Consider the following 72,089-nt stretch of genomic DNA (forward strand, 5'->3'; position numbering starts at 1 on the left):
ACCTGTATCCTAAGGAATAATTAGAGCATAATAAATAGAGCACACTATAGGTTAGTCTCTGAGTCTTTAAGACTGTTCATCAAGAAGACCTCCAGATGAAAGGCTCAGTGCTTCATTTTGCTAGAATAAAAGTATGCAGTGACAATCAGACAGATTCCTCTGGGCCACAGCCCAAACATCCCTGATGAACATCCTGACACCAGCTTAAGCAAGCTCTCTGGGTGGCTTACAGAGCATCAGTCACTGAAAGCATCTGAGCATGAGCTGTTGTGGTAATTTCTCCAAAGTTTACAGAATGGCATCTAGCTGGGAAATATTTTAAATATCATCTCTGGAGGTGGCTACTCATTTATTTTTGTATCCTCCAGAAAGAACAAAAAATGTGTACCCATCCCCACCCCTCCACCCACATGACAAAATGAATGACTTCTCTTTGATAAATAGTACTCATTGGTTTTCAGCTTGTCAGGATCTTTGTAAATTTTGATGTTGGCACAAAACACATTAATTATGTCTTCCAGATTTTTTTTATACAGCCTTAATGGGATTTCAAATGCTTGACTTTATTTCTATGGTCTATGAATATTATACTATCTACTACACACAGAGTGTATTTCTTCTTTGCTCTTCTTCTTTCTCCAAAGTAGAAAACATACACACATGATTTTAAAAGCAAGCAAAGCAATGAGACTAATTTATTGTCTTGAACATATATGTTTATTACCATCTAATATTTACTCTTGGTATCAATTTATCTAACACTAAAATGTTTATGCTACTCTCATTCGTATCCCTCTGGCATATGTATCTCCTAAAACTTGATATGTTTAAGCTTTGAAAATATGAGAAACATTTTCATTTTTGCATGACCCTTCTCTTACATTCTTTTCTTTTTCTTCCTCTTCCTTCAGAGCTATTTGTACAAGAAGAAGCTTTGAAAAGGTCCAACTTAGTGCTGTACAATGGACAGTTATTGCTGTTATTAACTTCAAGATGAGTTTTACTTTTGAACTTTGGCTGTACAAGGAGTCCTAGGGCAATAAGCTCTTCCAATTGGTCTTCTCACTCAGTAAGTCAGCTAAAAACAGCAAGAGATGGAACTAAATCCACAGTGATTATGTGGCTATTTTCTTTGTTTTATTCATTAAATTTCTCAATGCAGGACTCTGTCCTTAAGACAATGTAACATCAATAACTATAATTTTTAAGTCTGAAAGGAAGAATAACAACTTATTAAAGAAAGAAAAGATAAAGCAGAAATATTGCCACTTATTAAATAAGCTTTATCCATGCTATTGTACGCTTTTGACTGATGTGTTTATTGTGTGTGTGTAGAGTGTATGTGTGTGTGTGTTTATCTCCTGGCATAATGGGCAGATTTAAGATTAAATTATTTATTCTTAACACCTTGCTATTTAAATATTCTAGTACTAGACATTTTTATTTATACTAGAAGATGAGATCATTAAATCTGATTAGATATCCTGGGGCACAGATTACAATCTTAAAATTGAAAATGAACATTAATGGCTAAAACAGATAAAAATAGAATTGTTTTATTTTGTGATTCTTATGACATAGACAAAATAATACAGTTATAAAAGTATCCAGCAAGTAGGCTACCCCAAAGTAAAAGAGCATATGAATCCAAATTATTTTTCTATGTGCCAAAGCTTTGGTCTCCAAAACCTCATCTAGAAAACTGGGCCAAGTTTCACCTTTTCAAGAAAGATGCAATAAAAGATGCTACCCATGATGCAATCAAATAGCTCAGAACAAATATTAGTCTTCTTTCTCAGTGAAGCAAGATTGAAAAAGGTGCACTTTTCATCTGAAAGATAAATGTTGATTCTCCAGAAGTATTAAAAGTTCCCACTTAAGTAAAATGATCATTTCTTGCATTCAAGCTTCAAAGAGTGTAGACTAATCACAGGGAGTTGTAAGCGAAGGCCTGTGGCAGCAACACTGAGAGCTAGGGGAGCGCTGGCACCACCTCCTGCCCCATGGGAAGTGGGAAAATGACTGCCATTTTCAAGATGCTACGGCAGAAGCTAGGAGTGCAGGGGGAGCAGGAGAGAGAGAATCCAGTTAGATCACGGTTCTGCTAAGACATGGTATGCATAGCACTAGCCTTTCTGAGATGAATGTCTTTAAAGGGGACACAGGTAAATGATTTCATATTAATAGTTGTATATTTACATTAATGTCTATATATGTAAATATATACAATTTTTTTATTTCTGAAAGATTTATTTATTTATTTATTCAATTTTAATTTTTATTTTTTAAATGTGTTTTATTGATTACAGTGTTACATTTGTTCCAATTTCCCTTCCCTCTGCTCCCCTCCACCCGGTGGCCCCCTTCCCTCCCCTTGTCCCCCCCTTTTAGTCCATGTCCATTGGTTGTGCATATAGTTCTTCTCAGCCTCTCTCTGTCTATTCCATTCCCTCCTGCGATGTTTCTTAATTCCTATATCATCTCCCTCCCTCTCCCCCTTCCCCCTCCCTGCTGACCTCCCCCCAATATGCTCCCCATACCTATAGTTCTTTTTCCACTCTCATTGCCTGTTTAGTTTGCCTTTGTTTCAATTCCCTAGCTTCTGTTGTTGTTTCTTGTGATACAGTTTTCATTTTAGTGTTCATAGTTTTGATCCTCCTTTTTCTAAACCAGTCCCTTTAACATCTCATATAACAGTGGTTTGGATCTAATGAACTCTTTCAGTTTTATTTGTCCTGGAAACACTTTCTCTGCCCTTCTATTCTGAATGACAGCTTCGCTGGATAAAGTATTCGTGGTTATAGGTTTTGGATTTTCATTACTTTGAATATTTCTTGCCAGTCCCTTCTTGCCTGCAGTATCTCCCTTGAGAAGTCAGCTGATAGTCTAATTGGGACCCCTTTGTACATGATTCTTTTCTTCTCTCTTGCTGCTTATATACAATTTAATATATGTGTAATTAATGCCTCGAACCTATTGCTCAGGACAAAGCTAAAGAAATTAAAAATTTTAAGTACATTGCTTTACTCATCATTGCGCCCAAACTGGAAACAATCCAAACATCCCTCCGATGAATAGATAAAGAAACTATACTACATCCATACATTTAAATATCACTCAGTAGTAAAAAGGAAGGAACTATTGACACATGTAACAGGGAAGAGTCATAAAACTTTATATTAGTTAAGAAAAGCCAGGTATGAAAGATCATACACTGTGTGATAACCTGATTGTTTTTTCAAAAAAAATGGTTTATAAACAAAATGTAAGTTCATGGGTGTTCTTATGCCTCCTCGGTGGTTTTGACCTTAGAGTTTTTGACCCTACTTTTCTCTCCTGGAGATTTGATGACTCTGTGTACACATGTACACCTGGACACCAAGACTTAAAAGGGCCTCAGAGAGGCCATCAAAACGCAATGCAAACTGTGCACCATGTGGGAAGAGAGTGAGCTCACAGAGTGAAAGAAGAAAATTTTTTTCTCTCCTGTTCCCAACCTGATCTGTAAACCTTCTGCCCTTAGGCGAATCCATAAATTTTTCTGGACACTATTACATAATACAAAAACTCTCTCTCTCTTGAGGTACAAAAAGCAGTGCCAGTTCAGTCCATAAATGGATGGGTACAGTTTAATTACCAAAACTCCAAACATATTTCAGAGGGAAAGCTTCTCCCTCTGTGGTGACAGTGCCGCTTCAGACTTCAGTCTACAGCTGATTGGTGGGAGGCTGACCTTCCTATCCTCCCCTCCCCAACCTTGGCTCATTCCCTTTTCTTCTCCTGTCCACACCAGGCTGCCTTTGAGCCTCTCAGGTTTTTTCAAGGAGAGTGGGGAGAGCAGAGAGGGATGGTCAGGAAGGTCATGTCTGGCTGGCATACACACAAAAAAATCTGACAACAGTGCCCTATGGGTTTGGCAGATTCCCAGTGAGAGGTGATTTCAAGGGTTTTCCAAAAAAGGGTTGTGGCTACAGCTTCCTTAATTAAGGGAAGTTCCCTCTTCTAGCTGTTCCTCAGTGTGAACCCCAGTTTGTGCTTCTAAATAGTACATCTTCTATCTTTTTCCACCTGCCCTTCTCACGGGATCTAAGGGATGGGAGGATAAAAAGGACCTCTTGTTCCATTTGGTTCAACCCATTTATATCCTTGAAGAGACTGAGGATAAAGGATGGATAAAGCAGTTTTAAAATATCCTCCGGTGCCTTAGGCAGCACCTCATTGGAGATGTAAGTCCTCGGCACCTCCTGCGTTATTCCTTTTGTTCACATAGGACTCTTTCTGGCTCGGAGTGTGAGACAGGGTCCTGTTTTAACACAAATGGCATGTAGGGAGCAAAAAGCATGGAGATGAGATACAAATGACTGAAGACTGAGAAACACTTAGTCAGGTTAAGGAGAAAGAGGAAACTTTCCAGTGAGACTTTGAGAGTATGGAGCATTTGCTCCCAAAGCATTCAGTGGGAAGGTTTTGAAAGAGGGCAGCTATGGGATGCAGAATGGCAGAGCAGTGAGGTGCGGAGAGGCACAGAGAAGATGGGCGGCCTGACTGGCCTGTGTGTGGCTTGTCCTTTGAAAGGAGGAAAGGATGCTTGGGGTGAAGTGGAGAGAGCAGGACCAGAGTACATAGAACCCCAGTCTTGCCATAGGACCACTCAGGTTGGCCCCATCCTGCAGGTAGCACTTGGCGGGAGCAGATACTTGCATTTCAGTCCAGGGACAGAGAGGGCATTGGAACAGGGTAAAGGATGGAAAAGGGTCAGTCCTGTAAAAAGGGTTGGGTCAAACTGATTTTCAGGTTGAAGAGATGTTGAGAAGACTGGCAATTTTAGAAAATGATTTGCAAGTCCTGCATAAAGCCCTCATTCTCTTCTGAAGCTCAGTGAAGAACAGAGGGCAGGATTGCCTTGAGGGAAGTGGGGGAGCGCATCCCTTCAGTCCCTTTAAGCTGGACCGAGCACAGCGGATGGGGCACCATCCTGATGGGAAATGGGTGGACTGACTGAAGATGTCTCTTCCACTTCTAATTCCTATTATGAATGTGTTCTTGTTCTCATCTCACCCTCCTGTATTTTCTCTCAATTTTGAAAATCTCTGCTAGTGGAAAAACATTTTATAGGGAGATTGAAGGTAATTACGGTGGGTATTTTTTTTTTTTTTTGCCTAGAATATATAATCAATTTCATTTATTTCCCAAGTAAAGTATTCACTGCAGATTCCGTCTTTGAAAGACAACTTGATTATCTGTTCCACAGAGCAAGTCAGGAGATATCATTCTCAGTTTTCAGTCATAACTTCCTATTATGAAATGTTTATGCCCTAATCATTTTCATATTGAACAGGAGTCTGATTTACATACAACATTTAATGTATGTATGTTTTTTTCTAAATATAACAATCATTGGAAGTCAATTGCTCTATTTAGCACCTTTGCTTTAAAAAACTATTTTTCTTTGACAGTTACATAATGTCCTGAACATTTTTCAATGATTTTTAAAATTTATTTTTAGAGAGAGGAAAAGGAGGGAGAAAGAGAGAGAGAGAGAAATATCAGGGTGAGAGAGAAACATCGATCGGTCGTCTCACATATGACCCTGACCGGGGACCGAACCTGCAACCCAGGCATGTGCCCCTCACTGGGAATTGAACCCACGATGTTTCACCCTGTGGGATGATGCAAAACCCACTGAGACACACTGGTCAGGGCCACCTGAACATTTTAAATAAAGTGTATTGTTCCACACTTCAAAACAAAATTATAAATGCTCTTGGAAGGCCGATTAAATAACTTCCCAAATACAGTTAATGTCATGGTACTCTTTTAATAAAAAAGTAACGGGGCCAAGGATGGGGGAAAAAAGTACATTCCTATCTGGAAAGTCACTTTAAATGAACTTTACCTGCGCCTTCCCCCCACCTAAGTTTCATATATATTGAAGTTCTTTTATAAATAAAGTGTAAATAAAGACTTCCAACTAAATTTCAATCAAATGCATGTGACCTACGTTTCCCCAGGCCTTCTCAGTCAGGCTTTACACTGGAGTAATAGTAACAGTTATCAAACCCCAGATCTCTGGTTGGGGATTTGGTTTTTCCCCACCAGCTGGAATTCTAGTCCCCAGATCCCTTACTTCTGATTGAAAGGTGCTCATGAAAGGTCAGTGATCCTATCCCATTCAGCATCTTTGTGCAAATTAGGGGCAAGACACCCTTCCTCCAGGGAGAGGAAATCCAGCTTGAAGACTGGAACGAGGCTGGATCTGAACTCTGCCCTATTGCCCTATAGCCAGCACAACTTTCTGTAGCCACCCTGCCACATACATTCAGCCTTCTCTTCTCTCTTAGGCCTTAATGCTGAATGACCCTTGATGGTGCCTGCCCATGTAGACCTATTCCTGCTGTCTTCCACTGCGGCTGTCTCAGTCGTGCTCTTCTATTCAATGTCAATGGTTCCCATGCTAAAGGCAGGGAAGAACAAATTTCCCACAATTCGTGTCATGTACTTTTTCAAGAATACACAGCAGAGCTAATCTGCATCCTAGGTATCTAGTAGACTTCAAAGGATATAGCTCTTTTGTGGGGGAGGGGCATGGATCAGTGTTTTTGTTTTTTTGTTTTGGCAAGAAACTTCCAAACTGACTTTCAAAGTGACTGTACCATCTTACACTCTCACCAGCAATGAATGAGAGTTCTTGTTGCTCCACATCCTCGCCAGCATTTGGTGTTGTCAGTGTTTTGGATTTTGGCCATTTTAGTAGGTATGTGGTGGTATCTTATTGTTTTAATTTGCATCTCCCTAATGATGTATGATGTGGAGCATCTTTTCATATGCTTGTTTTCCATCTGTATATTTTCTTTGGTCGAGGTGTCTGTAGAAGTCTTTGGCCCATTTTTTAATTGGGCTGTTTTCTAATTTTTGAATTCTGAGAGTTCTTTCTATATTTTGGATAACAGTCCTTTATCTTCTGAAAATGTTTGTATCCAGTCTGTGGCTCGCCTTTTTATTCTCTTGATCAGTGCATTTGTTATAGTTCCATCTCCTTAAGAAACTGACATCTGTTCCCTAGGGCCAAATAAAGAGAAAATCTGAGTAAATGCAGCTGTTTAATCAACTTTGTCCCCTTATATACTGCACTTGGGAAGCTAATGGCTTGTTCCCTGAACCCCACCCCCATTGTTGAATATATTAGTCCAGGAAGTCAGGAATCTCAACTCATAGGGAGTTAGGTGGAAAGGTTTTGAAAGAAGGTAACAATGAGGTCCTCAGGCAAAGAAAACCTTTTCCTTCCTTTTATATGAGCTATCAGAACATTCTCAACAATGTTGAAATGGAAAGGAACATGTAGTTCAGCCCTCTGTTCTAGGAGACTCACTATACACTTTCATAAGACTTACACAGCATAAGAATATACACTTATCAACTATAAAGTAAGGTCACCCAGAGATAAAATTACTTCAGTCTTCCAAGCACATGACTTGAATCAATCCAATGTTCTTCCTCAATATTTAGTTAATGAGGATTATGTTCTTGTGGTCCCTCTGTCTTCCAACTTCTGAGTCCAGTGTGTTCTCTGTGCTGTGTTTTGCTCTACATCAACCTAGACATGAACATCAACATTCAGCCAATCAAAGCCAAAAATAAAACCACCTATATAAAGGTTTTCATTTTTGCTACTACATTTTAAATTTCCAAGCATCATGTCTGTTGTCCAAATTTTCTCTTTTAATAAGCATTTTAGTCATAATCTTGGGATGAAGCATATTCTCTTAGCACTCAGAATATTAATGAGAGTTGTTTTCTGTTTGATTTATAACCTTGCCTCTCTTCTCATTTTTAGGGTTTATACTTAGAAGCTAATCAAAAGCTGTGTGCTTATTTTCCATGTGTCTCTCTAGAACCATTCTCTATTCTTTCAATACCCCAGACACTGACTGTCATGGACCACATCAACTGGGATCCCTCACCACCTGGCTTCCCAGTAGGTCTAACCAATAGAGGTACTAGCAGGAGCTCAAAACATAGCAGGAAAGGGAGACCAACCATCTGTTCTCAAACACTGCCCAGCCATTATTCTGTCCATGGCTGTGTTCATCCATTGCAATGTTTCTTAACCTCAGCACTGCTGACATCTGGGGCCATCAAGTTTTTTATTGTGAGTCTGTCCTGTGCTTTGTAAAACAGTGGCATTCCTGGCCTGTATGTTCTAGATACCAGTAATGATCCCCCTCTCCAACATCTTGACAACAAAAAATGTTTTCAGACATTGCCAGTGTTCCCAGGTGATAAAGCTGTCCCTGGTTTACAGTCACTTTGCTGTGGCTGAAACAGTTTCAGCTCTGGCTGGACTTTGGTGATACCATTCTTTCCCCTTGCACTTTGAGGTCTTCCCACTTGTAGTCATCCCTCGACTGGTCACCTTTTTGTTGTTGTTGTTGTTTCTTTAAGTCTTCCCAACCCTCTGCAAGGAACCTTTCATTAAAGTCTCTTTGGTGAATCCTTTTAGCATGTACCACCTGTTTTTGGCTGAGACCTCATTGGTCCAGAAGTTCTGTGCAGGTGGGTGTGTGGTGTTGAGCATGATCTTCACAGGCGGGTAACATGGGAACCCACATCTCAGTGCCTTCAGGCATTTTTGGTGGGCTGGTCAGAGTCCTCAGAATGCTTTTCTGATAGCCTGCTTAGAAAGCGTATACTTGACTGACAGTATTCTGGGAGGGTAAAAGCTTCGATATTCAGTGAGGAACTTTGCACCTAATCTTTGTTTATTTATGATATCCTTGCTGTGGACTGTGTCTGATGCTTCCAAGTGCAGAGACTTCTGTTTTCACTCCCAGTGGAGAACAAAGTTCAAGTATTCTGCCCTAATCTTTTAAAGTTTTAGTCCTATCTTTGTACACACTTCCAATATTGGCTAGCTCCTTTAGGTCACTGGCTAGAGATCTCTTCTGCTAAGATATTTTCCTAACCATCTAGGACAGGGCTAGGTACCACTCTTGCCACCAGAACACCCTCTACTTAGGCTTTTTCTATGTTCTTTATTATTCCCCGACCAGCACTGCACACATTCTGAAACACTTACTATCAGGATGTGTCAGATTTCTCAGACTTTCAGGAAGAAAATAATAATTAACAACTACCTCTCTATGTGGCACTTAGGACATGTATCATTATGGTCCACTTATATTCTCTCCTTCAATAAACTGGGGTTCCTTGAGAACAGGCCTGTGTCCTGGTCACCCAAGATCCCCTGAGTTGAGCCCAGTACCTGTCATATAAATATATGAGAATGGATGAATGTTCATCACTATTGACTTCATGCTTATTATTAACTCATTGGCCCATGGTGAGTTCTGATCAGATGATGGGTCTTCTGAAGAAGTTAGATTCTTCTGTGAGCTGCTCATATGACTAAGGATCAAAACAAAAGAGAGCATCCCACAAGTCTAAGCCCACAGTCAGTGGGCCCCCCAAAGATGGAGGTGCTCGGAGCCATCCTTTTCGAGTCTGCGTGTTTCCCATTCATCTGGAACTGCTTCATGCCTTTAAGACCATTGTTTGGCTCTTTGGATCAGGAGATAAGAAAATGAAGTTTAAATAACAGGTAACAAAAGAAAGAATTTAGTGACTGTTACCACCCCATTTTTGCCAAGTTTTGCAAATGAACAATTCTGATGAATTTATTTTGAGACAGTTTTGTATGGCTTGTAGTAAATGATGAATCAAGACTTACATAGACTGTATCTCTTTATCTTTTTATGAATTTCTGTCAATGAAGTGATCAGGAGAGATTTGACAATTAGCCTCAGCAAAATGTCAAACAAGAAGTTTGGAAGCCAGACCTTATTCAACTGAAGCCTACATTCCATTTCTAGGTAGAAAGTGGAATTTTTAGCATCTCATCAGTACAACTGACCCTGGAAAGACAGCCTTGAAGGTTTTTATATAAGGCACCCCTAATGGACATCGGTTATCATAGAAATTTTCCTCTATGTCCAGTCAAGGGTTGAGGCCACATATCATCTTCCAGACTGTAGACTTCTTTAAAGCCATTACCCCAAACTAACCATTTTTCAAATGACAGATTTCACCTCTTTCCTTCCAGCTTTGGAAGTTTTGTGCCCAACCGCAGTTACCATCTCCCTGACTCCTTGACCACACACAGGACAACCTCACTCATGTTACAGACAGGCCCCAGGTTGCTGTTCCTTTTAGTCGGAAGCCACTCCTGCCATGATGACTTCCTGTACCCCTGCTGGCAACTGTGCTGGAGATGGTTGTGGCTAAACCTCCAATGCCATTTCTATCACTCCCTCTGTGGGGATATATGTCAAGACCTTCCAGAAAAAGGGCCAAGAGAAAATATCTTATGTTCAAAATGTAACCCTGGCAACCATGTTGGAAGGATTTCCAGGACAGATGGTCCATTCATGAGATATTTATCTTTCCACTTTCATGGCCGCCTCCCTGCCACAGTCTCAAAGTCTGTCCCAAGTCTTCAGGGCAGTTTCTCCTCATCGCCCTGCCTGCGTATCTCATCTGAGTCACTTGTGTTTCTTATCCTCTGCACCAAGCTGTTACTGTGCAACTCGCCGCCTCTCGGGAGAAACCACAACTACACAGCCTCTCATGTTTACTGCTTGTCTGGTTGTAGCAGCGGCTATAGAATTAGCTCCATATGGCTCCACAATCTGCTTTGCCTCCTCTATGCAGAAAAGATGAACAGGGCAGGAGCCCCACCAACTGCACAACTTGCAAGACCCACTTTAGGGACATCAGTGTCTTGAAGGCAATGATATCAATAAAAAAATAAGAAATGTAATTACCTTTTACCATAGATTCTCTAAAAATTACAGAGCAATTAAAGAAAGGCAATTGAAGAACTTATTTTAGCTAAAACGACCAAATCTATAACAAACTCCTAAACAAATCCCAATTCAAGTGGCTCTGGGCCAGGATGGCAAAGCAATCTTTCCAGAGCCAGAAAACTCCTCCAGATATTGGGACTTAATCTCTTTATAAAAAGATTGGGATATACCATTCCCAGTAGCAAGAACAAAGTAAACCTAGAATTATTAGGGTAAGATCAGATGCAAAGCTCATTTACTGGTGATCCCTGCCAAACTCCCCACTTTTAGTGAAAACCTTTATAAACAGGATAAAGAGCTCAAGTTCAGCATCCTCAAGGATTTGCTAAAAGCAAGTCTCTTTAATGGGCTAAATACTACTAACCCCTCTAATCCCCAGAGTTTACACCACACCAGAAACATGTTAGCATTACTGATCGAGGCTCTCTGCTTAATAGACTTGACTCTGAAAGGCAGGGTAAATCACCAAGGAGAATACAAGAAATGTGTCCTTAGGAGAAGCAGGCAATTTAATTTTAGTCTTTTACTGGTGAAAATAGTAACATCTCAAACGAGGAACTTTTCATAACTCAGAGAATAAATGTAAAAATAGACTCTTAAAAGGGTGATGGGGTTTACTAATTGTGCTGTTAACTTTCTCGTGTTCTCCCAAGTGTTCTTATGTCAAATGCCGCCCCCACAGCCAAGTGAAAGTAACTGTTAATGGCAGCCCATGAGGTTACACAGAATAATCCCTTCAGACCTGCCAGCCAAGGTACAGGGACCTCAATGAGCAAGATAAGCAATCTCTTCCAGCCCTGTGTGAATGTCTGTAATCTTCAGAGCAGCCTCTGATAATCCTCTGAGCTTGTCCCAGAGCACAGTGCTTGATTGATTGAGCCTCTCGCCTGCTTCTGTTATCACAGAAGGACAGGTGTAGCTGTCATATTTAATATCCTGTAAAGACAAAAGTCCAGGGCAAAGATCACATTGAAAAATAGCACTGGCCCCCACGGAAATAAGATTGTCCTACAAGAAAACCAGCACTTGATTTAATAACAAGGCAGATCCTTTGTGTTTTTCATTCCCCTTTGGTTGTTTTCCTGAATTATTTGATGAAATTCAACACATTTGGCCAATGTTCTCTCTTGTAGATGGACGAAGAGATGGCTGGGAGGCAGCCAGCATTAATATCACCAGTGTTGTAGCCCAAATACTGTTGGAAAACTATTTTAGGGAAAAGATTCATATCTCATTTGTTAGAATACTCAGGTTATCTTTTCTGGAAAGCTTATGTAGTTCTTATAAGTACCAAGGATTTTCATTGCTGGCAGGTTTAAGTCCTTCGGTCCTTTTGCTATAACCAAGTCTCTGTCCAGGTGAGTAGGGCTTGGCTGGCAACAGTGAACCAGTGAAGCTGTGGTTGGGAGGGCATGCTGGAGCCCATCTCTCTGGGCTTAATCTTACTGAACTACTCTCTACCTAACTGTGTGACTTTGAACAATCTCTTTAAGATTCTAGTTTTTTATTCATTATGTAGAAAAAATAATAATGCCTATTATTATTTTGTGTTTCCCAAAGATCCCTGGCTCCAACATTTGATTTGTCTCCATCTTAGCAATGGCACCCCATCCATTACGTTGTTCAAATTAGAAGTCAGGAAGTCACCCTTAATCATTCTGTCATCCACACTCCCTAGTCAACAGGTGATAAAGTCTGTCAAATCTACCACCATAACAAATCAAACATCTCCCCACAGATTTGCATTTTAGCCAATGGTACTTGCATTTTATCTCTCTGGGTCCTCCCATGGGCCTCTACCACTGCCCTAATCTAGGCTGTTGCCTCTGGCCTGGTCTATGCAGGAGCCACATTCATATGTCTGCTTCTGTTCTTGCCCCCTGGTAAGCTGGCCTCCCATAGAATAGCCCCAGTAAGAGTTTGAAAATGGACATCATGTCACTGCCCTGTTTAGAAACTGTCAGTGCTCCCGCTGCCCTGGAAATGCATGAGGAGCTCTTCACTGTGGCCCTTGCCTTTCCTCAGAGCTCATCTTGCTCACATCGGCCCTCCCTGCTTCTGGAGAATGCAGGGCTCGCTCCCTTCTTGGGCCTCACAACAGTGTTTCCCTCTGCTTTCAACTTTGGCCCCAGTCTTTGTCCATTCAGGCTGCTCCAAGAAAAATACCCTAGACTGGGTTGGGTGGCATATAAATAACAGAAATTTATTTCTCATGGTTCTGCTGGCTGGGAAGTCCAAGATCAAGGTGCTGGCAGATTCAGTGTCTGGTGAGGACCTGCTTTTTGGTTCTTTCTGAGTCTTCACAAAGTGAATGGGGTGATGAATTCTCTGGGGTCTCTTTTATAAGTGCATTAAAGACCTTCTATGAGGGCTTGACTCTCATGACCTAAGAACCTTTCAAATGTCCCGCCTCCACTCCAAATACCATCATATTAGGGATTAGGTTCCAACATATGAATTTGGGGGGGGAGCACAAACATTCAATATATAGCAGTCCTGACATGTCTCTTCGTAGTTTGGATCTCAGGTCAAATACTGTATTCTAAGAAAAGCCTTCTCTGACTATATTGTATTAAATAGAGCAACACAGTTTCTCTTGTTGTTGGTTGTTTTTTTTATTCTAAGTTCATCTTGTCTACTTATTTTATTACCTATTAACTGCTTCCTGTGTAGAAGATGGTGTTTTGTGAGAATAATTAACTAGTCAGTATCGTTCAATAGCATCCATTCCAGAGCCCAGAACAGTGCATGGAGGCCCTCAGTAAATATTTGTTGATGAGTGGTTAGAGAGTGATTTGTATACAGATTTTTGTTTACGTATTGTAAGAAACAAATATGAGTTGATTTTATGATGTTTAAAAAGTAAGATTTACTTCATTTTGGTCATTGGTGTTGGTAAAAGTTTAAAATCCATTTTGTATTCTTTTTAATGATGTTAGTGGTTTGGGGTGAGGTGGAGGCAAGAAGAGGCCCACTGAGAGAGGTGGAGCCTTTGTAATAGGTCCCAGAGGTTCCAGTATCACTGTTTTACAAAAAGTGTGTACAGTAGGGACCTGTGACTTGAGAAACAGAGTTTGGGTGGGGCAGCAGGTATAGTCTTGGGAGGTGCAGGACCAGAAGTATAGGCAAATGTGCTCTGCATTGTAGAGCACTAACCAGCAGCATTATCATGTATACCTGTCTCTCTGGATGAACATTCCATTGTTATGCATCTGTCTTCTTAGTTACCAGCTCAGGATTTTCTATAATTCTGGCAGCTCAAGATACTTAAATGCCCTTTGGGCTTCTATCCTATGGTTAGCTCTTTGATCTTAGAAAGAGGTATTTCAAGGAGTTCTTGTTTAGTTGTAGACAAACATCATGTCAGCCTTGCTCCTTCCCACCACATCAATTTCTCTTCTCCGGATGTCATTGCAAGTCCCTCAGGGCACAAGTGTTCTCTCTTGACCTTCACTTTCTCAGTGGGGGGAATCCCCAGTCTCACTGTGGGACTCCTCAGGCCTTGTGCACCTTTGGGGACCTGTTCATTATTTGGCCTTGTTGGCTTGGATAGATGTCCAATATCTTGGACTCAGCTCAGCCTTTTGCTTAGTGATGCTTGCATCTCATCATCTGGAAGATCAGTCGTATTCAGTAATGGCTGCCATTTGGAGAGCAACACTTAGGCCATGAGCTGTACTAAATGCTTTATGTTTATGACCATTAATCCTTCAAACAACACTCCAAGCTGTTTATTATCTGCCCCTTTGCTGCCAATGATCTCATTCCTTCTTCCTCTGTTTAGTTTTTGCTAACTCTCCCCAGTTCTCTCTCCTTATATTTGGTCCTTGCCCTCCCTCTCGAGAAACATTGTGCTTCAAATCCTTACTTGGACACCGTGGAAATTCAACCTTCTTTAAAATAGAGCAGAGTAGAAATCATTAACCACTTTTTCCAGAAAAAAAATGAGTCTTAACTCAGGTTGACTAAAAATTCTTTATCTGTATCCTTAACTTTCTGAAAAAAACCTTTATTATATCAAAATAACTTTTTATTATAGAAATTAAAAATGAACTCCTCTTAACTACTATTATTATTTTTGTTTTACATCCTTTCACACTTTTTGCTATTCATACAGAATGGCGATTTTAATATTTCAGTAGTATGGCTTGTTGCAATGCAATATAATTATACTTTTTACGTCCTTCCATGTAAATTTCAAAATATCCAAGGGTGGGAGTCACACAGGGACAGGAGGAGGAAAAAAGGGTTCAAATCTTTATCTTCTGCTTTTCCACGTCCAGCTCTTTGCACAATGTCATGTGATGATGAGGAAAAGCCAAAAGGAGGCAAACTTGGGCAATGCATGGACTCAAGCACTTGTGAACAGGTACCTTATCTTCTTCGCTATTATCTAGTGGCTTGTTTTGTACTCTTAGAGAAAATTTTATTTTCTTATCTACAAAAAAAATGTGAATATCACTTTCTGAATTCATCTAAGCCTTGAAGTACATAAGCTGGATAGGTTGCTGTCTTGTGAGAAAATGTGGAGTGGATGATGGAATTTGGCTTTTAGCTTCAGACTTGTCTTGAACTCCTGGCTGTGTAATTTTGTATCAGTGGGATCTTGCATGAGTTACTCTTCTTTTCTGAGCCTTGGTTCCACCATGTGAAATGGAGGTAGCAGTACCTATGTTGAAGACAGTTTGTGGAGATTAAGTGAGAAGTGTAAATGAGGCATCTAGCAGAGTGTGAGACATATGGGAGGCTTCTAATAAAAGGCATGTATTGTTTTTATACAATTCCATTTATTTCAAATTAAGATAAATAACACATTTATCAGCATAAAATGGGTCATCTAGCATGGTTCAGTCATTCAGGCAATTAGTTCTAAATTCAGGATATGTTCAAGTCCTTGACTAGGAAGACAATCAGCATCAACTTCTCCACTTTCTCCAGGAGACAAGGCATCTTGTTTCTCATGAGCGTTAACCACGAAATGTCATTCCTTGGAGACTAGGGCTTTAACCAAGATTTCTTGGTGAGCAAATCTGATATTTGCATTATTATTAAGTTAAACACTGTGGTTCTCTGTACATAGGGGAACAATCTGATTAAGTGAATTCGAATAGAAAATTAAACCTTATTAATTGTTTTGTCTGGAACATTTTCCTGATAGGTTCTTTTGTGTGACTGCTACACAAAATTATGTTAATGGAATAAAACATGTGTCTCTATGTAGTTGGAAACCTAGTGATCTAGCCAGTGACTCTGTGTCAATGTAAACTTTCTGGAAAAGATTACAACTTATAGTATATATAATTCTACCCTTTCTTCAAAATCCAAGCTCAATACTTCAGCCTCTTGGAAGAATTGCACCTTACAAATTCCTAATATACAGCAACTCATTTAAAAATAATATATAGTGATCCCTCACTTATTGCGGGTATTAGGTTCTAGATGCCCCCCGCGATAGGTGAAAATCTGTGGAGTAGGAACCTTACATTTATTTTAGTATTTACTGTACAGTACCACAAAATCCTGTGATATAGTGAAAAATCCACGATAAATAATTAAGTATAATATTTTTAAAAATCCCGCAATACAGTGAGGCTGTGATAAGTGAACCATGATATAGAGACTACTGTAATTCTAAATAAAGGGATTTAGAATATTTCTCAACACATTATGGTACTTGACTATTCAATTTGTTCATTCAATTTTATGTATGTGTGTGTGTGCATATGTGTATGCATGTAAGCAAATATATATGTATATATGTGGTATATATATTATTCTATATTAAGTTTTATATATATTATACACACACACACACACAAATAAGACAGGTTCCTGTCATCAAGGAGCTTACAAACTATTGAAAGGCAAACAAAAGATTAGAGTAAAAATGTTATTTAAAAGCAACATGAATAACTCCCAGTAAAAGAGGAAGAGTAAACATTAGCCTCAGAAAAGGCCACAGAGACCAAAGTGTGAGCTGAGACCTGAATGACAATTGGCAGGGGCAGGGGCAGGAAGAGAGGATGGTTCCCAGGAACTGAGCATTGTGTTCGAGGGAGGGTGGCACTAAACAAAGTGGTAAGGGCTGGCACACAAAGTATTTATGTCTTTTAGGCAAACAGGAACATTAAACAGAGGAGCAGTGACATGAACAGATTTCCAAGTAAGAACAGAGCTGTCCAATACTTTCTGTAAGGATTGTCACAGGATGGCCACTTAACTGTATGTGGCTGTTGAGTGCTTACAGTATGACTAGTTAGACTTCAAAAATGAGGTTTTGCTTTTGATTAAACGTGTGTTTGCATGACCACGTGTGGCTGCATGACCACGTGTGGCTTGGGGCTATCATATTGGACAGTGCAATTTTTGAAAGATCCACCTTGGCCAAATTTGAGGAGAGATGGCAGATATGACCTAAATAGAGAAAGCCCGCGAGGAAGTTATTTTAAAAGTCCAGGAGGCTGGACTACTGAAAGCTAAAGCAGGGCAGAGGCAGCCTTGAGAGACAATCTCGAACTGAACCCCCAGTTCCTGGCTCAATGACCACCACAGCTGATATACGAAATTAGTGTTAAGTGGATTGATTTAACATACGTTTTTTTAAAACGCTCAAAATTAAATCTTTCCTGTGTTGGATAATGCCACATTTTCTTCTCTTCAAAATATACAGGTAAGGGAGAGGAAAAGCTTGAGTGGCCCTGTAAAAATTTGCCTACATGGTCTCCAGAGGTGGAAAGGGAAAACAGGGGCCCATGAAAGAACAGAGCAGTTGACAGCTGAGACTGTAAAGGGACCTGGAATGTGGGTTCTGTGGCTCTCACAAGTAAAGCGCTGGGATCTGGTTCTGTCTGAGTGCTTTCAAGAGCAGCAGGGCTTCACATGAGATGATAATTGTGTCCAAGGAGGCGGACATCAGGCCCCAATCCCTGAGCTTTAATATAGACCCTCCTTCTCAAGTTTGACGGAAGAGTCCAAAAGGGGTTGGCAGGGCTGCATTCTTTCTGGAGGTTCTAGGGGAGAATTTGCTTCCTTGCCTTTTCCAGCTTCCAGAGGCCACCTGCACTTGTTGTCTTGTAGCCAGAAGTGGACTATCTCTCCCTCCCCCCAACCTGGACTCCATCTGCAACTATGGTCATATCTTCCCTTCTGACTTTAGCCCTCTTGCCTCTGTAATTAGGACTCTTGTGTTTACATTGGGCCCGTATGGATAATCACCCAGGAAAACCTCCCCATCTCAAGGTTGTTAATATTTACAAAGTCCCTTTCTCCATGTAAGGTAATATCTTTACAGATTCTGGTTTCAGGATGCAAACGTCTTTAGGGGGCTCTTATTCCGTCTACCACAGCAACCTATACAGACAAAATTGTAATTACCTATAAGAAAACCTGTAATTTTGTATTGTATTAAAATTAAATGAAATCAATATAACTTGAAGTAAATAAACCATTTTCTAGGACTTAAATATTGTTTAGGAGCTAAAGATTTAGTTTTATTAATATTTATAATGTTGGAGTTTGACCTCTAGCGACCAACTACCTCTTTTCTCTTCATTTTTACATTAACTAAGTTGTATGACCTTGAAAAGGTCAGACTCCTCGAAGCTTCTGTTTCTTCATGTGTAAGATAAGGGGGGTGAATCGTCTGATCTCTGAGGTCCCATTCAGCTAGACTATAATTTATATTCTTTTCTATTATTCTACTTTATATTAAGAATTCCATTTTAAAACCCAGCATAAGTTTGGTTTCTCCCCAGAACAGCAAGAGAGATTATTTTTTATTTGGTTTTTGTTCTGTTCTATGTGCTTAAAGCAGCCTTGCAGAATTTGTGGTTTGGGACTAGAAAAACAACGTACAATTCCATTTTACCTGTATAAACTCGTGAATATTTGGCACAACTTTTGTAACTAGCCTCAGAAATAACTGCTCTCTGGGGCTGTATTCATAGCAAATTCTGTTACACCTATCACTGATGGTGGGTAACAAAAGGTGCTATATTTACATACATCCTAAGGGTATGAATTATCATCCCAATATTTTATTGCTTCCCTGTTTTCCAGAATGTCATATTTCATGGAATACATTAAGTTTCAAGCGAATGTTTAGTATCTTATCCTCCCTGGAAATCATTTATCATAAAATGAACTACTAAAGGAGACAAACTTATAAAATATAGCATTTGTTTGTTTCTTTTCTTTTTTATTGGTCAAGGGACTTAAGAAGTGAAAAATACTATTTTGGGACACTTACTATTTTGAATCTCAAATTAGGGGTCTAAAACTGTTAAGTAGACATCTGAATTCATTACCACCACTGAATGTATTCTTTTGGTGTTATTGTGCACTAGTCTCAACTTAACTTTATTTGGAATATGTCTAACAGGATCTGGTAATGTGATGCATGAGGAAATCTAATCATGGATTTAAAATATTGGCTTGAGCATTGGCCAGTGTGAAGATATTGGTACTGTATTACACCTTTTTTCTCGTTTATATTATTTCCTTTTGGCAACCACGTTGGGGCCATCGTGTATTGTGATTTATAATAAAAAGTATATATTGCCCTGGCCAGGTTGTTCAGTTGGTTGGAGCATCATCCCATATACCGAAAGGTGTGGGTTCAATCCCCAGTCAGGGCACATACCTAGATTGTGGTTTCAATCCACAGTCTAGGCACTTAAGAGAGGTAACTGATCAATGTTTCTCTCTCCCTCTCTCTCTTCCTCTCTCTTTCTCCCTTCCTCTCACTCTAAAATCAATAAACACACCCTCAGGTGAGGTCCATTTATCCAGGCTCAGAGCTCCTAAAACCTCCTTTGAATTTCCTAAATTTTCCTAAATAAGAGCCACAAAGGTGTCTTTGTTATGTTAATGAGGTATTTTATGAAACTAACCCGAGGCAGGGGACTGGCTGCCAGAACCAACCCTGTGATTAGAGGGTTAGAACTTTCAGTCCCACCCCCATGCCTCCAGGGAGGGGTAAGGGAATGGAGGCTGAATCAATCACCAAGGGCCAGTGATTTAATCAACTATGTCTATGTAATGAAGCCTCCATAAAACCCAAAAGGGAGTTTCAGAGAGCTTCCAGGTTGCTTCCATGTACCTCTGTGCTGGGTCCCAAACTCTACCAGGACAGAAGCTCCTCTGTTCAGGATTTCACACTTTGCATCTCTGCCTCTGGCTGTTGATTGGTATCCTTTAATTTCCTTTGTAATAAACTGATAATCTAGTGAGTACACTGCTTTCTGAGTTTTGTGAGCCACTCTAGCAAAGTAATGAAACCCAATGACGGGGTCACGGGAACCGGCGAGTCAGAAGCACAGGTAACAGCCTGGACTTGTAATTGGTGTCTGAAGTGGAGTGTCATCTTGTTAGAAACAAGGTCATAGTGACTCCCAAACCAGTAAAAAGTCATTGGTAACAAAGGGCAAATGTAATTAAAGGGTCTTAAGGGCAAATGTAATTAAAGGATCTCTGAGAAGGGAGTTGACAGCATTAGCATATTCAGAAATCACAATAGGGGCATTTAGATGAACGAGTTAGATTGTACCTCCAGAGTATCCGGTCATGGAGAAACGGGGAAGAAGGAGAGGGGACGGGAAACTAGTTGCGTTAGGGCGGGGAAGCTAATCGCTCTCACTTTAGGGTGGCAATTTCAGGGTGGGGAAGCTAAGACTATAAAACCAGGTTCCTTTGTCTATTTGGCGTACATTCTCCTGGCTGTGAGGGTGCGCCCGGCTCTGCAGACTCGTGAATAAAGGCCTCGTTTTACTGCTCAAGTCCTGTGTCCCAGTTTTTATTGTGAGCGTTTCTCACAATCTTGTGGGACTGAGCCCTTAACCTGGGGAATCTGATGCTATCTTCATGTCAATAATGTCACAATCAAATTGAATTGTAGGACATCCAGAATTTCTTGGTTTTATGGAGAGAAAACCCCACACATTGGAACTGGTGACCAGAATCTTAGCCATTAACCTCTAAGAAAAGTTACTGTGCTCACTTAGAATTCACAATTTTAACAACCAAACTGTGACCATTCTTGTCTCTCCCCAGCAAGACCCAACACCAAGTGTCTTGTCTGCATTATATTCCAAGATTGGGAAGGAAGGGGAGGGGAGAAGAGTAGTCATATGTGGCTGACTAATGGGTCATTGCTCAGCAAATCATTGAACAGTTCCCTCAGAGCAGAATTTCATTATAGATTGTTTGTATTACTGTAATATTTCAATATGTTTAATATTCATTGCAGGGCACATCAGAGAAGGAAAACTCTGACTCCAAAAAACCTCCGCTGCCTTGCGGCATACCTCTTCAGGGGAAAGGCTAAGGGAGTAAACCCTGACAGAAAATCCAGAGCCGGAGTCCCTAAGGCGGTTCGACGTTGTAGTCAACACCGGCAACTCCTGCGGCGCACCTGAAGCCAAGCTGTATTGACTCCGTCTTTCCCTTGGACCCTTCAGCTGCGAAGAGAGGGGGAGTCTGCTGCATGGGCAACAGCAGACCCTCCATATCACCCTGCCCAGGCTCTGTAGCTTCAGCTTCACTGGAGAGGACACTCCAGCATCATCACAAGATGTCGATTCAACACGGGAGGAGACAGATACCGTGTCACTCCCGAGTCGGACTGCACAGCCATTCTCGGCGGTGCAGATAGACTCTTAAGAAGCTACACCATCGTCTCTCGAGACGGATGGCTGCCGACGACGAAATATTCATTGCATGTGATCTTGTTCCTATCAGGTTTTCATGATTCACTTAAATATGCATTGAATACCTACCTTGTGTCTGGCATTGTGCTAAGCTCTGGGGATGTGAGGGCAGGCAAACTGGGTAGAGTCCTATTCTTGCAGTTCTTACATTATGATGGGACAGACAGAGCTATAATCCTGGAATTACACAATTGTATTTACAATTGCATTGTCATAATAAGAACACTATGTTAAACCAAAACAACAATGAAAGAAACAGGACTTTTATACTATAGCCATTGATATCTATAATAGAACACATTAGAACATTAGGTTTGGTGTGGATTTTGGTACCCATGTGACTTCACTGGGAGTTTTTTCTCTAAATTATTTCATTGCAGAGGGGATTTGACATCATAGGAAAAATTCAACAGCTTTTGAAGCAGCATAGGAAAATAACAATTAGTAAAGCAATCTTTGCCTAAGATTTCAGATCCATTAAGTAGTGACATGTGGCACATTCTAATTAACATCCTGAAACTGAACCTTCTAATCGGGTATTATAGAACAGGAAATGTTAAATGCAGCCATGTATTTTATTGTACATATAGAGCAATTATAGAGATGTCTCATTTTTTTTAAACCTACAATCTTGTTTTGCATAAAACATTTAAATCTGCTACCAAAGAGGCCTTTGTCTAAATTCATTTAGTTAGCTCCAGGCAGCATGGCAAATCTTTTTTTTTTTTTTTTTTTTAAACCCCTCCCATCTATGGCAAATCTTTTTGTTGGGACTTCTTCTGTTCCTCTCTGTATGTCATGAGACAAAAAGGCAGGGGAGTTGATATTTGGAAAATGTCAAATTTATGCATATAAATTATTGGTTGGAGCTCCAGCCATTCTTGAAGAAAACCAATTGTTGTTTTAAAGCCCAAACTAAAACATTAGGACCTTCCATAAAAAAAAAAAAAAAAAAAAAAAAAAAGCTATGGTAGCAGGTAAAAGTCTTTGTTTCCATTAAGAACCCATTCTTATTTTTTTCTTAGATTCCTAGAGATTTAAGGCCAAAGTCCTCTCTAGTCACAATTCCCAAACTGCCAACTCTAGTCATTAGCAGCACTTGCCACCTTGTTGACAAGCACAAACATCCTCACTAACTTCTAGTGAGCGAATAAGAAGAACAGGAAAAAGCCCTGACAGCTTTAGTGAAGTTTCTCAGGAAACTTTCCTCCATACAGATAGTAACTAGGTAACTAAAGAATGCTGTAGCATCTCCTTTCTGTAAACCCTACACTCTTCCAAAGTTTACCTCAACTTCTACCTTCTACAGGAGACATCTCCTCATCCCCCCAACAAGGTCATTTACTTGTCTTCTAAATGGCTGTATCATCATTATTTTTACCTCCTTTAGGGATACAGAGTATGTGATACCTGTGCTTTCTTTGAAAAAAACAAAACAAAACATGTACATATAAAGACAAATGCCCATGATCCATAGCCCAACTAGACTATAAGCCCATTGAAGTCAAGAGTCATATCTTTGAAGTTTCTCCATGCCCAGCTGACAGAACATGGCCCTGGACATGGCAAGCATTCAGACAGTTGTGTTTATTAATTATAAGAAAGAGGAGGGGGAAGAGGTAGATGGGAGAAGAGGATGAAAAAGAAAAGAAGAAACAAGAGCAAGGAAGAGGCTGATATGTGGATAAACATACATATAACATGCTCACCCAGAGCTCAGCTTAGGCCTCTAACACCACTTCTCATAGGAACCATAGTGTGTCTGCTGTTCTCACTTAGCCTTCTTTCCTCTGTCTGTAAATGGGGATAATAATATTATCGATACCAGACTCCTATAAGGATTAAATCAGTCATGCAGTCATGGTGGCCAGTGTCACCTTCAATGAATGTTAGGGTTTTTTATTATTTTAATTTAATTCTTTATAAACTTATGGCATGGGTTAATTATGTTAAGCAGGTCTGCATTTTAAGGATTTGGGGAAAAGACTTAACAAAAAACTATACAACCAAGAGGAAGTTGATCAACAAAAGAGAAGACTAAGGTAGAACATTGAACCATTATCTCAAGAACAGAGAAACTGTATTTAAGCACAGGAAGCAGAATATTCTGACCAGCGGTGGTTGGTTTATTATTATTAATATTTATTGGTAGGTGGGCAGCAGTCAGCTGGGATGAGGAGATTGCACAAGGCGTCACTTTTAGAGCCACTTGCTTATGCCATGCTGCTACAGAACATGAAACCCAAGTGGATAGAATTGTTGTCAGGGCCACAGAGCATTAAATATGTTTCTACACCGGTGGTGGAGGAACACCTCTAGGCACCACTGCTGGCAAATGGGACAGGCAGAATGGAAGAGGATTTGCACCTAGTTTTGTATGTTGGGAATCTCAATAGTAACCACATGGCACAATCAAACTAGGGCAATCAGAGGAGGGTTTATTTATAAAGGAACTATATATTTTGAAGGTGTGGGCAAGCAACTCTGGGCTAGGGACAGGGAGAAATTACAGCCAGCCATGAGCCTGAAGAAACCAGAAAGAACTGGATTGAACTAGAAGGAAATAATCACGTAGAGATTGCATAAGAAGAGAAACAGTTACTTTCATTTGAAGGGACAGCAGACCTGGGCAAACTTCAGAAAGGAAGCCACGTAAAGAGTGGCATGACCTCACTCTTCTCCCTCCCTCTGATCTTTTGCTCAGGCTCCACAATTGGCTGATACCTTCAGAAACCAGACGTCAAAGAAGATTCATTGATGTATTCCATGTTGGCCAGACACCAAAAACAGGGCAAAGAAGATTAGGGAGAAGATGATGGGAGATATTCAAAGTGTGGTGCCAGGATCGGTGCCTTCCTTCATCATATATGCCTGTACCCAAACAGAACAGAGGTTTGGCTGCCTGCTGCCACAGAAGCCAAACTCCTGAGGCAGGTGCTCGTACAAAAAGAAAGAAGTCCTGTCTCAAAGACTCTCCTCATCTCCCTGCTTAAGCCCGAGGTTCTAATAAGGATATGGAGGGGAGGGATTTTTTTTTCCTATCCAATAATCTTTTTAGCTTTCGGCTTGCTTGGGTCCTATCCATTCATCTTTCTAGCTTTCAGTGCTGTCCATTCAATTTTCTAGTTTTCACCACTCAAATGTAAGAACCTCCCCCTGCCTTCATCTTGGCCAATTGGGAGACTCCCCAGTGTCCCCACTATTCATGGTAATATGCATTTATTAAATTTGCCAACATGTCTGGCCACTATTCCAGCCCGCTTCCAAAGCTCCTTCCTCAGGCCTTGATCCTGACAATGAACAATGGAATTAAATGGTCGCTGTCTCATCTGTCCCCAGCCAAACTGCTTCACAACAATTCCACATTCAACTCCATCTCCTCTACTCAGTTTCTATAACCCATCTCTTGAGAACCTTCCCTGAACATCTCTGAACTGAACCACATCTTCTTCCTGTGTAGCCCACAGATCTGGGATATAGTTAAGAGAGGGAGGAGAAAATTATACAGAGCAAAGGCTCTGGAGTTGGATTGCTAAGTTATGAAACCCATTTTGGCACTTCTTAGCTAGAGAAACTTGGTAAGTTTCCTCACTGTAAAATAGAGATAATAATAGTACCTATCTCACTTGGTTGCAAATAGAACAGAATTTAGACCAGGCCTAAAGTAAGAATTTAATAAATATTGGATACTAATACTACTATTACTACTCTTCCACAACTACCACCGCCATTAATACCTCTATTCCACTTCCTCCATTTCATTATGTCATTATATTTGGTGGGATCTTTGAGGGCAGGGCCATGCCTTATGCATCTTTGAATAGCATTTGCTTTCTCTTCCCCTCCTCAGTGTGATCTCTTCCCTGAGACTATGACACTCTCAGTCTGGTGGAGTTAATTACCACCACTGCTGTGCTTTTTTAGAAGTGCATGCAACTGTGATGAAACCTACACCCTGCGCTGTTCTCACATCCCTTGATTCCTCACTTTATTTATTTGTTAAAAGCTATCACCTGAGGATGATGACAGCACTGAGAGCAGTGGTTTTCCAGCACTGGTTGCAGATTCAGATCACCTGGGGAGCTCTTGAAATGTCAGTGCTCCAGGTACGAATGATCCCTGTGCAACCAACAACCAAGAACAAGAATTACTGGAGGAAGAGAGCAGAGATATTTAGACCGGAAAGAGATCCTGGATATATATCTGCAAAAGACATGGCAGTCGCGTGGCAACCATATATTGCCACTGTTCCTAGTGCCCTGTACTGAAGGTTTGTCCCCATTTTTCAGCATCTGTTTGTAATTGGGAGGACACATTTCACCCCCACTGGCAGCCACATCTCTCATGTCATGTTTTTATTTTTCTTATGTTGGTGATTCACCCAGTTTGTGCTTCTAATTTTTTTTAGAAACATGTCAAATAGCAAAGTAGGTTTTATTCATTTTTTCAGGTGCAAAATTCTGATGCTGATTTAGTAAATACTCCACCCTCAAGGAGGTGGAGCATAACCCCTCCTTCCTCAAGGGTGGGCTGCCCACAGTAATTTACTTCCAAAGAATATAGTATGGAAAGGAGAAAAGATGAATAACTTTATTGTGGAGAAACCTAATAAATCCTCCCTTAGTTGTGTGATCCAGATTAACCTTGTCTGTGATAAGTCATGTGAGTAGTTTGTACCTTTGATGTGATAAAAGAATGTCACTGTGGTCTTCCTTCCCAAACCTATAACCCTTGTCTAATCATGAGAAAAACATTAAACAAGTCCCAACTGGGAGACCTTTGAAAAATATTCAATCAGTACTCCTCAGAACAAAGAATGTCTGAGAAACTGTCACAGCTAAGAGGAGCCCCAGGAAACATGACGACTGAAAATAATGTGATATTCGGGATGGGGTTGTAGAACAGAAGAAGGACATAAGGCAAAATCTAAGGAAATCTGTATAGGCTGTAGTAAATTGATCACGTGTCAATATAGGTTCATTAATTATGACAGTTGTACCATACTAATGCAAGATGTTAACACTGGGGAAACTGAGGGTGCGGTGGATGTGGGAATGGGACCACCATCTTTGCAAAAGTTTGTAAATATAAAACTTCTACAATGAAAAGTTCACTGAAAAGAAAAAATCTGGTGCTGTTTTAGAAAGTCATGGAATGGTACAATTTTTAAGTGGCAGGTGTTTTTACTTAACTTTAGCTTCAGTCCAACACTGTTATCCAGTGGTTTCAAACTACATCAAACTTGAGAGAGTATTACAGTTACCTGGTGGGCTTGTTAAACAGACTGCTGGGCCCACCATACCCACCACAGTCCTGACTCATAGGTTTGGGATGGGGCTTGAGAATTTGCATTTCTAACAAGCTCCCAGGTGATACTTAGGGTGCTGGTCCGTGGGCCAAACCCACTGCTACATAAAGTCAGTCTCGGAATTCAGAAGCAAGCTATCGTCCGTGGCTCTTCATCAGCTGACAAGGTAAAGTGGCTTTTGGGGGATGTATGTCTTCCTATGTCACTCAAAGAATTGATGCTGCAATAATTTTAGCAAAATTCTAGTTGATTTTGTTTTATTTGATTACCCTGTGCATATTTTTGGTAATTAGCAAATGCTGTTGTTCGTAGCTAGTTTGGTTTTTGGAAGAGTTTATTTACAACAGACAAATGGGAATTTCCAATTGAAGTGCAGCTTTACCTGCAAGCCTTCAAGAATGCAATGAAAATCATGAAGAGAATTTGAGATTTGTCTGGGAATTTCTCACCTGAAAATACGTGCCTTTAAATGAAAAAAGGTGGGAGCAAGTCCATGTCTGGATGTTTTTACTTTCAATTTTTGTCTCCCAGGGTGAATTCAGTAAGAGAAGTGTGGGAGGGCTTATAAGTTTGACAGACATTGAAGGGTTCACAGCAAAGGCTTGAATTTATCTTGGTGATTTGGGGTGTGTGTGTGTGTGTGTGTGTGTGTGTGTGTGTGTGTGTGTGTGTGTTGGGGAGTGGGTCAGTGTTGCAGGAAGACAGATCTCTGGGTAGGGGCATTCTCATGCCCCACCACCCAGGTGACATCCCATGACTCAGGAGACGATGAGCAACTCTCGTCTCCGCCTTCGGCTTTAGGCTGTCGAGGCCACTGAGTCGTGGAATCCTGGGTAAAACAGGTTCTGTTGTGTACTCCGTCTGCTTCCTTGTTAATGAAGTCTTGATATGGAGCTGGCTTTGAAGATTAGAGTGTCTGCCTTGCTTCCCTGATAGGTGCTAGACATATCAATGATACTATCACTTGTAAAATTCTCCTATTGTTGGCTGTAAAGCTCATACCCCCTGTTCTATTTTTAGTAACTTTTGAAACCCTAATAAAAGGAGGATGAGGCTTCTCGCTCTCGGCTGATGGTCTGAGCGAGCCACAGCCCTCCGTTCGTTACTGGCCAATCATCCTGCCTGCCGGATTTATTTCAGCGTCCGAAACCACAACAAACGCCAACAGGTCAGTCAGGATGAGTACCTGCAAAAGAGAGCTTAAAAGAGCAAGCAGATGACTATCAACGCCTGGACTTGAAGCATCTTCTGGATCTATTTACTCAAAGGTTTAGCAGAAAATAATAACATCTATATCATTTCTTTAAACAGATGATGCACTTGTGGGGAGATAGTTTTAAAAAGGAAATTTAGGTTAAATGAAAACAAAACAAAACCCTGGACTTATCACATTTCAAAATAAACTGGGTTTGATTCCAAGAAGCACCAACAAACAATAGGAGTCAAAAAAATGGGGAGACAGAGAAACAACCTCCCATCAAAAGGAAAGGTAGAATCCCCAGAAAGAGTGCTAAATGAAATAGAGGGGAGCGAACTATCAGATATGGAATTCAAAACATGGATTATGGAGAAGCTGAATGAGCTCAGCAGAAACTTCAAAGAACTCCAGAAAAACTACAAGGAACTCACAGAAAATTACGTGAGCATGAAAAAGGACATAGAAGCTATCAATAAGAGCCAGGAGGAAATGAAAAATACGATCTCTGAATTGAAGAACACAGTAGAAGGAATTAAAAGCAGGCTAGAGGAAGCAGAAGATCGGATCAGCGAGCTGGAGGACAACCTACACAAAAACTCCCAGACAATGCAACAAAATGAAAAAAGACTGAACAAGACTGAAGAGGTTCTAAGACAGCTGCAGGACAACATGAAACGTAATAATATCCGTATCATAGGAATTCCAGAAGGAGAAGAAGAAGAGCAAGGGATAGAAAACCTCTTTGAAAAACTAATGACAGAAAACTTTCCTAACATGACGAGAGAAAGAGTCACGCAAGTCCAGGAAGCACAGAGGGTCCCAATGAAGATGAACCCCAACAGGCCCACTTCAAGACACATCATAATTAAAATGGCAACATTCAAAGACAAAGAGAGAATCCTAAAAGCAGCAAGAGAGAAACAACTAATAACATACAAGGGAGCTCCAATAAGGCTATCATCAGATTTCTCAGCAGAAACACTACAAGCCAGAAGGGAATGGCAAAAAATATTCCAAGCAATGAAAAACAAAGGCCTACAACCAAGAATACTCTACCCAGCAAGGCTTTCATTTAAAATGGAAGGTGAAATAAGGAGTTTCCAAGACAAAAGAAGGCTAAAAGAATACATCTCCACCAAACCAGCATTGCAAGAGATGCTAAAGAGTCTGCTTTAAGAAGATGAAGAAACAGAGAGACAGAGAGGAACACGAGTACAAAGGGGGAAAATGACAATGAATAAGTACTGAAAGAAAGAAGGAACTTCTACCATTTGCAACAACATGATTGGAACTAGAGAGAATTATGCTTAGCGAAATAAGCCAGGCAACAAAAGAAAATTACCTTATGCTGTCACCTGTTACAGGAAACTAATGAACAACACAAACAAATGAGCAAAATTGAACCAGAGGTATGTAAACAAGGAATAAACTAACAGTAACAAAGGGGGAGATGGGAGGGAGAGAAGGGGTAAGAAGGGGAAGGGTCTAGTCAAAGAACATGTATGAATGACCCATGGACATGGACAACTGGGTGGGGACTGACTGTGGGGGGGGGACAGGGTGCAGGGAAGCAAGAGGGGGAAAAAAAGTGAGACAACTGTAGTGGAAAAACAAACAAACAGAAAATTTTTTAGTGGGGGGGGAATAAAAATATAAAGAATAGAAATGCAAGTTCAGTGAATATTAGAAGGACAAGGATTTTCCTTCCGATAAGACAGTCCTACAGATTTAGAGACTTGTATGTGGGTTATGTTACATAAATTAACATGTGTTTTCTGTTTTCAAAGGGCATAAGCCTACAATCTCATTACCTGAGTGATTATCTGTATGCATAGGCCTCACTTAATCCTGTCTGCATTGCTGCCTCCTGAGACTCAATGGTTTGGCTGAACTAAGTGGCTGGGTTGGTGAAGAACGGGGTGGTCTGTGGGCTTCACTTTAAAACTGGTTTCTCTTTTCTATCCTAATGGCTTGGACAGAAAAAGCCCAGAGGCCTGAGATGGGGGAAACCTAAAATATTTCCCTCAGTCCAAAATAAGTATAATGGGCAAAAGGGTTTTGGACAGGTGAGATGTACCTGGCACACCTTCCTCCAAAGAAGCCCTTCTTTTCCCTAATGTGGGACATTGAAAAATTAATACCTGTCTTTTGTCATCTAGTGGTTACGGATTAAATGATGTCCTTTAACCCTGTTGCCCCCAGAATACAACAAGGATGCCAGCCTGTCAAACCAAGCATGCCGTTGTCCAGAGACAGCCAACCAACCTGGAGTCTGCACGATCCTTCCCCCTGTGGGAAGGCCACCCTCCCCTCCACATCCCCACTCTTATTAGGGATTTCTTGACCCACGGGTAGGTAGGACGACGACCATGTCCAGCTTGAAGCAGCTAGAGGAGCTCGAGACCTTCATCCATTGTCCTTTATAAGATTGTAAAGGGTCTTAAGTCTGAGAGGGAGGAATTGTTATTTTTTATTGTTAAAATATTTAACTAATTAATTAATTAATTTTAAAAAAGAAGAAGAAGAATATATGAAAGGGTGAGGCGGGAGAGCTTGTATGTACGACCCATGGGCATGGACTTGGAGAGGGGATTGTTGGGGAAGGGGGTTGCTGGGCGGAGGGGAGCAAAGGGGAAAAAAAAAATTGGAACTATTGTAACAATATAATCAATAAAATATACTTAAAAAAAAAATAAATAAACTGGGTTTAATGAGGATAGATCACAGTGAAAACCTTTGACAGGTCTGTAAGTTCTTTCTGTGCACAGTATCATTCCATTTTAGATCTTTACAAAAATGTTTTGAAATTTAGTGACTTTAGTAATAATAGGGTAGAACCCAATATGTCACTATTTGTTGTTACAATGATTTAGTGTCTATTTTTAAAAAGTTTAAGCCCACAGGCAGGTGCTAGCCCTCCCTCTCAGAAACCTGGGTAGTAAAGAGCTCTTCCACCTTATCTCCTTGATTCTAGGGCTTGCTGTCAATTTCTGCAATAACTACCTGCATCCAAACATCTTGCTTTAGACTGCGGCAGCCTGCCATGACTCCTCAGGCCATGGGAAACTCGGACCCTTGCCGGTCTTTCAGCAGGACTTGAGGTTTACTCCTCCAGAACTGGAGTAATTGCTTCCAGTGTGAGGAGGGAGCAGCCGTACTGTGGGGGTGTAACCACTGAGCCTTCACCTACAAGATAAGGGAGATGCTAGAAAGGAACGAAATGGCAATAGGAAAAAAATAGACATAGCAACAGGAAAAATAGCAACTGTTGACAGGGAATGACAGCTAGGATTGTCACAAGTCCTCCCCCAGCCCTTCGTAACCAAGTTCACTTAATAGTAAAAATACAGAAAGCAACGAAGAAGTAAGTCCCATCTTTGAGAAGAGCTGCTCCTGCATACTGAATATTTTTGTCTTTTTCCTGAGCTTCCGGGGTTCAATTTTCCTTCTTTTTAGGCCTCTTGCTCCTAAATTAGGAGACTATTAGGATTGTATAATGGTATGCATTTAGCGACTTATTTTCTTCTCTTTTACATTGTTGCTATGATTAATTACCTGGATTCAATTTTTATGAAGTATTTACTTTTGTTCCCTTCTGTTTTCCATTGCCCTTTTACTTCATGTACAATTGTGCGTGCCCACCACTCTTTGTGCTATCTGGTTCCCCACTGGTTTTCTCTGACCTTAATCACTACAAATATACCATCACACTCCTGTCCAGCGACTGGCTAACCCCTCTAAACCCAACCTTTTCCTGACTTTTTGTGTTGCTGTTTCTTTTTTTAATTTAAGTTTTTTAAATTACAGTTTACATTCACTGTTATTTTTTATTAGCTTCAGGTGTACAGCACAGTGGAGAGACAATCTCATATACTTTATAAAGTGCCCCCCCTGATATTTCCAATATCCAGCTGGCACCATACATAGTTATTACAAGATTATTGACTGTATTTCCTAAGCTGTACTTGACATCTGCTTGACTGTTTTGACCAGTTTTTATTATGGCATTAGAGTTACTGACTTTACATAATTTATATAATATAGTCAGGTTTCCCACTTTTGTTTTAGTTAAGCAACTAAATCTAGCTACTGCTTACAAGTGAAGAAAAGTTTTATACTTTTTGTTTAGGTTGTACTAATTTCCCTGGAAACAGAGCTGTGGCGCTGGTAAATGTCATCTCTCGGGAACCAGAAGTGAAACTTGAGAAATTTCTTTGCAGATCTATTAAGTTAGCAGCACACAAAACAGAAGCATCCTGGTATTAGAGGGAGAATTTGGATTTCAAGCCAGAAAAAGAGGTTTCTAATCCTGGTATTTTCATTTATTAGGTGTATTTCCTAACCTTTCAGAAACTTTGGGTATTTTTTCATCAGAAAAAAAAAAAAAAAAAGGAAAATGGCGTTTGCCTTGTTTTCTTTCCTCCTAAGGTTACCATGAGATTTTATATGTGAAAACAACTTGCAAACTACAAATACTTTTACCAGATGCAAACTTTACTTGTTTTTAACCAAGAGCTAGCTAGCATGTATTTGACTATGTTATGAATGTTGCAGCACTTTTCTGCACTGCTCTGATGGTCTCCGTGAGTGCATGGGCTGTGGCTACTCCCTTCCCTGGAGGAAGCTCAGAGATCACTGAGCAGACTCCTCAGGGCCCATTGGCCTGGGTCTAGATTAGCACATAGGCTTTGGAGCCAGACACAGCTCAGCTTGAATCTCAACCTGCCACCCCTGTGTGATCTTGGTCCCATGCCCCAACTTCTCTAAATTCAAATGCTCTCATCTCTAAAACTGGGGCAGTTGTTCTTGAGTGTTCCTGAGGGACACAGGTATCTCTTGTTCTATATATGGCAACAATAAGGCCAACAATAGTAATAAGATCTAGAAGGCAGGAAGCGTCGATTGCTGCAAAACTTATTTAATTAATAAGAAACGGTAAAGCCCTAGCATTTAGATTTCTGATCCCTTTCTCTGGGCTGTTTATTGTGGTTCCCTGTCCTCGCTTAGATGGGCATTGCCAGGCCTTGAACTCCAGGTACCGCCCTGATGACAGTGGGGAGGATATAACATGTGGTGTTATGGCATTGAACTCTTCTGGGGTCATGAGCTGGGATTTTCAACCTCTTCATAGCAGAGGCAACTCTGAAAGATTAACTGATGCCTATAGCTGCCGTTACCATAGAGAACTGTAACCCCACTTTATAACAGTGGAATAGAGATGTGAATTATTACCCAGTGAAACAAAGAGATGGTTTGAGGTGACAAATGATTAAGAGCAGTGTTGAGCACAGCTCTTCTTAATACAACAGAGTCAAAGGCCGAGTGACGGAAATCCTCTTAGGGAGAGACTGACAGTGCCATCTAAGCCTCTTTGACAAGTCTGGCTCTGTCAGTTTTAGGCAAATTAGCAAGTTCAATAGGTGGCAACTATTCCTGTCTTTCCAGCTGTGGTGATTCTGGGTCTCAGTGTGATACTTTTAACTGCTTCCCTGATCAAAATGACTGACAGCCTCGACCATTCCTCCAGAGTATGGTTAAAAGGGAATGGAAATGTATCCACTGGGGCCTGCCAATCCTTCCCATCATAGGCTCTGTTTGACTGGCATGTGACACTCTGCTTCTCAGTATGTGGGAAGCCCAGAACTAGCTTCTGGTCCTTTTAGGAAATGTGAAGAGCCCTAGTCATTTTTCAAAGGAAGCCATTTTTCTAAATGAGAGCCTACTGCTTGCTCTTACTTCTCAATTTCATTATGTTCCTGGAACACTTAGAGTCAGATATCTTCTGAAACTTTTGAGTTACTATTGGGAAAATAGTATCCTGTGTTTCCTTTGCCTTGGGTAGCTCTGCATCCGAGACTATGGAAAATACAGAGAATTGTTTTTCGTTGTCATCCTTGGCTCTTATTGCTGGTAACTTGATGGCTGAGAAATATTTATTAGTTTACTCATCACCTTCTCATTCCCTCTTTGGGTCCCAGCCAGTGCTTGATTGCTTCTATCCTGAATCCAGTGCTTGGATTTGTGTGATGACACTGTCGTGTGTGGTGGAATGAGACTTAGGAGCAGAGACAAGAAGAAACCCTTCTTTTTGGACTTTTCAATAGGAAATCCTTGTCAATACACTGAAATAAATAATGGCTTGATCTTCTTTGCTTTTAAGTTATGCAACATATATGATGTTGGGGAACTAGCCAAGTGCTGGGCTGATCAATGCTTTTGTAGACTTTTTTTTCTCCACCCATGTTCCAGAACTGTTGACTGGCTCTATTAAGAATCACTCTTCTTACTGGTGTGGCTCAGTTGTTTGGGCGTTGTTCTGCAGAGCAAAAGGTCACTGGTTTGATTCCTGGTCAGGGCACATGCCTGGGTTGCAGTCCCCAGTCAGGGCACAATTCAAGAGGTAAACCAATCCATGTTGTTCTCTCACATCGCTGTTTCTCTCCCTCTCTTTTCCCTCCCTCCACCTTTCACTAAAATTAAATAAATAAAATCTTTTTAAAAAAGAATCCAAACTGCTGCTCTGTGGGTTTTTCTCCCTAGCTGGCCCCATGATGACTGTTCTCAGATCTCTCCATGCCCTTCTGTCCTCTATCTACATTTCTTAACAGATACCCTAGCTTCCTACTTTACTAAAAAGTCAAAGACTTTAATTTCTTTTGGCTTTGTCCAGTAGTATCGTAGATGGCATGCTTATTGACTGATTCTCTGAATCAGCAAATGATTGCCCATGGGCTAAACAACTGGCCTGCCACCTATTTTTGTAAATAAAGTTTTATAGGAACATGGTCATGTTTATTCATTTCTATATTATCTATTTCTGTTGTTGCAATATAGCGGTAGAGTTGAAGTGATGGGACAGAGAACATGTAGTCTGCAAAGCCTGAAATACATCCCCTCTGGCCCTTCACAGAAAATGTTTGCCATCCTCTGCTCTAAGGAAACAGTGGTGGTCTTTAGTACAGGAACCCCTATCCCAGTCTACGGATCCCATCTCCTTCTGACTCCTCTGTTACATCTCCATCAATTCCCTCTCCCTCACATCTTGAATTTCTTCTTTTCTAGTCAGTTCTTCTTCCAGGGTTCAACTTCAGTTGCTTTAATTAAAGATGGTTCATCACCTCACAGTGACATAAAAATCCCTAGAGGAAAAGTGTCTGCAGAATAAAGAATAAATTTGGGCTCTGCAGGGCACCTCCACTTCAGGTGTTTGGCCCTCAGGCTCAGGTGCCCACGTTGTTCCTACCCACAAGCCAACTCCCCCATGTTTTCAGGTATGCCCATCACCTGAAATAGCTTCTTCCCATTCATGTGTTGGCTGTTGTACCCTACATAGCTTTCAAAATTGAGCTGAAATAACATTTTACACACAAAATATTTTGTCTCCCCAAATCTAATCTCTCTTCTAACAAGTATTTTGGTACCTCTTAGGATATTTATCCCATTCTACTTTGTACTTCAGTCATTTTTCCATTCTCTTCTTCCTCTCCTCAGTATAGCAGTGGCAGAATCTTGGCCTGATTTAGCTTTGATTCTTTCCAATACCTAGTGCTCTTTAGATCCCACCTAGATCTGTTGAACTGGTTTAGTTTTCCCTTACCAAGAATGTGAAACCTTTATGAATAAAGAATTTGATTTGGGCCTTTCCAAGCCATTTTTTTCCTGAAATAATATGTATGGAACACTGAAGAATAGATGTCGTGCATACTTCAGGTTTTGCCTTTTGCATATTATGTCAGCTCTTATAAATTTCAGTATCAATTTATGGTATTTCAAAAAATATGATAACCCTGCTTGATTTTTCCGTAAGTCCATCCTGATAGTCTATAAATCTGTGTCTTTCATGGAAATGCCAAGATGCTTATGTATAGCTGAACTCTTTTTTAAACAGCTGTGGCGCTTTAAGACTTAATTTGCATGATAATGTCTGTGGGATTTCATTTATCCTTCCTGGTGAGTGCATCAGTTTCAGTTTTGAATTGATAATGAGCACTGCCTCTTCAAGGGAATTAGCTGAAGAAAATATCAATGTATGTCAAGATTGAGGGTTTTTTTTTCTTTTTAAATCATTTCAGAAAGGTGGTTTTAAATGCCCTTTAGAGGTTATTCTTGAAGGCACATTTTGTATGAAATTTAGATTGCCAGCTTCAATCTTTTCTTAGATCTGCCATCCTTGCTGTAAGGTTAAGTAACCTAATTCCTCTTCATGCCTGGGCTTCAACATAGCAGGTGCACAGTGGATCTCAGGAAGCCAGTGAGGGCTTACGTTCTCACGGGGTCAGCGTTTTCCTTTTCCGAGGCCCCAGTGGTGGCATAACCCTGACCAGTTGCCTGAGCATGTGGACAGTCTGCCACAAGGGAAACTGGTCAGCACAGTGACTGTGTCTCTACAAATGAAGGTTTAGGGAAAAAAAAAGCCTTGAAGGACATATTTATCACTGCAAACATTATTAAAGAAGATGGAAGACAAATATCCTGGTATCTTAAAAGAAATATTTGTCAAATTCTACCTTAGTGTCAGTTTGGGTTTTGGAGTGGTTCTTGAACTTCTGACTTGAATCTACTATCATATAAGCCTAGTTAAATCAGTCAAGATGACTCAAACAAGAGGACAATGGAGGCATGAGGGCCCAAAGTAACACTAAAAACAACAACCCTAATATGCACCTAATCAAAGAAGCAGAGATCTAACTACTACTTCACATCAAATCATAGTTTTAAGGTAAAAACAACCAGAAAGATCAACTCTCCTTACAGAATCAAAAGGATGTGTTGCTTGGTACCAAGTCACAGAGGCGGAAATGACCCAGGACTTAAACCCAGACCTCTTAACTCTAGTCCAGCACTCTTTCTGTTGTGACATACAACCTCGCCCCCTTCCTCCACCCCGTTTGACTTTCTTTTTGTGCTCCATTAAAATAAGTTCTTATCCATAAATAGAAAGTGTGACTCTTTTTTTCCCCCCAGAATTTTCCTTTAAATATCTTTTAAATAGCACACTGGGACATTCATCCTTCTTGGGGATTTGCACCCTCAATCCAAAATAGCTGACATTTACTGAATGCTGGCTGTGAGGCAGGAGGCCTTGTTCTAAAGCTTATTTGGACCAATTCATTTTATCTTCACAGAAGCCAGTGTCACAGGCATTGGTGTCACCTCTGTTTTCTAAGTAAAGAAGGTTTGACAAACTCTGGAAATCTGACCAAAACCTATGCTCAGAACACCTCTCTACTGCCTGTCACGTGAAACTGTAGCACGCCCCTACCTCCGCAAGAGCTACACAGAACTATGTGGGCTAAGCCTGCCTGCTGTGTGGCCATCAACAAAGCCCTTACTCCTTTTCAAGCCCCGTTAAAGGTGTTGCTCTGAGCCTGTCACCTCCTTGCTTACACTGTGGAAACTGAGATTTTCCCAAAGCACAGTGGCTAGTGATCACCAGATTAGAACTCCTTCCCTTTTAAGAAGGATCTCTTCGCCTATTGACTCAAAGTGACATGAATGTGCGGTTGCTCTAAACCCCTGTGCTGCTATGAATGTGCCTAAAACAGTCAGATTATTCCCAGTCAGATGCCAGTGCGTTTGCATGAAAGCTTAGTCATGAATAGTACAAAAAAGTGGAAGAAGACTCAAGAATCTGAAGAATGTCATTCCAATCTGTCTCTCTCTTGAACTCCCAGGAGACTTTACCTGCTTTACTCTCCATAATTTCTAGATGTAAATGAATTTCTCTGAAGAATTCTACAGTTACTTCAAATGGAGCCTTGCTTGGACATTCTAGAAGGGCTTTGTTGTTGTTGTTTGTATTTTGAGGGTTTGTTTTTCACGGTGATAGACTCTTAGCAGGAGGAAGGCCTCAGGGCAGAGGGAGCAGATGGCCACGTGGGGGTTGCTCAGGAAGGCTGAGTCTCTATAAACAAAAGTGATCTGCGGGGTAGGAGAAACAGACCTAGACAGGGCAGTGGCAGGCTACCAACCTCATGCAGCTTGGGATAGAACTGAAGGCTTCCCCCTGAGTGTGTGGCTGTCACTGGGACAGAAACCCCTGAGCTCAGATACCTATACGATAAGAGTGCCTTGTAGTTTAGGTTCACACAGCCAGTCCTGAGTTTCACAGAAGTTGATAAATGTTTTAATTTCCCCCAAATCACATCTGCTTATTAATTCCTAAATCAAATTCCAATTTGTGTGTTTTTGTTTCTAGGCTGACAATGTATGCTTTGAGACCAATTCAAGTAAATTATCTTGTATCACCCCCATTCCTGGAAAATTAATAGAATCTCATTTGGATCAATGTTTTGCCTCCATTCCATTTAGTATTAAACCTTTTGTTGGTGTTTTTATGTGGCCAGCTCTTCACAGAAACTCCCAATCAATGCACAGACTCTGAAGTGCTTTCTCTTCTTCCCATAAACTTAGAATTTCTCAGAGGAAAATTCAATAGCAGGAGGGGATTGAAGGCTCCAGAAAGAGGCTCTCTCCGATCTGGGAATAATTTCAGAGATCACCCTCTAACATCAAAGCTTGTGAGGGTCTTCATGAAATGGTTTAGATTAGTGGTCAGTAGAAGTGGCCCACCCTGGGGCAAGTTTAACAACTATGTTCCTGATGCTATTAACAGCACTTCTCAAATTTATCAAGACTATTAGAGTATCTTCCAAATCCTACCTATATGTGCATATTTGGACAGAGGGGGAGGAAATGAATGAGTGAAATCTCTTTAGCAGTTAGAATAGGAACGCTTCTTTCTAAAAAAGATCCACCTTTTCTATTGTTTTTATAAATTCACTTCTGTTGCGGGCTGAGCCCTCAAGCGGCCAGTATAATGTGCTGGTGCTCAGATTAAGAGAGTTCCAGTGAGCTGTACTACTTTGAGAAGGGAGATAGTACTACTATTTAGGTCTAGACTGCAAGGTGAGTCAATGGTGGAAGAAGGGAGAGAGGTGAAAGCCCCAGGGCAATGCAGAGAGAAGGAATTGGTTAAGAAGCGGTGCCTAAAGGGGATTCTACAACTACTTTTTGTAAGGGATATTTTCAAATACATATGAAAGCATAGCTAATGTACCTTCATGTGATCATTAATTGAACAGTTATCAATAAATGGTCAATGTAAACTCCAGCTTTCCTCTTCTCCCTCTTCCTTAATTTTTATCCATAAATATTTTAGTATATACTTATAAAACATAAGACTTTTTGACAAAATCCCAGTATTATAATCAATGAAGAAAACTCTCAGCAATTCCTTAGTACCATCAAATAAATGTTCAGATTAGCTCATGTACATAACTATTTATTGTATAATATAAAGAAAGTACACAAATCAAAAGTTTACAGCTTAATGGATTCTCACAAGTGAATGTGTCTGTGTACCTAGAACCTCGATGGGATATGATTAGTACCTGAGCCCCACCGCCCCCTCCAGTGACTGTCCCACGCAAAGGTAAGTGCTATTCTGATTTTAAATTTTATATGAGTGAAATCATACAGTATGCACTCTCAGTGTTTGGGTTAACATTATGTTTATAAGATTAAATTTTTTAAAGTTTGAGAAAAGTTTGGTGTGCACTTGGAGAAGGAAATATATTTGGCTTCTGATGGGTAGAATTTCTATAAATGTCTGTTAGGTCTCTTTGGTTTAATATATGATTCAAGTACACCATTTGCTTATTGGTTTTCTGTCTGGATGAAAGTGGGGTGTTGAAGTCCCCTAGTATTGTACTATTGTATTGTTGTTCATTACTCCCTTCAGATCTGTTAGTATTTGCTTAATATATTTAGGTGCTTCAAAGTTGGGTGTGTATCCATTTATGATGTTATATTTTCTTGATGAATTGACTCCTTTGGTATTATATAATGACCTTTATTTTGTCTATTGCTACCATTTTTGGCTTGAAATCTGTTTTGTATAAGTATAGTTTCATCTGCTTTTAGTTTCCACTTGGATGGAATATCTTTTTTTATAACATCCCTTTAAGTCAGTGTCTTTAGAGTTGATGTGAGTCTGTTGTAGGCAGCATTTAGTTGGGTCCTGTATATTTAGCCACCCAGCCACTCAGTGCCTTTTGATCGGTGAATTTAATCCACTTACATTTAGAGTTATTATTCATATGTAAAGACTTACTACTTCCATCTTACTTTTTTCTGGTTTTGTATTTCCATTGTTTCTCTTTCTCTCCTTTTCTGCCTACCTTTATAAATTGATTTTCCACGGTGGTGTGCTCTGTTTCCCCTTTCCTTATCTTTTGTGAATCTGCTCTAGGCTTTTGCTTTGTGACTGCAATGAGGTTTATATAAACCATTTCAAAGTGTATTTGAAACAAGATCCATGCATTGCAGTTGATTGATATACTTCTTAAATTGTTTTTCATTTGTCTCTTCTTTTTTTCTTAAATGTTCCATTTGTTTGTTGAAACTGAGAGATCTGTCTCATACAATAGTTCTCCATGCTAGAATTTGTTCATATCTTCCCTGGTGTTGAATACATTTACTTGGGGGAGCTTAGAGCGAAAGATGCAAATAGAACTGATATCTGAGATACAAGTATGTATAAGAAAGAAATGATTGAAGACACACATCAGAATGTTAATGGTAGTGATGTGTTAAAGTGATTATGGGTGTGTCATCAAGAGTGTTCTTTAATGTGGTTATATTTTATAGTAGAAACATTAAAAAACAAATACAATTTGTCATGCTTAAGTTTCCCTAGCTCGTTTCTCCCTGGCAGCCCTATTCCACAGTGGATGAGAAGGCACAGGCGCATGAGGCATCCTGTTCACCCATCCATCCAGCTCACATTCACTGTGTTTCCAGCACAGCCTTTTGGTCTTCATTTGGTTTGTCAAGTTGGCTACCTGGTGGAAAGAGGACACAGCATGCTAATCCACTTGGCTGATTATTTCAAGCATTCTGTGATGTGTTTGTTAATTTGCCTTAGTGGAACGTATGACTAATTTCCTAGGATCTTATGTCCTTGGATGAATTGATAAAAAGCAATGTTATGAACCTCTGCCACTGAGCTCCAGACTCTGAGCTAGGCGTTCTTCAGCAAAGTGCCAAAAGGCCATGAGTTTTCTTCCAAAAGAAAACTGATCTAAGTAAAGAAGATTTAATAATAAATGCTTAGTTTTGCTTATGTGGTTTTCTTTTCCTCATAGGGAATCATTGTGTTAGGAATAAATCAGGGTATTCTGTAGGTAAGAGTCCTCACATAGGGTAGCTTAGGGGGTTGATTCATGGATATATACTAAACTGATAGGCAAATTGTTAAAAAAAAAAAAAAGAAACTTTATTTGCATGTATATTTTTCTGGGAAAAACAGATTTCCTCAGATTTTCAAGGCATTCCATGGTCAACAAAGATAAAGAACATAGACATCTCAAATATTCTTGGATCAATGCTATATAAAGTGAGGTTTGGATGGTAGAGAGGTGGTGACCCTGAAAAATGTGGAGAGAATCAATGCATCTACATTCACCCCAACTTAAGGTCTATGAGGACGTTAGGTTTAGAGCTCGTTTGAAAAGCTTTGCATGGAAAGATAAACTTTGACTTGCGCTGTAGGGCACCACAAATGGAAACCAGTCAGGGAACTCCTGCCCACCCACATGAGCACCAAGCCCCAGATCCATCCTTCCAGCTTTCTGCCCAAGGGGTCTCTCGTGGACATTACTGGCTCTCTGTTTTTACTGAAAGCAGTCTGCATTCCTCTTGGAAGACGCCATTCATTGCCTCCCTACCACAGGGAACTAATAAACAAAAGGTCAAGAGACAAAAATGTTCTACCAAAGGTAATGATTTTGCGATCAAGGTGAATTTTATCATCTAGAGAAGAGAAAATTGCTTTTGAATGAGAAGGCAGGATAGTAAAGGTTTATTTAGCTTTCTGCTCTTAGCCAGCAAGTTGAGAGTTAGATTTTTATAGTATGTATTCATAATGTGGTTTACAGTTCTGTAAAATTCCTGGACATCAGCCATATTTAGATGAAGTCAGGGTATAAAACAGGTATAAAATGACCAACCTTGGACTGAGCGTAATCCACAGGCTTGGGAAGTGGGGGTGAATCATCATGTGTTCATATTTTTAAAAATTGGAGGACAGCACATAAATTTAGCTTCTCTCAAAAAAATGGAAGACGTATCAACACTACTATGGCAATGAGCCATGGGAGCTGAGGGACTCCAGTGCACCAAAATCTACTCCCACAGCCAGCCTGCATTTCTTATGTTACCTGGGTTTTAAACCAAACACTTGGGACCACTTAGGACTTTGGTCTGCTAAGCTTGGATTTGATTCTGGAGGCAGGTGGGAGTTATGAAAATGTTTTATTTGGGGAATGTTAAATGATCCAATTTATTAGAAATAGACTAGAGGGAAGTTAAACAGGAGGTAGAAAATCCAGTTGAGAAGATTATTACAGTAATCCAAAGGAAAAACAGTGAGGACCTGAACTGAGGCACAGCCATTAGTACTAAAGAGACATATTTGAGAGCTGTTAGAGGGGAAGAAGCCACAGGACTTAGTGGATTAGAAGTTCAGTCCAGGAAGACTAGAAATGGGAGGGTAAGGCCATTGCCTATGATAGGTAATATAAAGGGAAATCATTTAGAGACCCTTCCCCATTCTACCTTTTGAAATGACAAGACACTTCCAAATAAATGTAGCCAGAGTGTGTTGTATAAAGCCAAGGAGAAAGTCTATGTAATGACTTGAATACACTTTTAATTCCAGTTCCAACAGCTGGCACTGGTCTTTGGGCTACTTCTCAGGGTGTGTGAAAGGCTGAACTAGAGGCTATCATTACCTAGTAGGGATTTAGAGCAGTGGCTGTTCAATAGAAAAGTGAATCAGACTGCTCCAGAGCATTTTTTTTTAATTAGAGCGGTTCAGACCCTCTGAATCAGCATCTTTAGGGAGGGCCTGGGCCTGTGCCTTACCTCCCCCCTGCCCCCCACTGATCTTTTATCTGACATGTTACACTTTTGTTTAATGCTGCCTGGTGACAATTACTGAGTATTGTTTCATGTCAACATAGAATGCCTTCCTCCTCCCTACTTGAAACTCTTTCATTCCCATTATCCTCTCATCTGTTTATAAGAATATTTTTCTGTTTGTAAAGCATCAGCTTTCCCCAAGAAAAGAAAAAAATGTATGACTTCTAGGGTTTATTATTGTACAATTACTCATTTGGTAAGCATTTCCAAAGGGCAACAGAATTCTGGGGGTAGGGAGGACTCCATTGGCAAGATCAATTTGATACTGATCCACACTGTGAGTTGTTCTTGGCATATTTTTTTTTTCTTGTGCTTCCCAATCTGAGCAGAATAATATGTAATAAAACATGATTTACTGCTGATGGAATTTAAAACAAGGTGCAAAATGGGAAGAGAGAGCCCCTGTTTTATTTCAGTTCAGATATAGCTTTGTGAATACCTTTCTGCTGTTGTTGATCTGGTATAATAGGTAGAGAGGCATTGTGTGGTATTTTAATCTTGTCTTAATGCTGTGAACAAAAGCAGAAAGATGACAAAACTGTTTGCTTATACAATGTCATGCTCCCAGAGACACATCACAAAATCATGGGTAAACCCATAGCAGGTTAAATGATGGGTTTGCTCATGGGTTCAGCTTCTCCTATTTTGGGAGAATTCTTTAGTAGACTAAAGGATACACTTAGCTATTTGTATTCATTAGATTCTCTTCACACATATTTGCTCCTGAAACTTTTCCCCCACTACATGGGGAGTATTAACTTAGGAGAAGACTATAAAAACCAGAGCTAACCTGACTCCCTCCAGACTGTTAATGGCATCTCAAAAAGCATTGACAGCCAAGATTGTTTGTATGTGGAGTACACAGACCCTTTCAGGCCCTCTCCAACACTAACCCCAGCACTCCTCAGTCTCTCTGGAAGAAAGAAAGGGAAATGATGCTGCCGTCTCTGGGCTCTGTTATGGGTAGCAGAGGAAAGATGTACAATTCAGTCCACTGCTTCTTCACTGCCTTGCCTTGCTGGGATTTCATTTCTTAGTTCTGAAGCTTCCTAATTACTGAAACAGCTGCAAGAGCACCGGCTGATGGCATCTTGCTGTCTGAGGGAATGCTTCAGCCTCTGGGAAGGGAGGCCTAAGGAAGAAGTGACCCTCTGAGTTCAATCTGCAGGCTTCCAAGGAAGGATGCCAGTGACTGATGACAGGCGAAATGCTGTGTATTACTTCCTTTTCTGGGGAAAAGGAGGCTCTGGGTGTGAAGGGGAATTTTGTCTGTTCTCTGTTACCCAATGACCCAGTGAGCCCAGTTTAATTCTCTCCTGCACCATCCTTTGCAAGGATGAGTTCTCTGCAGGAGCCCATGGCCTAATCTGAACAGCATGTCACTCTGGGACTGTGTATTTGTGGGAGGGACATTGTAAAATAAGAAATAAGTTTTCGTTCATTCAATGTTCTGCCTTATTTCAATTAAGAATGCTAGAGTTTACCCATATGTTTAACTTTGAAACTCTAAACAGATATCAAATAATCAGATTGAACTTTTGTGAGGCAAAATGGATGGCAATTGAAGACACAGTCTTGGGAACCAAACTCCCTGGCTTCTAATCGTGCTACACTGCTTTCTACCTGGGGCTGTGGGCAAGTTCTTTCACATCTCGTTGGCTCTGCTTCCTCATCAATAAAAACAGGCATGCTGTAAGTACAAATCCCACAGAAATGTGGTGAGCCGTGCCCAATAACTACATGTAGTAAAAAGCACGTAACTGGCACACAGTGAATACTCAGTAAAATTTAGCTTATGTTACCTGAGGGAGTGGGGGGTGGAGGGGGGGAAAGGGGGGAAAATCAGAGCAACGATGATAGCATAATCAATAAAATATAATTTTTTAAAATTAACTTATATTAGTTAGAATTCAGTCAAAAATTCGGGGTAGCAGCCATTTATAAATCAGAAAGTGAACCAATATGGTTACTGTCACATGAAAATGCTTATGTGTATAGAACCCAAAATTTAAGTGATATGACACAAAATATTTTGCATCAGGCTCTTCAAAATCCGTTGGAGCTGAGTGTGAATAGGTCCCTGAAAATCATTCATCCTACTCTCATTTTAAAGCTAAGGAAAGAGGATTTCAGAGAGGTTCAATAATTTGGGTCAAATGATAGCACTAGCACTCAAGCTTCCCTTTGAGAAGACTATTTGAAAAAAAGAAGAGAAGGTGGGGTCAGGAGCAAAACAACTTTTCATCCTTCACCCAGCTGAAATCTTCAGCACACAAGCTGAGTGTAACCAGAGCCAGGAAGCCCAGGACTGGAAATCCAGTCAGAGAGAGGGAGGAGTTAGGAACTTGATGAAACCCAATTATGATTTTATGGAACTGGGTTTGTTCATCACACAATCACTTCTTAGCACCCAATATCCATACTGGGTTTTGGTGAATAGGCGTGGGACCACTTCTTTTACATGAGGGAACATTTTTGCATCTCAGATGCCTATGTCTCAGTTCATGCCTTAAGATATGGTACATAGCATGAGTCACAGATGAAGGGAAACTCGCTGTACATGGGAAAACATGGGTTTACAGTCTCAGGATATGTCTTGACTCTCAGCCCTGCCACTTCCCTTTATCATTTCATTTTCTTTGTTTATGAAGTAGGGATGATGTTAGGTGGGCTCTCAAAGGAGGACAGAGTGGAGGTGAGAGATTCTGAGAGCCCATTTCAAGGGACCCTGCCTATTTGGTTTATTCTTCACTCCATGTATTATTCTGGTGAGACTCTTTATGATGAAGAACAGCTAATCTGATGCCATTCATTTTCTCATCTCATATCCTAGGTATCTGAGGCACTCTCCCTGCCATTTTGCGTGTGTGTGTGTGTGTGTGTGTGTGTGTGTGTGTGTGTGGTATAGTCAGAGAGTAACCTTTCAGCTTTACCCCATCTCCTGTGTAGTTCCAGTGTTCCTCATATTTCGATGGTAGTATATTAGGCAACGGAAGACACCTATGAATTTGAGGAGGGGAAATCCTCAGGAACAAGATTCTGGAAGCACTCAGGGCCATTGGGGACATTTATACTGCTGACTGTCTAGCACAGCTGTTTCAAGAGACCATGAACAAAGACATGGGCACCATGACCATAGAAAAGAAAAACCAAAAGCTTGCTTTCTACCTCTCTGAAATTTCCCACTGTTCGGTAATTTGAGTTGTTATGTGAAATTGTAGAAGTTTCTGAGGAGAGGGAAAGGTTAGTAGCTTTATAAACTTCAGATGAGAATTACTTATTCACCCAGAGCTGGAGTCATGACATATGCTCCAGCAATGCCCATAGACACTGCAAGATGAACAAACTTTTATAAGACTCCACAGTGGAGCTTCTAGTAGCCCAAGCAACTAAAAGAAGTAGGAGTGGAAGGAAGGAGAAGATCAATATCTACCTCACTGAGGAATTTTGAAGATGAAACAATGTAAGAGAAAGCACTGGGACAATTATAAAGTACTACATAAATATGACTTGGTATTAAAATCACGAAAGACTTAATGAAAATAAATGGATTAAGAATATATTATTTATACTAAACATTTTACAATTAGGTGTGTAACTTATAGATGTTTATAATTTCTAAAATTTCTTCTATATACTCAGCCATTATTCTGAAACATATTTCATTCTTTTGTTACATTTTTTGTTATGTGTATTTGGAGGTATGCTCATCAAGATTGAACTTATTTTGTTGTTGAATAGAGTAGAATTTTACCTCATATTAATTATTTTCCAGTTGATGAGTTACTTTAGGACACGTTATGTAAGAATTTGTAAGATCTTCAGGACAGACTGCATCTGCCAATCAGAAGTTCTGGGGTGGGGCCCGGCAGTCTGTGTTTTGGGTGCACACTAAAGTTTGAGCATCACTTCTAGGATCTAAGGGAAAAGCAGGCATCCTTTAACTAAAGAAATCATGCCCTAATATTTCCTCCCAGCCAGTGTTTGGATACAGGTGTGTATCCAGTGAATGCTAAGCTCTGGAGTAAACAAATGCTCAGAGAAAAAAAGAAATGGAATTCAGTGCCCACATTCACCTTCTATCGTACGTGAAAAAGAAAGTTAAAGACATAACAAATACATATTTTTTTAAGGCGATGGTTCCCATATTAGAGGGCTTAATGATTATGCTTTGGTTATTAAAGGTTTTTCTTCCTCTAGTCTTAAAAATTCTTCTTCACTTAAAATTTTAAAACAAACTTGAATCTCTGGATTTTGCCTGAAATCCACAGAGCAAATCACAGACCATGATGAAGTGAGTATTCTCACTCCTCTCACTGCTGTGAGCCAAGCTGCTTCACAGGATGCAGTGAGCTGTAGTTTAGCAGCCTGGGGGCTGCTAGCCACCCCTTCTCCCACACCCCTCTTCTCAGCAGAAAAATAGGGGTGAGTTGTCTGAAAGTATTGGGAAAGGTGTTTGAAATCACACCTCCAAGCCCATGGCTACAAGGCCATCTTTGTTCAGTTGACTTCCCCTGAGTAGCAGCTAGGAGTGCCTTTACATGGCCTTGTTACTTTTTCTCTTGGAAAATTCCATCTTCAAGAGTATTTTAAAGGATGCATTAGCATTTATATTCTCCTTTCTGAAAAAGTTACAAAACAACCTTAACTTCAATTTCATTGTTTTTGTTATTTTCTTTATTTCTATATAGTTCTTGTTTTTTTTTATTCCTATATAACTTGGGTTTCAATAATATAAGTTCTTCATTCATTGCTAATTATTACATATAGGTATAAATTTAGCAACTGTACATTGCTCTCTGATACCTTAAATGTAAATCTCATTCATTAAATATGCTAAGAATATACCATAATTTATAAGGGGCAATATTTGAATTATAGCTACCAATAAGCTTCACTCCCAGGAAAAATGGACTCTGGTCCAGGGCTGAAGCTCTTGCTCTTTCAGAAGCTAGGCTGAGTGTCTCAGTATATTCCTGATCATAAATCGCTGTACAGTCATGTGATTTTGCTGTGCAATTATGGTTCCATTATGTTCCATTATAGCAGGAACCTTGCCAGTTTTAGTATCAGCAAATAATACAATACTGAGTCCACACCCTAAGAGCCCATATGTTTCCTGCCTCATGATCTAAGCTAGGGTTCAAGACTGAGGTAAAAATAAAGAGTAACTTGATATGTACAAATGAACATTTAGGGCACATGCTTACGTGTGTGTGATGAGGCTATTTATCCAAGCTATGCCACAACCTGGACAGTGAGGAGTTGACAGAGTGTTGTCCTTGGAGACAGAAAATTTAAGTTCAATGCCAGTTCTTCCATTTCCTAGCTGTGTAACCTTGGTCAACTTAATGATGTGGAGCCTGAGTGTCAATGGAGAGCACTAACTTCCTTAGATATTTATGAGGAGAAAAAGATTAACTGATGGTATGACTAACATTTACCAACTGTCTTGAGAGCTCAACAGAATGTGGAAGATATGACAGATAGCTCACTGTGAGCCACTCTGGCCTCTTTGTTGTTTGCTTTATTGCATGCTCTGAATGAGAAAGTTCAAGGCAACTTTTCCAGACTCACAGTTCTGGTTTGCATGTAACCCAGTTTCTGCACCTTAATCTTAGGAGGGCAGAAAACAGAGCTTGAACTGCTCTCTGTCCTTTCTGCTGCTAAGTACATCATGAAAACACATGATTTTTCTCCATAAGTTGCAATAGGAAGTTCAGCACCCAGACCCTAGTTTGATGGGTGTGAAGAGCAGTGAATGAAGCCATTTTGCTGGCACAGATCACTGAAGAGCTCACTGGAGCCAGGACTCACAGCAGAGTCCCAACTCCCTGATGGTAGCAGGGGCATCAGTGCTTTGGCGGCCCCTTCTGTGGTTGTACAGGCATTCCTGGGAGCTCAGCTGGCCATCTGTCCCTCTGACCCTCGCATGAGTGTGTGGCCACTTAATCTTTGAATTAAATCTCATTGGGCTCTAACTAGCCAGAATGACTTCTCTTTTCTACAACTAAGCTCTGATTAACATAAGACAGTAAGATTTTTAAGACAATTTAATTTAGCTTTATTGAAGAATAAATGACAAAATTGTATATATTTAATGTACAACATGATGGTTTGATAAGCATATACATTGTGAAATGATAACCACAGCCCATAACAGATCTATCACCTCACATAGTTAACTCTTTGGTTGCTGTGTGTGTCTGTGATAAGAAAACTTAAGATCTATTGTCAGCAAATTTTAAAGTATATAATACTTATTAACTATATTCACCATGCTGAACATTAGAATTTCAGAACTTACTTGACTTAAAACTGAAACTTTCTACCATTTGATCTACATCTTCCCAGCTCCCCTGCTCCCCAGTTCCTGATAACCATCATTCTTCTCCATTTCTATAAAATTGGCTCTTTTTTGAAATAAAAGCTTTCACATATTAGCAACACCATACGTTATTTGTCTCTCTGTGCTCTGTCTGGTTTATTTCATGTAGCATAATGTCCTCCAGGTTCACCTAAGTTGTAGCAAATGACAGGCTTGGCTTCTTTTTATGCCCACTTTTTATCCATTCATGAAAAGGCAGCCTACAAAATGGGAGAAAATATTTGCAACCCATGTCTGTTAAGGGGGTTAATATCCAAAAAAGATAAGGAACTCTTACAACTCAATGGGGAAAAAAAATGGGCAAAGAACCTTTAAACAACATGTTTCCAAAGACGTAAAAGTAACTAATGGGTACATGAAATGTGTTCTACTTCACTAATCAGGGAAGTACACATCAAAACTATAATGAGATATCACCTCAAACGTGTTAGAACGACTATTATCAAAAAGACAAGAGCTAACAAATGTTGATGAGACTGTGGAGAAAGGAAACCTTTTATATTCCCACTATTGGTGGGAATGTAAATTAGCACAGCCATTACAGAAACCAATATGGTTGTTCTCAAAAAAATGAAAAATAAAACTACTGCATGGTCTAACAATCCACTTCTGGGTACATATCTGAAGGAAACTAAGTGAGTATCTCAGAGAGCTATCTGCATCTCCATGTTCACTGCGGCATTATTCATAATAAACAAGATATGGAAACAACCTAGGTGTCCATTGATGGATAAAAACAAGATAATTAGAACTATCTCTTGCCGTAGGATATATCAGATTTGTTATTCATAAGTTGTTTCATTTTTTGACTATTTGTACTTGTCCATATCTTCTGATTACCTTCTCTGCATTTTGTTACATTCCCATATTGTGAATCTGTCTTTCCGAGGAAAAATTAAAAAGAAAAATTTCCCCAGGATCTTTTGTACTTGAGGGTTGAGTGTATGCAACCTAAGATCCTGTAATTAGATTTACCTGCAGGAGGCTTAGATGCAGAAGAGAGGAGCATGTGGAGGTGCCTGAGCCCAGTGAGGTTTATCATTTGGTAAGTGTGGAAGCATCTGCTCTTCTGGGGCTTGTGGTGTCTAGCATCAAGTATGATCAGCATCTAGGAGCCAGTGCAGTAAGAGGGATGTTTTCACTATAACCACCCTGCAGTATATATAGTTGGATGTTTTTTATGACTACATTGTTCATTGTCAAGTGGCAGCTACACTTGCTTTTCAGGCTCTTCTAGACATCCATCTAAGTTCTCTTTTGCTTTAGCCAACCAGTGTTTGCAATTGAAAATCCTGATTGATACAAAGGATGATCATGTAGTCTTTTTGTCTTGTGATTCTTACCTAGGTTATCTCTATACCATATTCTACCCTGTAGTATTTTTCCATGGCTCACAGAATTATAAAAATTTGAGCTGGAAGAAATCTTAGAAAAACCACCCAGTAACCACCTCACTGCCCACCATTTTACAGATGTGGAATCTAAAGTAAAGAAAGATGAATTGGCGTGAAAAAGTGTAAGTCTGGGTTCAGAGCACAAACCCAGGTCTTGTTAGTACCAGTCTAGTGTTCATTCTATTCTGCAACACTCTCTAGCAGAGAGAAGATGCTGAGATGCAAAGGAAAGGATACAGACCAGAGAACTTGATGAGAGCATCAAGGGGTCTTTGTTTAAGAAAGCTTTAAATAAAGCATCCTCACAGAAGAATATAAGTTACACTGTCTTGGTCCAGTGCTATCCCAACTTCAATATTTTAATAAGCACTTTAAAAATACATTTTACCACAGAATCCTCAAAATGTTGAATCAGAAACCTATCCCTTTAACAACGGCAAGTGATAGCTTATAAAGTGTAGCAACCTGCAATCATCTCTGAAATTTCTCAAGGTTTTCCAAATTAAACTTTGTAGTGCTTTCATATTATGTTGAAAGGATATATCGTGATTGATTGATAAATTTATGGTGGCAAATCTTAATTGCAGGTTCATTCCAAGTTAACAGCTAAACTACTCCACTCCTTAGTAATTTGCATTGTACATGCCTTGATATTCTCCAATGCACGTTAATAAACTCAGGGCCCTAACCGTTTGTTTGTTTTTTTTAAAATGTAACCTCTATGAGGGAAGAAATTTTTTTTTACTGCTTTCTTTTTTCCACTATAGGATTTTCAGAATCTGGAATGGTGCTTAGCAAGTAGGAGAATTTCAAGGAACGTTTAGTGTTGAATGAATATAAAACAACGCCATCCTGATAAAATGACCTCAGAATGTAAAAACTGATAAAAGACTTATTCTTGGAATGCAAAATATCTATTGTTTAAAAAATTTTACTTGCTGAACTTAACAGTTTGAATTTTATAAAATTGCTAATATTCCATTATTTTTAACCTATAAAACTTACAATTTTATATGGTTCTCTTTTTATAATATTATATTCATTATAGTATACTTTATATATATGTACCAGTACATATAGTATATAAACCATGTTTTAAAATATGCTCATTTCATGACACCATATGTCATGTGTATCACTCCATATTAATGCATATAGCAGCATTATATTGGTTGTATAAATATGCCATAATTTATTCAGTGTTTCTATTGAGGGCCAGTTAAGTGATTCAAAATTTGTCACTACTAGAAATAATGGTATAATAAAAATCTTTGTGTATGTATGTGTGAGAGCACACATACCACTTACATGAGCTTATTAGTTTAAGAATAAATTTCTAAAGGTAAAATTGTGAGGCAAAAGTGACTGCATTTTCAATTTTGACTGATGCTGCAAGATTATCCTCTAAAGAATTTATAGCAATATACAATTTCAGCTGCAATATATGAGAGTATATGTTATCAATCTTATTAAATGTCAAAAATCATATAATTGTAAAAAAATGTTCCTATTGTTTGACTTGACATTTCTTGATTATTTCGAGGCTCAGCATGCATCAAAATATTCATTATTTTGTGTTCAGTGATACTCTGCTTCTATGCATCCTACAGGTGGGTCCTCTGAGAATGAACCATTATCCACCTCCTCTGTCACAGTGATGGTCTGAGAGGGGGTAGTTCAATTTGGGTTCATGCTTTGAACCTGCTTGATAAATGAATTTTCTTGGCTCACCCAAGAATACCAGCTGGCCTTCCTCTAGCCTCTCCTAGTCCGTGTAGACCCTGAAATAATGGAAATGTAATTTTGTACTCATATGAGTGTGTAAATGAGCAGAAAAATATCTAGGCCTTCTAGATATTACTGGGAGTTTTGATCCAGGCAGGTAGATTCAACAGGAGACATGATCAGGACTAGAGGTTTCATATCCAGAAGGTGCATTTTAAAGATGGCAATTTTAAGACTAGAATATTTAGGAAATACTTAAGAATCTCACCCTAGGTGGGAGAACCAAGGAAGGTAGCCAGGTATATAAAACTTGGTGGTATCTTATGTTCTGTCCTGCTGAATCCAGTTGACAATGGCAATCATACCTCACAGTGAAACAGAGTGGATCAACTCTTGGTCTCTAGGGACAGAGTGTCAGGGTTTAAGCTCTGGCTTTGTTATTTACTAGCTGTAAACAGATAGTATGTGGAGGGGAAGGAGTAGAAATGTTTTAGGAGAAAGCACACTAAATTGTGATCTCTGTAGCCCAAACCTTTTTAGGGAAGGCGCATGTGCTATATTTTATTTTATTTTTTGACACTCATTAATTTCCTGCCATGTACCAACTTCAGTGCTTGGCACCGAGAAGAAATAAAAAGATTCGTAAGATTTTTGTCCCTGCCCTCAGAGGAGCTCACAGAAGGACACTAACTATTTACATGGCCTTGGGTAATATACCAAGGTTACCATGGCTGGCAAACAATAGAATATAGGGATTTTTGTTTTGTTTTGTTTTTGAAAAATAGTGTGTTATCACAATCTTCTTACTGTGACAGAGAACTTTGCTATAATTCTGGCTTGGTAGTCAAGTCTTTTTCTTTTCTGTGTGAGAAGAAAGCTGTCCAACCCTCTCCCCCATCCACACACACACCCCACCCCACCCCAAGCCTTGATGGGTGTGTTCAGAGCTAGCCCACTCTCTTGAGCTGGGAGCTGAAACCTAACCTATTCCAAAGCATCATTGGCAGCAGAGTCCATCATGGTTAGTTTGGGAGCCTAGAAAGCCTTTGCAAATGTATACATGAACCAAAAAAAAAAAAAAAAAACACTACACAGTTGTTAAAAATAGAATTCTGTGACATCCATTACATACCATTTTAAAGCATACTTAGCTTTTAAATGTTGAATGGCTTGAAAGGTTGGCATCTAAGGTTGAAATCTAAGGGTCTTCATCCCAGAGCAGGAAGAGTAAAATGTTTCTGAGTAATTTTTTTTTCTGTCAAGTCCTTACCTAATCAGTACCTTAAATTATACTCTATTATAGGTGAGATGAAAGTGCTAATTTTAAGAACCTAATAGTAATGCAACTAATATTCTGCTGATATTTAGAGCTCTTTGAAGGATGTGGCACAATAGAAGGGAGTGACGGGTGTAGAAAATGTGAGCCTTTTATACAGTGATTCTATGGGCTTAAAATTGGTTGTCTTAATAACTGCTGAATAGCCAAGGGACCAAAGGTGTGCCTTGACAGCCACAGGCTTGTGGCCCACAGTGTGGATTGCTATTTTGAAGTGGGAGTCTTTACAAAAACCAAGGCAGATGTTGAGAGACATGGGACCTCAAGTTTTTTTGGAGGAATTTGTATAGCCATCCATGCAGTGAGGACACAGAGTTAGGGAACTTATAAGTAATTAGTCCTTTGTACTGCATGGATGACTTGCTTTATGTGGAATGTCAGAGCTAGCTCTGTACTAGGGCTTAGGCATTATGTTAGACTGAGGGACACAGTCTCTGCCTTCAAAAGAATCTGCAGGTAGAGAAATGAGTTCAGAAAGGATGAAAAGCTTCAATTTGAAATAGACACATACATGGGGTTATCTCTGAGTCCATATATTATGGGAAGATTTTCCTTAGTGTTGTGCTAGCACTCTAGAAAGTTCTAGAAACCCCACCTGTACTAATGCTAGGTAGAAAATAGTTGGCAAGTGGAACACAGAAAAGACACAGGTGGTACTGACTTGTGGACAACTCTATCAAGACTGGACTGTTAGAATTTTAATCTCTCTCTCTCTCTCTCTCTCTCTCTCAATCTCTCTCTTTGTCTCATCTTTTTTTTTTTTTTTTTTTTTTTTTGGTGTAATAAAATATACATAACAAAATTAACCATTTTAAGCATACCATTCAGCCGCATTAAATATATGTATATTTTTCAATCTAACCACTTATAGTCCTTTTTCATCACCTCAGACACCTTGTACCCATTAACAATAACTTCCCATTTTTCCTCTTCCCCAATCACTATTATATTTTCTGTCTATAAATTTCCCTATTCTAGGTACCTATACAAGCCAAGTCATAAATTTTTTGTCCTTTTGTGTCTGACTTAATGTTTTCAAGGTTCATCTATGTGGAAGCATGTATAAGGACGTCATTCCTTTTTATGGCTGAATAACATTCCATTTTATGTATGTACACATTTGGTTTACCCAGTTATTTGATGGTGGACATTTGGGTTGTTTGCGTTTTGGTTATTGTGAATAGTGCTGCTGTGAACATCGGTGCATGAGTGTCTGTTTGAGTCCCTACTTTTAATTCTTTTGTGTACATATCTAGGAGTAAAACTGCTGGATGATATGGTAACTCTGTTTCACTTCCTGAGGGATTCTTTCTCTTTCACATTTGCTTCATTCTCTCAGAATAACATCTCTACAAGGGTATAAATCATGGCTTTCAACAGGACCATACAGGAAAGAACTATTTTCTCCTAACTCAGGTCCAAAAACCTGGGAAGGAAACCTAATTGGCTAACCTGGCTCCTATATACTTATCTGAAACAATTTCTGTTGAACCAGGGCTGGGGAGCTGGCGAGTATGGGGATAGATTATTGGACGTTCTGATGATTGGACAAGGTAGAGCGAGGCTGGTTCCCACCCCTAAGGTGGGGATGTGGAGTCATATAAGAAAATGGCAGTTCCCTGGCTCAGTGGATTGAGTGCCAACCTGCGAACCAAGTGTCACTGGTTCGATTTCCAGTCAGGGCACGTGACTAGGTTGCACACCAGGTCCCCAGTTGGGGGTGCAAGTGAGAGGCAACCACACAGTGATGTTTCTCTCCCTCTCTTTCTCCTTTCCCCTCTCTCTAAAAACAGATAAATAAAATAAAAATAAATCAATAAAATCTTCAAAAAAAAAAAAAAAGAGAGAGAAGAAAATGGCAGTTCCCATTTGGGACCTGTATCTAAATCTGGGAGGGAGGTACAGTCCCCCCACAAAGCGGGGAGAGGCAGCCTGGACATGGATACTGGAGAAGACCCTGTGAGCTAAGCAATCCCAAATCTTAACATCAAAATAGTTTTGTTGCTATACTTTGTAGTTAATAGCCAGCAAAGGAGATGTACATAAACTAACGCAGGGAGAAAGGAACCTGTCTGAATGAGACAATTTAAAACATTTCATGTAACAATCCATAGTAATTTTCTTTGCACACTTATTTAATATGTACAATGTCATTTTTCAGGAAAAAGCCTGTGAAAATCACTTCATATGTTGAAGTTTGCATTTAAAAATCTATGCTTCCAGCATGAGCGAGCTTTTTACCTTTAGTGCCATCACTCAAAGCAGCAGGGAGTAAAAGCTATTCACCTTGACTTTCAGCTCCTGTTTCATTTCTACTCTTTGCTGAACCTTGGACTTAAATTATGTCAAATAGATGGAAAGTGCCTGCAAATATTCATTGAGAATTGTGTTACTAGCAATTTCTTATTCTTACTGGGTTTAGAACACAAGGAGTTGGTATGACTTATTCCGTATTCAATATTTGGTTATATTGAATTGAATTTATGAAACTATTGACCTGATTTCGGGATTCATAAGGTTTATTAGCTTTTAAAATTTCTATTTTATATTTATACATGCAGCAAAAGTTCTATCTTCTCTATATAATACAAGCCCAATAATATATCTATTTCTTATTTATTCTCTAGCATCTTATCTCAAATAATCATTATTTCCTCTCATGATTATATTATTACACATTTTCTATTCAATTTTCTATTCATTCTGCATCTTGCATTTTCCACTTTAAACATCGTTTCAGTTTTAGTCTTTCATTTCATCATCATCCATTTCATATCTTTTATTCCTCACAGGTCATACCCTCTGTACCTTAGTTATCTTCACATAATTAAGAAGCATAATAGCCAAAAGAATGTCCTGTCTACATGTATTTATTGCCTGCTTGGTTACTGCTTCTTTATTTTAAAAAAGTAATAAAGTTCAGAAAAGGAAAGCAGAAGCCCAAATTGATAATGATCCATTTATTTCCTCATAAAAACAATACCTACCCAGTTATAAATTGATTTCTAGAATTAAATCAGTGTTATATAATATCTCTTTCTCTTCCTCCATCTCTTAAGTCTCTGCCTCCCTCCGCCATCTGTCTTTCTCCCCACCTCTCTCCCAAACACAAACATGTAAATATTTTAGAAAAATAAAATTAATCTTTTAAAACTGATTATCTAAGTCTCTTCAGTGGAAATAAGCAGATACCAAAGGGAGGATTGATTGAGTCTGTCTTTCCTCCTTGGAGTTTTATCTAGGAAGCAGACATGCTTTTGTTCCCTGGCTTTGGCTAGAAAACCACAAATTGCTACTTTCACCAGACAACTCCCCCTCGCCCCCCCAATTTCCTGACAGAATTCAGAGGGAGTCTTTGGAGAAAGGTACACAGGCAAAGGAAAGGAAGTTGCAAAGCAAGAGGCATACAAAGGAGAAAAAGAAAGACTTTCAGGATTTTCAAGTACTTACGCTAGCTTTCTGTCTCGGTATCCAATTTTAGTGCATAAGTTTTCAAGTGATTCTTTGAAAGTTGGTAATGAATCCCCACTGTTTCTCTTTCTCTCCCTCCTCATATCAGTCACATTTTTCCCCCTTGGTTAGCCTCACTGATCCTTTTAACTTTCTTCTCCAATAATAATAATAATAATAATAATAATAATAATAATAATAATAATAAATTATTAAATGCACCTTCTAAATTGGTGTCTTGACCTCTATGGTTCAATCATGACATATTGCTCATCACCCATTTTCTTTTTTCTCATATTTAAGAATGCTTTACTTTTTTATTGTACTTTTTTCATTAACATTTACCCTCCGTCCCCTATAATCACCACACTGTTGTCCATGAGTCCTTTTTCCTTTCTGCTCAGTCCCTCTGCCCTCTAACTCCCCACCCTGAGCTGTCATTCTCTATGAGTCTTTCTCTATTTATCTTGTTAGTTCAGTTTGTTCATTAGATTCCACACATGAGTGTACTCCTATGGCATTTGTCTTTCTCTGACTGGCTTATTTCACTTAGCATAATGTTCTCCAGGTCCGTCCATGCTGTAGCAAAGGGTAAAATTTTCTTCTTTTTTTTCAATCCAGAAGCTCATATTGAGCTTTCTTTCTGATGACTTTGCCTGTCCTGTGTTGAGGACACAAATGCTTCTTGCCACACAGTGCACTGAAAGTTCCCATAACCTTAGGCCCATCTGCGTCAAGAAGAATCTCCTGCACAAAACTAGAAGAGTACTTGCCCAAGTGCCAGTTCTTTAGACACTTCGTGGAAGCTATGGACTTCAGACTTTTCTTGAGAATTTAATGTTAGGCTTTTAATATTTTTAATGGATTCCATTTCCTACTCTTTCAATTATTCCTTTCCTTTAAGACTTCTCATTTTTCAAGATAAAAAGCTAAAGCCCGACACATCACACTAATAAGATTCTGGCCAATGTGGATTTAATGAGAAGGTTCCCACAACACTTAAGTGCTAATCTTTTACTGTATTCTGTCATGAACACTTTTAAAAATATTACAGGAATCCCAGATTTGTGATTTCCAGTATTCCTATTCATATGATCCCTTCTGTACTCCCAGACATTCACTTCCAGAGAAACTGTTGACCTTGGTATAATCTTATGGTCTTTTCTTTCTTTCCCCTCAGAATCTCTTCGGAAATGTGTTCCTTGTACCTAGGCCTAGAGAGAGAACAAGGGTGTTTTCCCCACCCTCCCCAGCTAGTTGGGAAGAATGAAACTCCAAGAGCAAAGTATCCACAGGCTTGGAAAGGTAGTAAAGAGGACTGTCTACAGAATTTTCAGGACCCAGGGCAAAATGAAAAAGTGGGGCCCCTTGCTCAAAACTTTTTAAGAATTTCAAGATGGTGATAGCATAGAATTAAAGTAAGCTTGGAGCCCTTCTAAACACAGGTGACTATACAGTCACGTGACTGTGTAGCAAGCACTTGTGGTGAGGAACCTAGGGGGGAATGGGGGCATTATACTGTATGTCTCTTCCTGGTTCTCTAGACACAGCTATTTGTACAGAATGAGTGAGCAGCCACAATTTCTTAATCATTAGGATACCAGAATATATTCTTCCAATATGTGAGGCATGTTTAGTATTTTCTTGCTAATTCATTTCAATACGTGGTTTCCTCTCTCCTTATCATAACCAGTAATGAGATTTCCCTTTTGTGACAGTCTGTTGACATGAATTTACTTTTACTGAATTATTTTTTTCCTGAGAAATATGCATAATTGCACAAAGAGAATGCATGTGGAATGTCTTATTACAAACAAGGCTTTTGGATGTGAATACATATAACATACAGCCCTTGCCCTCAGGAACTTCCTATTTAAGGAGACAAGGCAAAAATTAATGCAGACTTAAGTATACATTACTTTAAAAATCCCCATGGAAGACAACTCTGTGGCATTTAGATGTAATAATGTTGCATTGACTTTGTTCAATTCTGTTTTAATTCTGAGTTGTCTTAATACTTTTTACTCAAATAATTTAGGAACCAGTCATAATATTCATTCAGTAACTTCACCTGTCCAATCATAGAGCAGAGCGAGGTGGTCTCATGGAACAGAAGGACCACTATATTAGAAACCTAAAGATCTTCTTAAGTCCATTCCACCAGCTAATGGAGTTTAGAACACATCTCTTTCCACCTTCTTCAAGACTTAGTTTCCTCATCTGGTAAAGTAAGTTTAATAACACTTTCCTTGCCAAGTTAGCGACATTTCTTTTGTGTATCAAATATGAGGTCTGTCCAGGAAAAGTTCAACCTTGTTAATATAATGAGATCAGTTTGTGTGACATTGATGTAACTTGGCAGCCAAGGAGAGCGGACCGGAGTGCACATGTGTGAACAATGACGACTTCACCGTACTAGTCAGTGGGGGTGGTAGACACCATTGAGTGAGCATGTATACTGTGTGGTCATCACATTCAAAATGACTGAGCAAGTAGTGCAATAAATCTGCATCAGATTTTGCATTAAGCTTCAACATTCCTCAGCGGAAACTATTTGGATGATTCAGAAGGTCACAGCTATGGGCAACTGGTGATTGGAAACTGTATCACAACAACGCGCCTGCTTCTGTATCATGTCTCATGCAGAGGCTTTTGGCAAAACATCAAATGACCCAGGTGACTCAGCCCCCTGCAGCCCAGATTTGGTGCCCTGCAACTTCTGGCTTTTCCCAAAATTCAAATCACCTTTTAAAGAGAAGAGATTTCAGACCTTTGATGAGATTCAGGAAAATATGATGGAGCAGCTAGTTGATGGTGATTGGGAGAACTGTGTAAGGTACCAGGGTGCCTAGTTTGAAAGGAACTGAGACATCATTGTTTGTGTACCATGTTTCTTGTTTCTTGCATCTTGTATCTTCTTCAATAAATGCCATATGATATGGCTGGATACTTTCTGGGCATACCTCATATCATTAATTCATTCTAGATGTTTAGAAATTTTCCTTTTCTAAGTGATGTCTAAGATGCAGACATTCCCAGGCATAGTCTCTTAACTCCCTAGGACCTCATAATCTATCAAAGAATTAAGATAAATACACACACACACAAACTATAAAAGCAGTAGGAAGTGCTAAATCCCATGAGAGAGTTCAGCCTGGTTAACAAATTCAGAGTAAGTAAAGCAGCATAGGAGACAAGCATCGGAGTGGAGCCTTGCATGGGCTTTGTCAGAAAGGTGGGGAGGTCAAGGAAACATATTCTGAGGAATGGAAAGACTATGATCAGGGATATGGGAGAGTCTACAACATTGGAGGGACTCAAAAGAAGATAATTTTATCCAGAACTTAAGGATTGTGAAGGGAAGAGAAAGAGGTCATAGCGCGCCTTGACCATCTGACTGCAAAGTTACAAGTTTTTCAGCATATGGTGTAGAGCCTTCGGAAGATTTTGAGAAATATATTATATCAAATGAGTTGTATGTGAAAAGTGTTCAAACAAATGAGGTTATGGTATAGGAAGCATTCGATAAATTGCATGGATTATATGTCTACCCATAATATCAATGTACTAATTGGCAGTACTATCTGATAATCCCTAAGGTATTACCTATTCCTGCCAAATAATGTGTAGCATTTAATTCTGCCTTCCTGTGCTCGCTTCGGCAGCACATATACTAATTCTGCCTTCCAAGGGATATGAAAACAAATCAATGTCAGTTGTTATTTAAATGATTAGAACAATAGAGAATAACCCATGTGCACAGAAGTCTTATAAATGCCAGAACTTTGACAACTTTGAAATAACTTTGTTTCCTCCATCTTTGCCAATATCATTATAAAATTATCAGTGAGAGCATAGTATCTAATAATAAAAATACAATAAAAAGAACAATAACTATCTTCTCTAGTGTACTTGCTATTTGCCAGGAACTATATAATTGCCTTAATTATGTTATTAGATTTAGTCCTCACAAAACTCCTCTCACACAGAATTTATATTCTCTTTACAGGTGAGGAAAGTGATATTTAGAGATATTAAGTAACTTAACCAAGAACACACAGCTATAAGGTCTCATTGCTGATTTTCCACCCTAATGTGTTTTATAATCAAGTCTGGCCTCTTAACAACCTGTTGTTTATTTTAATTCTGTTTCCTAACTTTTCTACAATGAATATATGGTATTCATTCATGGATTTAAATAATGCACTCGTTTTTTTAAACATCACCTTTAAAAAATGAGATTTGTCACCAGTCTGATTGTGTTTACACATTTAAGGGTTGAATTTTGCCAAGATCGATCTTCTCATCTTTGTACTCATGCCTGCCACGACCACGTTTTAAATCAGTCCTAATGAAACACTTCTAAGCTATTTTATTGCTGTGTGGCTCTGACTTCAAGTCTAGAGTGAAATAGTAAAAAAAAGAACTTTAATCTTAGCTTTTGTGGAAACGTAGGTCTGGTGATGCAGGTGAGATAGGCACCCATCTGCAGGTCAGACACCACGTTGTCTTTACCGGAGTGAAGAGGTTGGGTGAGGGACATTCCCCAGCCTTTCCCTCTCAACATAGTTCACATTTGTCAGATCTTCCTGCCCCTTTCATGGCCTTGAGGCCTCAGGAGAAGAAGGGAGAACAGCCAACACAGGAAGCCTTCCTCACTGGGGATCATGAATGATGGGTATAGTTGCAACTTCAGGAATGGCCTCATCCAGTTCTTGCCCTTACAGATAATGAAGTAAAGTGACTCCATCAAGGTCTCCCAGTGAGTTAATAAGAATTTCAGCAAGATGTTCTTTTTAAATTGCAACATTCAGGAATAAAGATGACAAACTTAGACCCATGCACATACAAGGTGAGGAATAGAAAAGTGAAGGAATTAAAAGTTAAGAAAAGTATCTTAATAGTGTGTAAAATGAACCCAGAACTTTTTGACTTTTTATTCAGTTTGTTTTTGTTTTATAGAATTTTATTTATTTTTATTGGTAAAGGCTTTGATTTCCAGACATATGCAAAGGCTAGTGCTTTTTAAGATGCAAGATGTTTTTAACCCCTAAACTTTAGATTAAAAAAAACTTTTAAAATCACCTGAGTGTGCTTGCTTGCTTCTTCTCCAAGTCGATGTCTTCCTTTGCTTGTCTGTCTCATTTGGTGGGCAACTTGTCTTCAGAGCCTTCCTCCTCACCGTCTCGGTGATTGTCATTTGAGTCTGTTAGTCATATGTCCTTGGGTGAATAGTGGGTGGCAATTAGCAACCTCTCTTCAAGTTACCTCCTGGTGCATGTGGCCTCCTTGTCACTTTATTAGGAAAATGGCTAGACAACAATCATCATCTCCCTGTCATCTGCCTTTCTGAAAGCAGGATTGGCATCTAATTTCTAATTATCTTAATTAAAGTTGTATTGTCAGCTTACCTGGGAGAAGTAGCACTCTCATTAGGCATGTGATTTGTTTCTATAACATTCATTACAATCTCATTTCTCCTGGAGAAAGCACCAACTTTTTAATGGGCATTCTAGGGGAGCAGATGTGGGATCTGTAGGTAGCAGCTGTTGGAAAAGAGAAAATAAAGTTTGGCAACATCCAGTAAACATAGAATGCTTAAGCCTGAAAATATATGTGGGAGCTCAGACTGGTTTCTAACTTATTGTTCGCACTATTTGATCCTAGAGAATGATTGACAGCTGGACATTAACAGATAATTTTCAAAATCATACGGAAAACATTTTTCTTAACTTGAAGCTTTAGGTGTCTACAATTATTTTGACAAGTAGATAAAATGAGTTATCCCCACCATTATCAAGAACAACATATAGGATGTCTAAAATGATATGGTCAGAGCCACTCACTACTTAGACTCAAATATCTTTTACCCCACCCATTCCTACTCAAGGATCGCGGTACCTAGAAAAGTGCGTGGGGAGAGAGGATTGATCCACCCTCTCCCTCTTTTCAATTTGCTTCCTCCTTTGAGGGTTTAAGGCAGAGCCTTAAAAAGTCTGGATCATTCCCACTAATCCCTAGTCAATTCCTGTAGGACTCTACACTTCCATAGTTAGATAATTGCTTGGAATTCGGTAAAGAAATACAGATATCTGGCTGTTGGCTGGAACTTGAGAAGTGATTAAAGAGTAGTCATGTGGTTTTGTGGTCCTGTACAAAATTGACTAATTTTTTACACCTTTCTCCTACTTCATTCCAGAACTTTGTTCATTGTATTCTTTATTTTCCTTGTTAGTGGTTGAAGAGAATATGAGTTGATTCCATTTTGTGTTAGATCAGCAATTTTTATCTGGTGTGACACAAGTCACGCTGGGGTGCCACAAGAACTGTTAAAACATCCAGTACCTGACTAATCAGGGGTACTGACCTCTTTTCCCTTAGACTGTCATGTTAAAAAATGACAACAGCCAACGCAACAATAACCATCTGGTATGAATGAATCGAAATTATACCTATTTTTGTACTGGCTGGGTGGCCCGGTTGGTCAGAGGGTTATCCCATACACCAAAGGTTGTAGGTTTGATCCCCAGTCAAGGTGCATTCGGGAGGCATCGATGTTTCTCTCTCTCCCCCTCCCTCCCTCCATCCCTTCCTCCCTCTCTCTCTCTTCCTCTAAAACCAATAAACATATCCTTGGATGAGGACTTTAAAAAATTATACCTTTTTTTGGTCATATCAAACAAAAATATATTTTTTGATGTGCCACAGAATTTTAGTAATTAGTTTATGTGTGCCATGAGATGAAAAAGGTTGAAAATTACTGTGTTAGATAGCATCCTGAAAATTCTGTTCATTAAATCATATTTCTAATTTATGATATTAGAATTTTAAGCTCACTTTCCAAAGAGGAAAATAATTACCCAAATGACTTAAAGTCCCATAGTGAAAGATATACTTTGCTTTTATGTAATCTATGTATATGTAACTCAAAAAGGTAATAAATAGGTGTCAATCTTCATTATAATTGCATATTCATTTAAAGATGTAGACACACCAATATACTGATTATAGCCCACATATGCTTCCCATTTGGAGACAGAATATACCCCTGTACTTGAGAAGTCAGGGCTTTGTGTAGAAGTAATACAAGATTTTCTAGGAAAGAAAATACCGTAAATTAGCCTATGAACTTGGGAGAGAATATGTATTCCAAAGCCCATTCACACAAAGTGGTTCTCATTCCATTTTTATGGCTAACAAGGCAATGTAATTCAAACAGCAACAAAATATTTCACAGTTTTTGGTCACCTGTATGTCCCTGGGTATTTGATTCAGTCAGTGCACCCATGAAAGACCACAGCAAAACCTGGCAGTTTCTAGGACCAAGTTCAAGTTATCACTGTTATCTGTCTTTGTTATGAATATTTTTTTGATGCCTTCATTAAATGACCTTAAAAATGTTTTCTCCATATTCCACTTCACTTAGTTTATATTTATTTTCATGATGACAGGGATAACTTGTACTTCTATACCTTTAACGAGAAATCAGTTTCCTAAAATGAAAATATCAGGACAGTGCTAATCGCTACTTACACATTCATCCGTAGTGCTCCAATAAAATTGTTATTAAATTTTAAATCAAAACTAGGAGAACTTCAGACACACTCTGACTACAATATTTATATCATCATAATTGTGCCCTCTCCTTGGATAGATTTCTTCATGGGGGGGAGGGGGGACATGCCACAAACAGCCCTGTACCTTTAGTTTCCTAATTGAGCTCGGGAAGATATTTCTGTAGTAGTAGAAAAAACACTTAGACAATTTTACAACTTCATAATATTAAGACATAACAGCTTAATTTCAAACTTGACTGGAACATTTCCCCCCTTATTTCAGCCATGTTACTATCTTACTACTGTGCTTATATCGCCAATTCTTTCTTGCAGAGGAAATTCTCATTAAATCTTTAGGAGAAAGAAAAGTAACAGGGAGGAAAAATCTGCCTGCTCTGATTGTTATAATTTATACAGTTGACCCTTGAACAACAAGGGTTTGAAACAGTGTGTCCACTTATCCAGGGGTGGGCAAAAGTAGGGTTACAGTTTTTCCTACGGAAAATAATACAATAATTAATAAATAGTGTTAAACCATAAACTCTTTTGTATTCTCACAACCATAAACCTATTTTGCTCACCCTGTATGTGAATTTTTTCAATATTGTAAATGTATTTTCTCTTCCTTATGATTTTCTTAACATTTTCTTTTCTCTAGCTTACTTTTTAAAGAAACAATTTATTTATTTGTTTGTTTGTTTATCTGTAGAGAGAGGGGAAAGGAGAAAGAGAGGGAGAGAAACATTACTGTGTGATTGCCTCTCACTCGCGCCCCCAACCGGGGACCTGACATGCAACCTAGTCATGTGCCCTGACTGGGAATCGAACCAGCGACACTTGGCTCACAGGCCAACACTCAATCCACTGAGCCACAGCAGCCAGGGCTAGCTTACTTTTATTGTAAGAATACAGTATGCACTGTCCCTGGCTGGTTTGGCTCAGTGGATTGAGCGTCAGCCTGCGAGCTAAGTGTCGCTGGTTCCATCTTCCAGTCAGGGCACATCAGAGAAGGAAAATTCTGACTCCAAAAAACCTCCGCTGCCTTGCGGCATACCTCTTCAGGGGAAAGGCTAAGGGAGTAAACCCCGACAGAAAATCCGGAGCCGGAGTCCCTAAGGCGGTTTGACGTTGTAGTCAACACCGGCAACTTCTTCGGTGCACCTGAAGCCAAGCTGTATTGACTCCGTCTTTCCCTTGGACCCTTCAGCTGCGAAGAGAGGGGGGGTCTGCTGCATGGGCAACAGCAGACCCTCCATATCACCCTGCCCAGGCTCTGTAGCTTCAGCTTCACTGGAGAGGACACTCCAGCGTCATCACAAGATGTCGATTCAACATGAGAGGAGACAGATACCGTGTCACTCCCGAGTTGGACTGCACAGCCTTTCTCGGTGGTGCAGATAGACTCTTAAGAAGCTACACCATCGTCTCTCGAGATGGACGGCTGCCGCCGCCGACAACAGTATGCACTATACATAACATACAAAACCTGTTAATCGACAGTTTATGTTATTAGTAAGGCTTCTAGTAAACAGTAGGCTATAAGTTAAGTTTTGAAAGAAAAGTTATATGTGGATTTTGACTGTGTGGTGGTGGTAGGGGAGAGAGGTTGGCACTCCTAATCCTGCATTGTTCAACAGTTAACTGTACATAAAAGCCTTCAAGGAGCCTTACACAAATGGGGTTGTCACTGCTTCTGGCAAGCCTTCCGCTGTGGAGCATTTTCTCCTTGCTGGTCTGTATGTAGGGCGACAATATTACGGTTATGGGGTGGGGGTGGGGGGCAGCACAGGTAGCTGACAACTGTGAGGCCTGATCTAGCAGATTTCACTCCAGGATGAATGCACTATTGCCCCAACTCAGGATTCATCTGGCTGTGTTTTTGCCAGACTGTGGCTGTCTCTGCTGTCTGTCCACAGTGCTTTCCAGGGCTGAAGAAGTACTTTTTAAACACAAGCGCTTTCTATCAATGCTACATTCTAGTGCACTTATTTTATATAGTCATCTTATGTAGGATTTAAGGATCATTGGACAATTCACCAACAATTTAAAGAAGCAACATAGTTTTTAACATTACCAAAGTTTCCTCATTTTAGTTTCCCTGAAACATACCTGCTATTGGTATTCCTCACAATGTGCATGCCCTAATTTGGAGCTTGTATGTGCTGAATAATACATAAGCCTGTGGCAAGATGAATTAGAAATATACTAAAAACGAATAGCAATAGTCACAAAGAATTTTACATTTTAAAGTACAGAAGAATTTTATGTAAGAATTGAGTAAGACAAAGAAAATCTTTACATGGTTTAGTAAATTTTTTTGTATTGTATTTTCTGTATATTCTTAGCTATTATTTTGTATAGACAAGCCTCATGGGATTTTTATTTTTCTTATATGCAGGTTTGGAATTAATGAAGAGATCTCTTCACCCCAGATAGACCAATTATCTGGACTCTGACAATAATCTCTCTCATTAAGGCAGATGAAATCAGTTTCACAATAGTTGTCCAATTCTTTCATGTAGGCTCAGTTTGTGTAGAAAAGGCTCTGCTAACTTGCCCCTGCAGAGGTCTTATATCCTGGTCACTTGTCACTACTTCTGTTCATTAACTGCTTGTTTGAGCTGCCATGGACGTTTTGCCAAGTCTTTTTCTTTTTTTTTTTCTTTACCATTGATGTGTTTCACAGAAACTGGGCAAAAGGAATCACCATTTTCTATCAGGAGGTCTAAATCATCAGGTGGCCTTATTTCTAGCAAAACTATACCCACAGGCAACTATTCTTGGGATTCAAGGTAGTTGAAAAATCAGAAAATGGTTTAATTTCCTTCCCTCCACTTTTATACATGCCATTTTCCTTGTTGGAACATGGGCTGTCTTAGGGGGAAAGAACAAATATCTTCTGAATCCATTTTATCCTTCCAAAAAAAAGTGGAAGTTCAATAAAGAACAATGCCTCCCCTTCCAACTCCCCATTTCATTTTACCCCATTGCAAGACCTTACAAATTTCCAAAAAGAAGAAAAAAAAACAAAAACAAATCTAATACATCTCTGTCATGACAGATTAAGGAAGGATTCCTCCAAAGAAACAGACCCTCCGAACTATAAGAGCCCTAAGTTAAGTAGCTTGTAAGATGGGAGTTCTTGTTTTTACTAGAACTTGGAGGAGTGACTGATTATCTGTATTATCTAGGCCTGATGCTGTTGCTTGCATGTTTCAGTTTGAGTAAAGGAAAAGGACAGTTACTTAGCATGTGTGTGTCATATGAGATCCAGACCTGTTCCCATCTACTGACTGACCAAACATTGAAATCCCCAGTGATCTATTGTGTTCAACAGCCACTGTGGATGCTGGAGTGGAAAGAGCATGGGTGTGGGAACCAGGTGCAACTCGGTTCACATCCCAGTTCTCACTTAGCTATATAACCGTGGACATGTTACTTAAATTTGGCAAGCTTCACCTTCTATATCTTTAATATCAGGATCACATCAAGTTCATACATAGACAGGATGATCTTTGCTAGTTCCCAGGGGCTTTAATGCTAGAAGACTTTACTGAGCACCCCATTTGTGTGGGAATGCTTCTATAAGTAATCTGACACTTCTGTGTTTTGAAGACTATGGAAAATGATTGGGAATTCACAGTTGTGATTTTTAGAAACCATCAAAGAATAGTTTATCTGACTGATTTTTCTGTTGTTTTTGAGACTACAGTGAGCTCTCAAACTTTTTTCGTGTCCATATCTAGAACAATACATATAGGAACCTTAAAGCAGACTCCCTGAGATTCTCCTCAAACCCCCATGGAAATGACAATCCAAAAAAAGAACAAGAAACTACATAAATGCCAGGTAGAATATGTGGGAGAAAATGAATCTTTAACCAGCCTCCTCTGTGGTCAAGCAAGACTTTCTGAAGGAAATCTAAGCAGATGTCCATATTTTAGTACTAACTAGGGCCTTTGGTCCCAAAACCTAATGGGGTAACAGATATCTTCTGAGCAATATCTGCTTTGTGGGAAAACCTACAGAAATAGTGACTATTTAGCAGATGCCTAAAATTCTTCAGGGAATAAGAAATGACTAGAAGTAGAAAGTAAAGAGGAGAGGAAGACAGCAAGAGAGGCAGAGATGATTTGGCCTAAACAAACAAACAAAAAAAGTAAAAGGAGATTTCACTTGCTCTTTTTCCTATGAAGGAATAGTGCAGGGACTGGCGATTAGACCATCTGTGGGGCAAGGCACTAGGCTGGAAATTAGAGACTAGATTTATGATCACAGATGTGCATTCTGACCAACTGTTTGATCATAAGCATGTCAATCAAAATTGTTAGATTCAGTTGTGTTGTTCTAAAAATTTTGAATTTGTGGTAGATGATCCCTGAATTCCCTTATAGCTCAGACATCCTGGGTTCAGCCCCTGCCCTTATGATGTTGCTAATGTCCAAGAGACCACATATGTAAAATAATTTATTGACAATCCAGGCTGAACAAAAAAACAACATGATACAGGCACAGCATGTAGCATTCAGTTTAAGAATAGTAAGAACCAGCTGTAAGGGAATAGAAGTCCAAAAATGTATACTGTATTGCTCTGAGCATATTTAAGGTATTTGTCTGCATGATTCACTCAGCAGACATTCACTGAGCGCCCACTATGCTCCAAGCCCTATACTAGGCCTCGGAATAAAGAGATAAATAGCACAAGCTCCTTCCAAAGGTGCTCCCAGTCTATGGGAATCTGGCAGTCATGGGGCAGTGTGATAAATCATGGGGTAGTGTGATAAGTCATGGGGCAGTGTGACAAGCACAATGAATTGTATGCATGGCACGCTCTGAGAGCACAGAGTAGACTCATCCCAGAATAGAGGGAATGCAGCCTTCGAAGACTTCCCATATGAAGTGACTGGTCAGCTGAGAGTTAAAGGGTGACTAAGAATTAGGCACCCTGTGCTTTAGAGAGAGCTGCAGAGCTTTACTCCAGCTGGGGCTGACATCCCCAAAGGAAGTGGCTCTCAGACAGCTACTCAGGTTCCTTGAGCAGACTTGAACCCTAGACAGAGTCACCTTCTTCTGGCTCTAACCCTTCAACAAAAATTTTAGACCAAAGATGATTATTTCAAACACCTTGTGGAAGTTAAGATTTTGGTTGCCAAAAGTAAAAACCAGCCCAGGCCAACTTAAAGGAAACATGATTTAGAATATTGGATAGCTCATAAAATCATTGAAGAGATGAGAGAGGTTCTGGAAAAGAGTAGGTATCAAGCCTGGCCAAGTTCATCCAACATGACTGGTCTGCTTTGAATACTGACCCTAGTTCCAGCCCCACAGGACACCTGTGACCATGCTCTACACTCTACTGCTCCTGGACACTTGCATTTTGCTAGACTCTCACTTCAGCCACATCAATGGGAATAATCTCCATCCTTCTCTTAATACCTTTGTTGTATTCCTATGCCTGCACCATGGTGCCCATAGAGCTTACGAGGAAACATCTGCCTGAAGGGACTTTCCTTCTTTTTCATCTGTTTATAGATATTAGACACACACACACACACACACACACACACACACGAAGCCTTATCTCCTGTTGGCTTACAGAAATGCTTTGAACATTTGTAATAAAAAGCACTAAATATATTGAAGTAAAGTGTTATGAAAGTATCAAGTATTAACATAAGTAATTAACTTCAGTCAGTAAAAATTATAAATCATTTCATTTATGCTTTGTAACAAGTTGTCAATTTTTCTGAAATGATCTAAATTAGCTACATTTTGAAGTGAAGTTGAATGCCATTACAATATAATATGCTAAACTTCTCCTTCAAAAGGAATATTTGCATATTTAAATTAACGGAAGTGTGAATAGACTATTATATCAGTGTCCAAAATGATAACAGCATTATTATTATATAATTTCTTCTACTGTTATAGATATTATGCTAAGGATTTTGAATAACATTTTAAAGATTACTTCAGTTTTTTACAAAATATCTAGAAATAACAATTAGCATAAAAAATACTGTATTCATTGATCTGTAGCATTTATGTAAATGTGGTGTTCTACTAATGAGGCACTTTTGCTGTCAAGTTATGAGACCCGAGATCCATCAGTATTAAGGTTAGGTCAGCTGGTATGACCAACCAAGAAAACCGTAGTGGCTTTAAATGTTAAGGGAAAATTTATTGCTCACATCACAGTCCAACTTAGGCCCACCAGGGGCATCTTCTCCATGCAGACATCCAGAGGTACAGGGTCCTGCTGTCTAGTAGCTCCGTGCCCTAAGGCCTCAGAGTCCTCCCCTGTATACTTTGCATTGCGCCAGAAGACAGGAAAGAGAGAAAATAGAAAGAAATACAGGGGTGGTTTTCAAGATCTGTATTTACTTATTTAATCCTGAAAGCAAACACAGGTTTCTCGATCAAAGATCAGACTTATTATTGTTTACAGCAATAACTGAGCTGGTTCTCCTTGCCCCATGTTCCCCTGGGGAGTCGCAGTGAGGAAAGACAGACTGAAAATGAAGGGGACTTTTTTTTGATATAGAAGAGAATTCTGAAACTGGGAGCTTATAGAGGAGCTAGACATCTGTGTGTGCCCCCCGCCATTAAGAGAGGGAGAGACATTTATATTTCTGATGTAAACAAATTTTTCTCCATAAAGGATTTGTTTACATTTGAAAGATAAGACTTCTTTCTCTTGGAAGGAATTTTCACTCATATTCCCTAGGTGATACCTCCTCAATGTTAACCAATTCATCATACGCTGTCATCATGTCTCGGAAGAGAACAGTGCTTCCAACGCAGAAATACATTCGCTGCAGTTTCTATAATGCTGTTAACCTTTGCTGTGGGAACCTAGACCTGAGGGGCATGAGGTGCTTATCCTGGAGCCTGCCTTCCCCCAGTTGACAGGCTACTGGGAGGTGAAGATCTAGACTAGGGCAGCTACCTCCTGTCTCCCCCTTCCCATAAGTTCCACCTGTTTCCATCTGCCATGCTGCTTGATGGAACATTGAATCAAGAGTGTTGAACATTAGAATAACAAAGACATCAGATAAACAAGACAAAGCACTTAAAACAATGAGCACAGTGCCTTACATACTAAGCACTCAGTGAACATTAGCTGTTTTGTTCTTTTCAATGAGAGGAGCATTTTCCATTACCCATTCTGGCTGCTTTAC

This window comes from Furipterus horrens, unplaced genomic scaffold (assembly GCF_987537825.1).
Source record: "Furipterus horrens unplaced genomic scaffold, mFurHor1.1.pri manual_scaffold_9, whole genome shotgun sequence".
In the NCBI taxonomy this organism is placed as follows: Eukaryota; Metazoa; Chordata; class Mammalia; order Chiroptera; family Furipteridae; genus Furipterus; species Furipterus horrens.